Source organism: Struthio camelus, chromosome 4, assembly GCF_040807025.1.
Source record: "Struthio camelus isolate bStrCam1 chromosome 4, bStrCam1.hap1, whole genome shotgun sequence".
Taxonomy (NCBI): Eukaryota; Metazoa; Chordata; class Aves; order Struthioniformes; family Struthionidae; genus Struthio; species Struthio camelus.
Genome location: NC_090945.1, coordinates 75,637,611 through 75,709,699, shown reverse-complemented (window position 1 = coordinate 75,709,699; position 72,089 = coordinate 75,637,611). Strand labels below are relative to the sequence as shown.

Here is a 72,089-nt window from a genome sequence, read left to right as displayed (position 1 = left end):
GAAAAAACCATAGATTTCTACGCAAATACATAGTCATTAGATATAACAGACAGGGAAGCCCGTTACGCTGCTTTACAGCATCACACTTCAGAGTAGATCCATTTTTGTCTATCAGACACAGAACCAGGAGATAAAACTGAAGTCAATTGAGTCATATGGGAGCATTTCAAGTCGGCCAAAAGTCCTTAAGAACTGATGAAGGCTGCTACTGTGCTCTGTTAACCTTCCCGTGCAAAAACATCCCCAAACAGCCCAAAGAGAAAAACAAACCTGGAGCTGTTGTTTACATTTCCCTTCTCCGTATTTTGATGTGCAATTGACAAGTTCAACCCCCACACCCCTAAAAAATCCATACAGACAGCATAAAAATCTCTAGCTCCATAAAATACTAAATCGGCAAAGATTATCAAAACAATATCCTAGGGGGAAGAGACATTTTCACTGGCATTCTGTCAGCTGCCAATCACACACTTTTATTATCCTTGTCTGGCCTCTACAATTTGCCCTCTGTGTGGCTGATGAGAGAAACTTTACTGTCTTTACTTCCTTTGTTTGTTTGTTTGTGCAACAGATATTTTACAGTCAACATCCATATTGCTGATGATTCCCACCTACCTGATATGTGTGATGGAGCACATAACACAGCAGGACAGCAAAGCGAGCAAAGCGAGGACTAGAGCGGCTCTCAAATACAAACACATTCAAAAGGTTTGCAAATGCCCCACGATATGTCTCTGAATGATTATTTAACAGGCCATCAACCATCCCTTTCTTCTTGGATGTTCAGCCTGCTTGCCGCACCCCCCAGGCACGCATCATTCTTTCTAAGGAGACCTCTATCTACTAATCTCGAAACTCATATTAATACTCCATGTTTCCTGCCTAACAGATAAGGATTCTGAAGCAAACAGGGAGCAGCTGGTCTTACATTGCAAACTGGCTTTGCAACGGGAATGAAGCAAAGAGCTTAAGAAGCACCCACCTTTGCCTGAACAGATTTGCTTTTGAGACACTGCAATGGTCTTTGGAAATGAGATAATTTTAAAACATCTTAGAAATGTGCAAGAGTACATGAGTGATTCAATTTGCTAAGCTTGTTTTTTTGTGGGAATCGAAGTCCTGGGCAACAGCAACTTCCCAGTATCAAAACACAAAGGTTTGTTCAGTTTAGGACTATTATCCTGAACTATGTTGGAAATGTATTTCTTCTCCAACTTTAATGAAATTCTAACATTGTTGCATATTTTCCGTTCATAAAGGGAGAATATATAGGCAAAGCCTTTGCATAGGTTTAGAATGTATAACAAAAATAGCGTGGAAAAATACTGTAAAAATCTGTTCATAATATAACTGTAGCATTTTAGCCAAAAGCCTTTGCCAAGATTTAATACTTCACTTCTTTAAACTTGTAAATGTTTTAAAAGAAAATAGATATGTAAATTGTAGATTGGTTCTTGGCAAATTACATTTTTAAAAGCAAAGCTGGTGAGTTAGGTTGCCTCTAGAGACTTTACATCCTATGTTTGGTTGTTATTAAAAAGAATTTAGTAGTTTACTTCTACTCTCCAGTTGTCAGCATCACAAAATCATCACACAGTCCCAAACTACTGCAGTTTGTGGTTAAAAGGAGCACAAAAGTGAAAGTTCAGAGGCATTATTATTATAGGTCACAACTGACACGGCAGTTGTATCGGGGCAGAATTGCACACACAAGAGAGATTGCATAACATCTGCTCACACTTTGTATTGCTTGAGTCAATGTTACTAGTTTTTCTCTTTAATGAGCCCTGAAGTCACCCATTAAAAGGGCAAAAAGTAGTTTAAGGAAATCAAAAGTAAAATGGCTTTGCTTTATTCCATAGTGAATAGAAAGGCCCCAATTTCCTTCTTTATCATGACTCACCACAAGTTCTTTGTCTGGTGACCATCTCAGTCCTTCTGGGGTCTCCAGGCTGTCAATGTCCGTAACTCTTCTGCTGTTCTTAGGCCTTCCCATCCTCACCAGTTCCTGCTGTACTGCCTGGGGTTCTTACTCTTTCTATTTTTTTCCTCTCAGTCTGTTTTTTTGTTCCCCCACAGATTTCCTTCCACAAATTCCACCCTATCTTCTGGCTATTTCAGGGTCTGCCTTCCCTATCCCTCAATGCCTCCGGAGAAAACCTACCACTTTTCTCCACTTTACAGAAGTATTTTCCTAATGCTGCCCTTCCATATTCCCTACAAATGCAGTTGTATCCACAAGGTATTAATTCCTTCTCATTTTCTAAGCACATCTGTACAGCAGTCCTGATTATCAAGCCTGCTTGGGACCACTCTGAACTCCGACAGCAAAAGTATTAAATACTAAAAGTGACTAATAAGTTAGATTAGCCAGCTGATATAAATTTGATAAGACAGTTGTAAAATAAACTTTTGGAACCACATGTGGAAGTTTTTGCTATGGTGTATCTCAAAAATCAAGATAATGTGGATGGAGTCAGCGATTAAGACCTCATAGTGGCTATTATCATACAAAGTTTCAGTCAGGGGTCAGTAGTAGTCTGCATTTTGTAAGGTATGGTTGTCAGCTACGCGTTTATGCAGTCTACATGATTTGGTGAATGGAAGCAGTTTACTCTGCTATTTGCAAATTACTTAATCATGTGCAAACATGTACATTACTTCTCAAAGGATAAGGATCTGCCAGAAATATTTTCAAATATCTAGTTTGCCAAAGAGAGATGAGTAACTTCCCAAAAAATTAAGGAAAGTTAATAATCTAGGAAAAGTTCAAAACTATCTTCCAAATCCAGGTTCAGTAAGGAAGAGCAGAGAATGGCAGGGAACATAATCCTGCATGAATCCTCTAAGTAACCCCAAGCAAAAAGCAATGGATAAAAGCTTGTACGCTTCCCAAACAGCAGAGTTTCTCCAGTAAACAACCTCCACAGTGTGCATAACCAAAGTTCCTGATACTATGGGTTGTGAGAGCACCTACACCTACCCAGCTTGGCATGGAAAGGAAGCCAGGTCTTCTGGATTTGAGATTGGCCAAGTAGATGATTTTCCTTTCTGTCACTTGGATCTTTATAAAATTTTGCAACTCTGTTGTCTGTTTTGGATTTCACAAATAAACTCTCTTAATTAAGTTTGAGTAGTAGGCTAACATTAGGTCATCCCATTTATAATGCAGGATCCTTAAACCATTATCCCAGTATATTTTTCCAAGGTCATCTTTACTAAACTGCACAGGTTGCTTAGAGGGTAGCAGCATGAAGATCCGTATGGATTAAGTGTCTTCTAGTCAACAAAACCAGTGAGAAAAGCTCCTTAGTATACAGCAGCACATCCCAATGGCCTGAAGGGAATTTACAGCAGCCTTACATCATCATTTTTTGCATAAAAATTACTTCTGGAAATGGGCAACAGTGAACACAGCTCACTGCATCTTTTCATAAGCACAAGGTGCTGAGAACCCTTATAAAAGCTGCAAGTGCTTGAAGCATGCTGGAATATCCTCTGCCAGATGTACGCGTCCCTTACCTCATCTAGCCTTCCTTGTTTTCTTTCCCCCTTTTACAAGTCATCCATATGGCAGGACCATTAAACATGTCATAAAAAGACTGCTCAAGTGGTTGTCTTGTTACTCTAATGAAATTACATGTTTTTTAAAACCTGGCATTCCAGTGCCATATGTTATGAAAACTCAAGCCTATTGGGATGCCATTTCATGTAACGTTTAAGTGCTTTGCTAGTGAATATAATTAACCATAATAGCATTTTATTAGCTTTAGTTATGACTGCATTAAAATAACACTTTGCAAGTTATGCTAGTACACACAAAAGAAAAAGCAAGCATAACACATCAGCTAAGAAGGAGACAGCAGTTCCTAATAATTGCCCTCATGTCTGGCCTAGCCAGCAGGGGCAGAGGCTAATCCTTACAAATCTCCATGATAGGGCATAAACAACATTATGAGGTGGAGGGCTGTTGAGGAGTGCTGTGGGAAGAAGACAGCCAGACTGGGCTGCAGGAGGAGCACGCTGCAGAACCACACACGGCAGAGGTGGCTATGGCTAAGAAAGATTTATTGGCCAATCTTGTAGACTTGGATCCTTCTGGCTGAAAGAAGAGGCAGTGCTAGCACAAGATGCTTGGCTGGCACTAGGAGGATGGTGATGTCCAGGAGGATGGTCATGACGTGCAGCTGCAGACAGTAGCCTCTCCAAATGGCAGAGTGGGAGTGACTGTTGCCATTAAAAACTAATAAGGTTAGATTTTCTACTATGTGACTTCATCTTCTCCTCTCCCCAGTAATCTGAGCATCCTGATACATTTGGTCCTTTGCATCCAACCCAGATCACACCTGGGAGAAGACAAGCTAGAAAGAGAAAAAAGAGAAAAGAGAAGACAAAACATACAGACGGGAAGAGGGCAGGAAAAAGAATATAAGGTGGTGCAAATGGTGGGAAAGTGAAATGCCAGCACAGGAATAAGCAGCTATACCAGAGGAGAGAAAAAGTCCAGACAAAACCTCTTAAGGTCTGTGTGCCACTGCTGATGTCCCATGCTGAGGTTGCTGAAACCAGTTATAACTCTCTCGGATGTCTTTAGTAGATATAAGACTATATGTGAAGGAGACATAAAACTACAGGTGAGACATTTCTTTCTGGCTAGGAAAGAGCTAAAAAACTGAGGCATTACAGAACAGATCCCATCACGCCGTTCTGAACATGGCAGCACTCAAGAAAAGAGCAGTTTGGTTACATCTGCCCATTTCTCCCTTCCTTTCGTTTTGATCCTTTCCTGCTTTCTGTGGTAGCCACTGCAATACATTACTGTCATCACAGGTCTATTTCTGGTTAGGTAGTTGCTACTAGTGAAAAACGAAAGAAATGACAACAAAAACTGTATGAAACACTGGAGATAGACCGCACATGGCAAAAGGAAGCCGGATTTTGGCTGAAATCAGCTCCCACATCTTTAAAAAGATTTTTCAACAAAATAATTTTACGACTGAGTAATACAATGAAATATAAAGCCCTTTGCAGAAAAAAAGTACTTATATAATTGTTTTAAATAGGCAAGTTTACCTTTTATGTCATGAGGAAGGGTGATATTTCACTTGAGTGATTCTTATGCTTTCTTTAGGGTGGTGAAGCATGCAGTGGAAGAGTGTGGTGTTACCTTTGACCATGCTAATTACCAGGCTATGTTTTCCCTCTATTTTTATATATATTCAAAAAAAATACATATATAAAACAACAACAACAAACGATACTGACCTTTTCAGACTTACTTTCCACATTATGGCACTGCAAGTAGATAAAAACCTGCTGTGTATTACCTAAAAACCTGACAGTTGACAAAAATATCTTACTTAAAAGGCAGTTAACAGAAAAAGGCAACAGGTGAAGTACCACTGGCCACTTTGATGGATGAGTATCTGAGGCATTTACTTCTCTGTAACTCATTCAGTATTACAGCAGATTTGGGAACTGAATCCAGATGTCTTGATTTCCAATTTTGTAGTGGAAAAGTTGACTTTATTTTGGATCTGTTTATTCCTTTAAATAAGTTTTCCTGTCATCATAATGTTCATAGGGAAAAAGAGAAATCACAGCTTTATGATGCTGTTCAACAACTACAAGCTTCTATGAAACTATTCTTGCAGTGGCCTTCAAAACCCAAAAAGATGACACTAACTCTTGCATTTTCTGTATGTGAACATGACTGAAAAGTCCAGTGCGTGCATGGCTTTATTTCTCACCACATCTATACACACCGTAAAGGGAGATCAGAGCTGCGGTCTGCTCAGCCTTTCTTTGCTTTTTCTGCTGCCTCTCTTCCTTCAGCCCCGTGTGGTATTTAAAACTAAGCCATTCCATACCGAAGTGAAGTGAGCTGCTCTGATTTGGCTACTATCACTAATTCTCAGTGGTATCCATTTCATGTCACAAACGGGTGTTTTGGCACTGAGCTGTTTTCCACAGCCTGGCATTGCTGTGCTTCATTGTTCACAACTCTGGAAACCTGAGTCAGTGTATTGTACAAACAATTCTGGAAGCTATGCATATATTATAGAAAGCAAGTTCATGACTCTCAGCTATGCACCAAATCAGGTAGAACTATCATTTCTAAAACTTGTGTTAAAGTTTGATGCCATTCAGCTTCCTCACGCTATATGACAAATCAACCAAAAGGTGCCAACCAAAAGGTAAGATGGGTCATCATTCAGGAGCACATCGCTACAATAACAGCCTTCAACTTTTTTTGCCTGGGTGTTGTCCACTGTAATTATTGGTAACTAGTATATGTACATGCACACACGCACACACACGCACACACACGCACACACACGCACACACACACACACACACAGAGATATTTAACCAGGCCAGGCTGACATTATCAGATAGTAATGATGAAACCTCCAAGTCTGGGGATACTTCTTCAGTTTTGAATGCTTAGGGGAAAAGAAAAAATCCTGTACCTACTCATCCTCATTTTAAAATTCCCCTGCAAATTATTGTGGAGAGAAGACTAACAAACTAAAAGAAAAAGGAGAAAAAACAATGCTTTATGATTCTTAGGAACAACTAATTCAACTTGAAATGCTCAAAAACAAATGCTTTTCACTATTGAACTATCATCATGCCTCTGAAATCCATAATATAGAAGATCTAATGTTCTATGCACCCCTAAATTCGTTGTTTGCATCCCTTTGGTACACACAACAAGACTCTTAAAACATTAGAAAGCTGCTCCTGCAACCCTGAGGGATATCAGGAGACTTGAGAACTATTTCTCTTTCTGTTCCCAACCTCTTACCCGGCTTTTGCCATGCTAAACTCCTGTGTTCTTCCTCCACTTTTTTGTTTTGACCACTGAGTTGGCAACCTCTCTATGTCAGGGTCTGATCAAAATATCTTCGGTACTGGTCTCATTTGGACTGTAACTGACATGACAGATCAAAGCAGACTGTAGACTCTGGTCATAGACCTGTTATATACGGAGCTCTTGATTTCTATTGATGGGCTTATTCCTCAGAAGCAGTCACTAAATAAATCAGGGAACATATCTCAGCAACAGGTTTTGGCAAATAACGCACTTCAACTATTTGCTCTTTCTTATTACAATAGTCACTATTGACAGGTTGCATATGACTGTTTATCCAATCAAGTGGCACCGTCACAAGTTCCTACCTGCATAAGAAACATTATTTGAAGAAGAAAATAAGAAATAAGGTGTCTACCATATGATGTATGACATTCTCTATCATATTTTGATCAAATCCTTCCACCTTTCCAAGACCTTGTCTCCTATTCACCTCTCAGCACCCAAATACACACTAAAATTAGTGTCCCTCAAGCAGTCTCTCAAACAGTAAAAACCCTAAATGTCTTCTTGGAGAAGTCAAAGCTGAATTCTGTCACAAAAGCACAGAATGATACAATCAGTAAAAATTCATGCAACCAGTTAAATATATATGACTTCTAAATACCATGAATGAGAAAAAGAAGGGAAACAGCAGGCATTTCAATATATATACATTAAATATTTTTATTTTGGTATTGCTTACCCAAAAATTTTCACTGTTAAAAAGAAAACAAACCTTGAATAACTATTATAAAAATCTAATGCTTAGTTTTCACTGAGCTCTATGGTTTTTCTTCAGCCATCCAGAACATCATCACAGAACCTCTGTAAGACTCTGAAACTGGTTCTAATATTTACTTTTACATCTAGCAGTACATTTAGGAACTCCTTGTACCTTCAGGCTTTTTTCTTTTATAAGGAATTAAGCTCATGAAGTCCCTCTCACCTATATCACAGTAAATTTCCAAATCGTCTCCTAGTTGGTACTCCTGATACTTCATCTAGAAAAATCTCTCTCTCTGGAATACATGTTTCTGCATATGCACTGTACTGGGATTCTGACAGAGGTTTCTTGATCACACTGAATTTCACACGGGGCATTGGGGGTCTTTATCATTTGACAAAGTTAGTTTTAAACACCTAAATTAGTATTACAGTATTTAGAATGCTACACATTTTGCGCACATTATTCAGGAAGAAGCCATGATCAAGTTTATCTCTTTTATACAAAATAATTATAAATAAAGAAGCAAAAGAACAATGTTTTGTTAAATATAGAAGAATATTTTACAGTAGCATTACTTTCAACAATGAGATCATACGTAAGAGGGCATGTAAGCTGATAAATGTTCTGTTTAACAGAGGCTAATGTAAAACAAGTAGAAATTATGTCTTTTGTCTTTTGTCAAGCATCTAAACTGAATGTCTGCTTATTGTTATACCTTAGAGTCTATGCCTCTAAATACTGATCCATAATTCATCTCCAGTTTCCTGTACGTTCTCTTTTCTTCCTACGGCCTCCCTCCTCTTCCTCCTTCTCCATCCTTGATTCTTTTTATCCTCCTCTTCAGCTAATTCCCATCCATTCTCCTTCCTTGCAGCAATCTGCCTGCTCTGGCTTCAGTCCAAATGAGTAATGAGCTGAAAAATCTCCTCTACAAGCCCTTTTTTCCAGGAATCTTTTCCTGCTATTCTCCTCCCTAGCATCTGCCACATTCATCTTCCAGACATTTATGCAATGTCTTGAACTGTTTTGATATTTAAGATCTAAATCTGGAAACAGTTCTTCCCAGGGACAAATGTGCTTATTTAATAGGTCCCAACGAACTCTACGGGAAACTTTGCACAAGAAAAGTTATTCATATATGTCTGTTGGTAGGATCATGATGACCAATTGCAACTCTCCAAAACAAGATTTTGAAGCATGTGTTTAGGTCACACGGGGCAATGAGTGGTCATACCAGGTCTGAAAGGGTAGGGCCAGGACAGGGAGGGCTTCATCCCATTCAAACTCCTTGGGCAAGTCTGAACAACAATGCCAAAATCAAACGAGCTGGAACACTTGCAATGCATTTGTATATTTAATAAGAGCCTCTGTATTGATTTGAGTCAGAGATAGGATTTGAATTCATATTTAGTGTATTTAAAGATAATTTATGTCAGTTTACTAATTTCACGATATAAGACACTTTTCAAGTTTCAGACTATTTGCATTATCAGTCTCTGCAAATCTGGGGTCTGCTCTGATACCAGTTAAATCAGTGCGAAAACTCCAGCAATGTTTAGTGGGAACAGGTTTAATCTCTAAGATTCCTTTTAGTCTTGCCTACTTGCATCTGGAAATATGAGATCGTCTGAAAGTCTCAGCTGCCACCAGTAGGTTATTCATTTGTTTCCATTTTTCGTGTAAGTCTTAGTATCCTATAATTCTCAGGCTATACAGGCAAGATAAGGTCATAAACAGTAGCTCTTCTATACCATTAATAAGCAAATAAAATTGTGCATGTATAATTTCTGAAGCAATACAAATAGCATCTGCTGGCAAATGAGGAACTACAGCGAATTTTCAGGCATAGTGACAGAAGAAAGGAGAATATAAAAGGATGATAAAATAAAAGTTATGATAAGAAGAAGCCTACGAGGAAGGGAAGCTTTTTTTATTAGGGAAAAGATGTTAATCTCTAAGAAAGAGAAAAGACCAGCTTTTGAAAAAACTTAGTATGTTGCATATGTTTCCCCAAATATGTCAAAATCTGTGCCATGGAGCATGACATGCTGTGTGACCAAGATGCTACGACCATATCGTCCAGGTATCAAAAGCACTATTGCTTATACTTGCCTGCTTGCTTTATGGAAAACATGCCTTCTAGTAAGCTTGCAGCAGTAAATGGCGCATCGGAAGTTGCAGGGCTCATATATTTAATGCAGTTGAATACTATGCAACTGCTACCACCTTTCACCAAATTAATTGGTAAATGGACAAGAAAAAAAAAAGCGGTGTAAGTCAAGGATGAAATAATTCCAGTTGCAGTTTAGTTCCATCGGCAAAGTGTTTTGCAAGCTTTTTGAATAAAGAAAATTATAAATAAATAACTATAAATGTATATGATGGCAGTGCATGCAAAATAGCATATTCAAAATCTAAGGCTGGGGTGTTTTTGCCTTTCACTGTAAATTCAAAGTGGCTTGCTTCATTTCCTAGAAAATTTCTTCACTTATGCAAATATTTCCAAAAAGAAATGTACTCGTTTTCCAGGGAAAGTAAAAGGATGTTTAATCAAAAACAGACTTATTTCTGAAAGGAAACTGGCTCATTTTTAGAATGAAAATATGTCTTGTGTTAAGAAAGTGTGATTATTCTTGATTTTGTGACATTCACAAAGCAAAAACTTCAAACCCCAAAATCCTCTTTGTGAAACAGAAAGAATAGGAATTTCCATACTGGATCAGACCAGCAGCCTGGTTTGTTGAATATCCTGTTTGTCACTAGCAGAAAGAGCAACTTCAGAAGGCGTAAGAGCCTCCTCAGGGAGCACATTTTACACAGTTTATCCCCCTAGATAATTTCTAAGGGTAATTCTAACTTCTAAAGTTGGAAAATGATATAAGCTCCTCCATTAAAAACTTCAGTACAAGTTTCAATTATTTAATGTAACTTCCAAGACTTTTACTGAAGATATTTTTGCATACGTTTGATATCATAGAGTTATAAATCATTCTTGCTTAATTTGTTAGCAACAAAATGTGAGCGCACATGCACACTCAGGCATGTGTTATTTGAAGATTTATGAGAAAAAGGTGCCAGTAATGACTCTAATCATCTAAATATCTGCAATAAATTAAGTCATTTCTCCCATTTCTATAGATGACTGAAATACTCAGAGAAAAATGTGAAAAGGAAGCATAGAGGATATGGCATGCACTAAGTAGCTCTCTCCAGATCAGTCTCTCAAATACCAAGCACAAGCAAATTTTTAATTGATGAAGACTGCAGTCAGTCTTCATCAGCTTCTCCTGTGAGATATAGCATGCAGCCACGTTGCAGCTGCTGGCTATGCAGCACAGTCACCGCAGGACAGCGATATGAGAGTCGAGAAAAGGGGAGAAAAATGTTACCCAGCCAACAGTCAAGCAATTAAAGCAACACCTAAGTAACGGCGGTGCCGATATTGCACGTACGAGCGAGCCGGGACAGCGAGCGGCACCGGGGCAGCGCTGCCGAGCCCGGCTGCAGCGCAGACACAAAGAGCCGCTCGGCGCGGCGGTGAGGTGGTACGTCGCTGCCGCCGAAATAGCAAACCGAACACAATCAATGAGCTGAAATGAAGCGTTAACCGCCACGGCCTACCTGCAAGCAGCCTGACGCTAATGCGAAATGGCAGCTGAGAGCAGCTCCATACAACTTTCTCAGCCTCCCTAAGTAATTGGTAACCTCTGAACCCATCTCACATGCGTAGCTGGGGAGAACGACTCCCAGCCAAGCACAGAGGTCAAGCCGAAGCCTGATTGTCTGAACCTTCAAACATGTGACCTTCTTCCCCCAAAACTTTCTTTCTCACACCTAAAGATCATGCCACTGGCCCCGAGAACTGCACTTTGATCAGTGCTTGGAGGGCTTTGTTTACCTTAAGTATTAAGCCCAGTCAAATGTGCTTGAACTGTACAGTATCAATTTTTCCCCCCATCCTTTAAGTCTGTGAAAAGAGAAACTAGCCTGTCTTACCAAACTTCTATCTTATTTAGTGCTGATCTTGGACTTTTGCAAAACTGACAGTATCGCTAATCTAATCCTGATGTTTGCAATGAAGTTTAACACTTGGAACATCCAAATGGAGTTTAACCGGAGCAATTTAGTGAACTTTTAGGGCCAGTACTCTTTTGGGTCATATTCTCCTTGCAGATTGAATATGACAGGATGTCTCGATTATCCCAGTGTTGTGAAAAGTGGAACCAAAGCTTCATTCCAGGCCAGGAATCACAAAATAGGTTGTTATTACAGTGTTCCTCATAGCCCTTAGCATTTGTCCATTCATGCACTAAAGTTTGCCAGAGCTTTCGGTGGGCCAGGTCAAAACTCTGATTTTTAAAAAGAAAAGCTAAGAATTCGATGCCCATCTCCATTTAGTTCTAATGAGCTTCAGATATTTTTACTTGGACAAGCTCACCTCAGTGTTTCAGTTGGAGTACAAAAGGGTCACCACATCTTTGCCTCTGCCACCAACATTTTGTGGAGGTGCACTTCACTGGCTACATTTCAGATAAGGCTTTTGCTGTGTGCTTTTCTCAGGCAGAAACTCTCTTATTGCACAGAATCCTCTACTCTGGCTCCTGTTAAATATCCAATTTCCTTTAATAATTAGGAAGACATTTTGGAGGCAGTTATTACTGTTTCCTTCCTACCTATTAATCTGCTTTACTATCATTTTCTTTCCCTGGTTTTTGATTTCTGTTTTGGTGGAAACCATTTTCAAAGCAGGCCTCTCATAACCCAGCTGTGGTCCTGTTCACAGGGGTGTTTAGAATAACCATCCTGGCTTTCTGTGGTGCTGCATTTCACACAGCAACCACTAGCAAGTCTTAAAATTGCTACAAGTTTTACCAGTACAAAAGGATACCCCAGTACTCCAAAAATTTGGTACTCACTTAACCTAGTCAAATCCTCTTACAGTTTAGAAAGCCAGCTGCCTTGCAGTGACCGTCAATTTTATTGTACAAATCAATTTGTCTCCACTGACGGAAAATAATTGCAAAGCAAACAAATTATCCATGGTACATTGAACCCTATTCACTCTGGGGACGCTGAGCTACAGCTTGAGAAGATTTTCCTCTGCCTGTCTCAAAAATAGAGCTTGCTATTAAAAAATAACATAAAAACCTTACTGTTCGTACTCTCACTACTGCTGGAAAATGTCAGGATATTAATTTTGCATTTGTCTAGGCATTAAAATGCTGTTACATAGAATTTACTTGAGTGTTTTCAAACCCATCTATGATACAGCTTTATGTACCAAAGTTTTAGTACAAAGAGCACTGTTGTTGAAAGTGAAAGATTTGTACCTTTGCTGCTGACTGTTTACAAAGTCATTCAAGATCTTATGTAAAAACACAATTCAGCAGCTTTTTATGCAGGCCAATATTCACAGAGGGATTTAAACTCCTGCACTACACTGACTGCGGGATTGGAATGAGTTACCCAATTTGAAATGTCGGTCTTCAAAACCACCACCCTCTTGTCATCTAATACTGAAGACGTTTAAGTTCTGTCAAAATTCCTCACATCCCAGCAGTTCTGCTCTTGCGAACTCCCTGAAACACCTTGGCTCAGGGTACAAGTTTGGCCGCCCTGCTTGAAAGCTGGGGAACCTCAGCTCAGTCTGTACAAAGCATGGAGGCAGCTGTTATTTCCCAGCAAACTCACCACCAGGAGCTAGTATTCCTGAGTAAATATGTGAAATCAGCAGACAGCCTTGGCACTGATCCAGGCTAGGCTGGTTCCAGATCTGGCCTTGCTTCTGTGTGTTTACCCGTACTTGAGCAATGGCATGTTCCCTCTTTCTCACTCTGGTGCAACAAATTTTTAAATACTTTGCTCAAAAACAGAGTAAACTTAACTCCTCCTCTGGGAGACTGTCATGCATAGGTTTCCTCACCTCCTTCACGCTCCCATGAAGTTTCCCTGAACGGGATAGCCTCCTGGTGGTGGCTACAACCATCTCCTGGGAGGCCTGAGCTGAGGTCAGCACCAAATTCCCAGTAAACTTTGAAGAAAAGGGCCAAGACCCCTACATTTAGGGAAGGGCTCTGACTGTAAGCCCTAAGGAGAAGGTGGAACCTCAGAGATCTAGAGAAGTCATATAGGTGCCAGAGTAAGCAGCTTGCTGCCTTTAGCCTTCCCAGTGGCCCCAGTAGCTCCCCATTCAGCATGCTAGCTTTCGCAGGGGCCATCCAGAGGTGTCCAGCTTTCCCAGTGAGCTGTATAAGAACTTGAAGGGTTGAACTCGGGCCAGGATTTAGGAGGAGCTGGGACAGTCCATGTTTAGTAATTAGATTGCCTTTTGAAGCCAAGGTCATAGTATCTAACGTAAGTACTGATAAAAAATGTGAACTCACGAGCCTACCTGAAGAAGTCCAGCTTCAGACCTTTCAGTCTTTACAGATTGTAGCCCCAAATATAATGGCTGGAGAGCTCAATGCTGGGCCTTTCAGAACTCTTTAATGTCCAGTGGATTTTTTTTTTTTAACTTTCATCTGCTTAACTTTCAGCTGCTGAAGGTGAATCACAGTTGAATTAGTTAGTCACTCCTAATTTCAACTATCTGGAGCTATTTATAGCTAACCTTCAGTTGTGTGGTAGAAGGAAACCTGGTTGCATTCAGTGTTTTGTGTTATCAGTAAATTTCAAAACACCAATAGGATCACATCACCTATTTTTAAATAAAAATGAAGGCTATACAAGCAGGGAGACTGCTGGTCTCACCGTTCTATCCCAAAGACCACTTGACCTGTAATTTCTTGTCTCAGTAAACCATTCTTTGATGCTGCAGTCATTCCAAACTTAAATACTTTGTTTCACTTCCTCAGCCTTTTTAACAGAGACGCCACACCAAAAATCTTTGTAAGCTTTTTTTTTCTCCAGGAGACAACACTAAGTGTAACGTTTGATGAAATGTTCTCAGTATGGTTTGCTTTTTTTTTTTAAGGTGGGTTTTCTAAGGAAATGAGTTTTGTGGTATCGTTTTAAGTGAATATTAAAGTTTACTTGATTTCCATTTCTCTTAATAATTTACTGCCAAATTTTAGTGAAATTGACCAAATTTTATTGTTATAAACTTGTCATGAGGAGACTGGAGGAGATCTCAGAGTTTCTAGATTGTGAAAATAGGCACTAATTAAGATCTAAAAAGTCCTAAAAGCAGCTTCACTGAAGAAATATTTACAGTAAAAACCCTGCTTCTTGTTAGACTTCATAGAACCTACATGAAAGAAAATCCTTAGGAACACTCTAAATGCGCCTAATGTGGGGACAAACTGACGCAGAGGTCACCCAAGGGCGTCAAAATCAACAAACTTTTTGACAAACATTAGGGAGAAGCCAGACTTCCTCAGTTCCAGTGTTCTTCAGCCACCTCATGTTACTTAATTGACATGAAAGAAAAAGAGAGGACAAGAAGTCAGTGGAGAGAGTTACAGAATACGTGGTAGCATACAACCTAAATTCTTTAAAGACAGTTTTTATTAAATATTCTTGCTGCCAGATGCTGTTTTCTTCACCATCAGGCCTATCTGCATTAATAATGCATAACTCCACTTAAGAAATTATACCTATAAAACACTTCCTTCATAGCAGGTATCAGTTTTGTGCATTGCTACAGAAATCAGTAAAAGTCAGTTTTTGTGAATGTATAGATAAAGCTTTTTATCTGAACATTCACAATTTAAAGCATCTCTATGAGATCCTCAGCAGAAACTCATGCCAGGAGAGAGGCTAACACGAAATCACTAGAAATACATTTCTATGATCCTGACACGGGAAGGACTTCACCTAATCTAATCTGTGAGAGGCAAACATTTGAAACAGTAACAAATTTCTCACTGACCTCCTCTTCCGCACTGACCTCACATTCTTCACCTCTCCTTGATAAATTTTCCTGGAGACAGAAGAGCAACATGCATTTGCTCCATGTGTTTCTGGTCAACTTTTAGTTGCATTAACAACTGGAGAAAAAAATATGTTAGGAAACAAATAGACAAAAAGATTTGTGTTACTCATTAACATTCCAGGAATAGACTGTAAATCACCTTTATTATTTCTGTAAGCTAAGAATACTAAATATAATCTATATGTTAAATTATATATAAAATATTATGGAATAAAACTTGACTATATAGGGTATTTTTGGAGAAATCTTGTTTATACATCAGATATTTTTGTCTCTCTTTTTGCATCTCATTCATCTGCTACACATTAAAAACATTAATTATGTGGTTATGATAATATCATTATGTAAAAGGAACCAAGAGGAGCGCTAAACTCAATCATGTATAAACAAACCGCAAACGAGCAGATGGCACATTTGGGACCTGACTCTGCCCTGTGAAGTCATTTACTGTTTTAAAACTGAAAGAGCAATGTCTGCATGGTCTTTGTCACTGGTTTAGCAAGATCATTTTAAAACCACCTTTTTGCTTAAACTGGTATGACTGTGCTTGAAATGCTTCACAGGCTCTGAAAACAAATCTGTGAATCATGGTTCTCAGACCTATGCTGATTTAACATTCAGGTAGCTCCTTACCTTTAATATATTTCCTCTCAATTCCCACCTGCAGCTCTGAGGGCTAAGGAAACCCATTGCATTTCATTTAATATTTCATTAATTGCATTTAAGTCCATAGCATAACCACGCACTGCTACTGGGGCGAGGAAAGGAAACACTGTATTAAGATAATATTGATTCGTTTCACCAGCCTAAAGCGAACAAAAGGTCATAAAGAGGCAAAGCTGGTGCAAGCAGATACAACCCTGGCTGTTAACTGTTGTGACTCAGGAACAGGCAACTGCAGGAAGGACATGGAAAAAGACTCTCCAATGCTCACTAAAGTGTGCCATTAGTCTGTTGTTTAGAGTCATCAGACTGCCTCGAGTTGGTTTTTCCCCCCCTAGGCAATCATCATAATTAATTGGGCATGCAATTTATCATGGACTAATTAAGTGGGTTCTAGTGTGTTTATCATTGCTCATAAATGGAAGGAACTCATTCTGGCTTTTTATTTTTATCACTAGCAAAGCACTTTAGGACACATGGATTCATTATGACAAATATGAGATTCCCAGTTCACTGTTCACGCTTGTACCCAGGAGGGAACGACAGTTCACCCCAGTAGTCAGAACCAGATATATTTGCATTTGCAACAAGAGTAGCCTGGTTTCTGAAGGAAAATAGCTTATACAATCATGGAGTGTGTGCCTTTGTGCATCTGTGTCATTCTCTCTACTCCCCACTGACTTTTGGTCAATTGAAATCAAAATTTGACAGAGAGATAAAAAGCTCCAAGCAAAGAAAACCTGCTAAGTCTCTTACTGAGAAGGCATCTATGCAGCAAGCTCAGCTCTTCTTGGACACGAGAGAATTTTCATGGGAACTCAACCTCAAGACATAGATCAAGAGGGAACCCAATCTCCCCAGTTCCTCTGCTCATGGAGCTATTTGTTTGCATTGCTGCTCTACTGTGCTGTTATAACTTTCTACTGGCACCAGAATATTTGCTTTGTGGATGCTTCTCTGGGAGTTATTTTGCAGTCATAAAGGAAATTGTAATTACAAAATGAATCTCCAAATATGACCCGGACCCAAAATTTACAGCTGAATCACTTATAAAGATAAGGCAGGTTAGTGATGTCCATACAAGTCATGGCAAGGTACTTTTGCCTCTGAGTGGCCTCATTTTGCCAGAAAGCATTACAAACAGAAGTTCTGCTGGCTCGTTGCTACTAACATTGTTAGTTCAGCCCAGAGTATTCACATTTGACTGCTTTTGCCGATATGAAGTGTGTCCTGCAATATCAGCCAGTGTAAGCATCCCAGTCTCTTCACCGCTGTCTAAGGAAATAAGACTTGAGCCAACGCCCTGGATCACCTCTCCAAGGTCAATGTTGATCTAGCCAACCAGATACTTGAACAGCTCCAGGGAATTGTGAACTACTTATTAGGCCAGAGTTTAGTTCAGTGGAATCATCCACAGAGGAATGAATTACATAAGGTGACTAAGGATGGAAGAATTTAAATCTAAATGATAAGAGAGAAAAAAAAATGTTCAGCATTGTTTCTGTAAGTGGAACAAGAAAGCAACCTACTCTGGCAAGATAAGGCAACTTGGCTATTTTAGTCAATTATTAGAGCATCTGAGCAAATACTTCTGAGTCCTCACAGTGGCTGTTGCTATACTCCCCAAAGGGTTGTATGGTCTCTTCTCTTAGTCTGCACTGCAAGACTGACTGCTGCTCTTCACACAAAGCAAAATAAGAGTGAAAAAGTGTTCCTGAACAAGGAGTTATTTCCCATCCGATCCTCTGCTCCCCATTGCATTTCCCATCCAATTAACCTTGTTATAAACCAAACAGCCAGGAGTGCTCCTGCACCACTCTTGTGTTTTTAACATAGAAAAACATGGAAAGAAACTGTGTTGTGCCAAATTCAAATCTCAGCATTTACTTTTCAATATAGTTTTTTAGTCATCAAAAGTGGTGGAGGTATTTAATGGCACACCACTATGTTGTGTGGCGGTGAGTTACCCAAACTAGCTTTAAGCAAGTACACGTAGGCACTGGAAGTTGTCTAACCACAGCAGCACTGACCTCCCTAAAGGTAGGTTTCCTTACTTTTTGCCAGGCCGTAAGGTTCCCCCTTCTGCAGTGGAGCAGGACGGATGCCAGCAGCAGCAGGAGGAAAGAAGAAACCTTGACCTTTACTCCACCCCAAAATATGGCTTTAAAGAAATACGGGACTGGAAGGTATCACACAGACTACTTTGGGCTGATGCGCCTTCTCACATCATAGGGGCCAGTACACAACATCTGATCCATGTCCACTCTGTTGCCAGAAATCAATAGCCCTTTCCTACTCAAGAAAGCATTTAAACCTGTATTTAGTGAGTGCCATCAGGCCAGTTACATTGGAGGAATTTCTGCATCACAATTTCTGAATTTTATTAGTCATCTCAGCAGTCCCCAGGCTCTCATTATTTTGGTGGCAAACTACAATATCATCTTAATAAAGGCGAGAGCATTAAAATGTCTGCAAGTCATGGAATTAACTGTCACGGAGTAGAGTTGAAGTACTGGCATTAAATATAGCTCATGAGGACATCCATAACTGTATAACATATTACGGGGTTATTTTATAGATATTTTTTATGCACCACAACTGGATGACTTTGTGCTCACAGGTTAAGAATTCCACCACCATCCATTACTGCACTTCTTCCGCTAATAGGCAGTTTCTGAGTAGTCTCCTACTAGACAGATCTTTTAGATGAATGAATGTAGCATGTTACGTTCCTGTTTCCATCAATGAAGCAGGGACAGTCCTGCGTGGACAGTCTTAGTGGACTACAATCCTTAGAGAAGTGTCTCCTCCTACCTTAGAGAAATTCAAGCAGTAGTAAGATATAACTGCAACTGGAATTCTCTCTCCTGGATTAGGTATAAGGTTACGCTAAGTGTTCATGAGTGTCCCCTCAGCCTTTAAGTTTAAGATCTTCTAAAGAACAGACATTTTAGGCCAGATGGTCTTCCCTGCCTCTAACAAACAGATTTATTTATCTACCTGATTTTTCCAATTTGCGATGGTCATTTGTGTTTAAATCTAACCTGTAATAGCTGATATACCTTCAGAATTCGGTCAAAAAGTGTCTGCTATCAACAGCAACCACTCTACCCTGATAAGTGAAAGCTTGGTTGTACGGACATCAGTTATGCAATGAAAAAGACTAGTTTAAAAGCTCATTCTCTGCAGCTCCTGAATATTTCCATCTGTCAAGCCTTGCCCAGAATATTTCTCCAATCAGTCATTTAGGGTCTACATTAGAAATTTGGAAATATATTCTCGTAAACCATCCTGGACTGACTAAACGCCAGTTTGCATGCTCATAAAAAACAGCGCTATAAGCCACAGAGACTGAAGTCCCCTTCTTGCCTTGATTGACCATGATCTGGATGGCGCTGTGCTCTCCTAACAGTGCATATATGCTTCACGCTGGCAATTGGGTTTTGGTAGAGTTTCTATACATGATAAAGGGGAATAAAAAGAAATTGAAGAGGTCCTTGGTAGAATTTGACAGTAACCTTTAAAGGATGAGAACCTCAAATATCATCCTAACCCCATGCACTTGAACACAACAGATCGTTCAATTTTGTCAGTAAAGTTCTCCGGTAACCTACCTACCTGCTCCTGTGCATACCAAAAACTGTGGCAAAAATATTCCCCATATTGGAACATGTTTGATTCCCCACTTGGGACCCAGCCCAAGCTGGTATGTAGATGTTTACCACTGAGGTAGTCATCTCGTAGCCGATGGAGAGAAACGCATGCATTTCTGGGGACAATCCATCCTATTTCAAAGCAGACCTGAAGTAGACCTCCAGGTAAGATGGACAGTGCCTTGAAAGTGCCTGATTCCCTACATTAACTGTGAACTGAGCCTAAGGCTTCTATGCTGGGTGTGTACATCTACACTAATATTTACTGAGATGAATCCATTCACAGGTACTCCATCTCCTTACATGTCCAATCCATAAATGTACTCAACACACTTTACTGAAAGAAGACACCCCCTGTAGACAGAGAGCATGGCCATGATATATGGTTCGTTTGTTTTTTTGCTGCCTTTGTTTAATACTTTGTTATTGATAGATATTTTTAAAAATAGCATAAGAAATATATTAATCTAGTAGCCTTACCCAGAATATCCTACTGATCAGAAAACGGTCCAGTTAGAGGAAAGTTATGGGATTGAAGCACTTTTTGTGAAGGGAGGAGCTGAACACGTAGCAGCTATATTGTAAACCCTAGGCTATTGCATAACAGGCTTTGCCTTCGCTGGCTAGATTTTAAATGAAAGCTGACACAGCCACTGGAGTTTTTCACATGAGCAACATGAGTGCTGACTGGACCAAGCCTTTCAGAGAAGCTAGTCAGAGGAAAATCCAGTTTGCTGAATCCCAGTAGAGACTGAAATAAGAGCCGTATGCTTGAACACAGCCAAAAGCAGCGGTTTTGAGCAAGCCAACAAGTAGACATTTAAGTGGGGAACATTAATATCAGTAACAAAGAAATTGCACACTTTGGTAGAGAGATTGGAGCTGCTGAGCAAGGGTTTTGAGATTTTGAAATCTGAACTTGTGTAATTCCTGTGCCTAACTAAAACGGCCTTCTGATCAGAAATTAATTTTTACATAACCTCTACACAGATAGCACAAATAAAAGTCTTCTTAATGATTTCAGCGAACCACACAGATTTATTTGCTAGACACTGGTTTAGGTTTGAGGTTTTATATACTCTTCTTTCTCCCATCCTTTTTCAACATTAGTGAAGAAAAAAATAAAATAGAACAGATATTTTGTCAAAACAAACTGCCAGTTTTGCAGTTACCTACTGGATGGTGGGAGACTGTCCTTTAGCATCACATTTGCTACGCAGTACTGTCATCTTAGGTTGCTAGATATCTCTGCTTTGTTTGCTTCACAGTAGCCTTGACCACTAAACCTTGCCGCTGTTTTAACCTCCTCAGGTGTCTCCTTTGATTTCACTAGAGATTCTGTTACTGAAGAATTGCACCTTGTGAACTAAGTTTGGTATTTCACATTAATAAAAATAATAATAATAAAAAGATATACATACACCAGAAACAACAGAACTAATTATATCAGTTTTACAGCAGTAACATTTTAATAGGAAACTTGCATATTAACATTTTGGTCACATCCATGTTTTATTCAATTTAGCTGATAAAAATTTAATAAAAAACACCTTGGGTGTTGTGACCCATCTGCTTGTGAAACCTTCAGTATTTGACTACAAACCATGCATATCTATCATGTCTTCAAAAATCAGAACCAAATTTATCTAAGGCAATATTATTTTTTCTATTCTCAGTGGAACAATTATCTTTTTTGATGGCAAAAGAAACTAAAATAGTAGTACATTATGTAACTTATAAGCCATAAATATTTATATATGCATTATATATGTATCGTAAATTCACAGGTGTGTACATGCATATCCATATCTATCTACCCATATGAAGTGATGTTCAAAATGAGCCTTCCAATTTTTGAAGTTCTAGTTTGCAACATTTTTTATCTAGTAAATATACAATCCCTTTTCTGTTTCCAGCTTTTCATTTAGAGAACTCTCCATGCAGGTAGGTGAGCAAGGCGCGCTGTAGGCTTAATCAAGCCTCTCGACACTTCTTAAAGGCTAAGGAGGAATGACATTGAGGGCGTGGAGATGCAGAGATGCTGTCCCTGAGCTAAGCTCTACTGCGAGGCTGTTTTTTCTGTCCAGTTGAGCACTGCATGAACTCAGCTGTTTTGTTTTCAGGCCTCAAGATCCTCTCCCCACTATGTACTGGTAGCATACCAGCTGAGCTGAAGCATTTTGTTACAAGGGATGCAGGCAAGGTTGCATTCAGAGGTACTTTGCAGCACAGAAATTGTGGATCAAATGTAGCCACATCATATAAGCTTTGACTGTTTAATTTGGGCCCTACCTAATGCTGCTAATATCCATATACAACTCCTTTAGAGCTGAGGGCACAAGGACTCTGGTTTGTTCCACCTAGCTCTGGAGGATTAGGTGTGGACACTGGTCTGATCCAGGCTAGCATTTCCTGTATTCCTCTCCATTCATCTAACTATTTCAGTGAAGCGCATGATTTTCAATGGAACGATTAATCCAGCAAAAGCTTTCCTGTGGCTGCACAAAAGTATATCTTTTTCTTCTTCCTAGAGAAAAATAGCTCTGCTATCCCTTGGGACAAGTTTCCTTCTCTTTGAACAGCAGCTGTGCCAGTTGCCACCCTCCCGGGATGTCCACACCACACCACTATGCAAAAGGTCACCATGCCCCTGAGCTGGAGCATCATCTTCCCCAGCCTTGTTTGGTTAAAATTTGCTAGCTTGAATCACAAATTTGTGCCAAATTGGTTCCGAGTAGAATAGGATAAGAAAGATTTACATTTATTCCTGGACTAGCAGATCATAACGGATGATAAATCTAGCCTTATCCATGTTAATATCATCAGACAGCTTACTTCATACCAAATTCCAGTTTCTTCATTTCTCCTTGAAGTTTGCAATATATTTATTGTTAGATTGGATATCACTTGCTCAGACTGGACTGCACAGGAGAAAGCATTCTCCAAGATTGAACAGCAATCATATCATCTAACTCTCCAATACACAAGCCATTGTTTTCAGAAGTCACTTTCTCCCTGAATTACATTTATCTATAAAAATGCCTTGTATATATTTGTTTCTTTGTACATGTGTGCTATCTATCTCTCAGAGATTCAGAGATTTATTCCTACAGGCTAAAGGTTTTGAAAAAAAAAAAAAATCAAACTGCCAATTTAAAGTGGAGTTACAGACTAATAATTTTGTGACTGACATTAACATCAAGTGAGACATAGAATATATGGACAACAAAGGTCATTTGAATATTGGGCTATATGTGTCAAATATGTTTAGCTGGAACATTATTACAGGCATCAAATACTACTTAATGTCAATGGAAGAGTTATACTGTCTGATTTTTGTTTTAGTGGTATATTGTTTTCTACAATATACTGCTACATATTTTTCTGTGATTTTTATCTATGAAATTTTATTTTCTGATGACAAATGTTATCTTTATTCCGCTTAGGGATGAATAAAGCAGTGAGTTCTGAAGTCATTTTTTATTAATACAACTTATGTAGGTTTCATCAGTCTACTCATCGTTAATCATTTACTATTCGTGTCTTCTGCATTAGCTGTTGCATATATAGCTTTAAAATAAATTCTCACTTTCAGATGGATTGCTGCTATTGGATTTGAATTACTATCATGTTGTACATGACGATAACAGTCGCTAGTACGCAGTGGATATACTTGAATGAAAAATAAGCATAGCGTTGTTTCAATTAACCTATCAACAGTCAAGCAAAAGTTAATGGAAATGCATGCTGGATGAATTGCCACTGGTTTCCATCCGGCAGAGTCTTTAGATCAGAAAATTAGAGCTTCTTACAGCAGACTCAGTAAAGAAAAAAAAGCTAAATACCCCACAGAATCCAATTCTGACTCTATCACCTTCATACATAGCCTTAAACACTCCCTTGGCTTTGTCAATATACAGGCTGCTGAAAGGACTGCCACTGACTCAACAAGAGGCATCTTAGGCCTGCATAAGTAGATTCAAAAGAAAATTCACTTAAAAAAAGATTACAACACTTTTTTTTTTCTTTCCTCTTTCTTTCCTCTTAAGTTCAAGGGAATTCAAAAATCCAGCTTAACTGCCTACTCATAATATACAGATTGCTTCACTCAGTGGAAAATTCATTGGGCCATTCAGAATTTAGGAGAAAGGAAAAATAAGAGGCTGAGTCTTTACTCAAGTGTTAAAGTATGCACTGAATGAGCTAGAGAAATGGATTACAGTCCCCGCTTCATGCATTTGTAAGCACATTATTGCAAAGAAACAGGAATGACATTAAAACTAGGGAGAGAGTCACAGATCCCTGTCAACCAGGAGCACTTTCACAAGGAGCCAGAATGCCCCCATTCAAAGCCAAGGTGTGAAGGAGGACCCCAAGCACAGGTCAGCTGCTGGCCCATGCAGGTGATGCTGCTGCAATAGCACATCTGTGCCCCATGGTGCTGGCAGCGCGCTGTGGAGCGGCTCGTTACCTGGTCAGGAGCCTTACCCCTTTTTTGCATCGGCAGTGCCGTGCATGCTGAGCAGTAAAGCTAAAATAGCTAGGGCGTATTGCTGGCTGGAACTGATGAGGAAATACAGAGCCTTCAAAGGTAGACAGGGATTTAGAGCCTTTACATTTTGAAATTCTGTGCCAAAAGTTACATGTTCTTAAACTTTCTTGTGAATTTACCCCTAAAACTCTTTCAGGTTTAATTTCTAATTGCAATATTGCTGGTATTTTTATCCTTATGCTACAGCTATATGTGTAAATGGTAGTACTTAGTCATATAGTGCATAGTATATTTTATATAGACAGGTCTGAGACTGCTCAGTGAATTTTTAATGAGAAATTAACAGCTTTTACATTATGGCAGGAAAAACATTTCCTTAAAACAATAAAACAAACCAAATACTGTAATTTAGGATGTCAGTCAGATTATTCATAACAATAACTACTAATGTGGTAGAAAAGAAAAACAGCCCTTAGGTTTCAATTCACTGAATCACGGTTCATAAAAGGAAAGGAATGAAGATTATAAAGCTCTTTTTTAAAACAGGACTGGGATCAAACTGAAAAATGAAGTTTCCATCCTTCAGGAAACAGATTTCAGAATTGTATTGCTGTGTCAATCACGAAAAATGAAATATCTTGACTTCATCAAAGCAGAACTTTCCATTCCACGTTTTCGCAAATTTCTGTTGAAACAATATGCTACAATTTTATTGAATTAGTATTTTTTAAACAGAAAACATCACAAAAATGATGTTTAATCAGATCCAGCATAGAGTAATGCCAGGACAAATTACATGAAAATAAAGAATATTCATCTTGTGGCAGAAGGAGAAAACTGAAAGACATGAGTGTGTGTTACATTATTGAATGCACAAAAATAGCTAAAATTCATTATGAAAGAAGGAAGTTAAAAAAAAAAATCAATATCCACTATCACTATTCTTATTAGCTTAATGAATTTTTCTTCTATTGTTAGAATATAATACAGCCACTTAAAGCTTTTAAGTCTTCTCCCATCTGCTCCCCAATAAGAAGGTTAATTACAGGTATGTACTGATGTACATACCTGTACTTTCTTTTGTCCTCCTTCTGAACTTAGGAACTATACACCTGAATAATACATATAATTCAAAGATACATAAGTATATATATATGGATTTATAAAAGAAATGCTGCACCCCTTTCCATAATACAGTTTCACACAGACACTCCAGCAACAAGCACCTGTCAGAACGGCCTATATTTATGAAATTATTTACTTGCTTGTTCAATTATATAACCACACCTTGCCAGCTGCCCTACGTACTACTAACATTTCCGAGCTGGATGGGAAAGTGGTACTACACTTCTAAGCTCTGCTCACAAAGGCAGTCTCAGTCATTCCCGGTATTAAAACGAAATGGTTACTCATAGTGTGCTGCAGTCACCCTTCCCTGGTCACACATCCAGCTCTCAGTAATGCTAAAAGGAGGGTCCCTGAGGGAGAGCAGCAAACCGCTCAGCCCAGCTGGCCTTCCCTCTTAGTAGAAGGGGGAAGTAGAGACTTCCCTCTTAGTAGAGACTATAGCTCTCTTCGGGTGTACACAATCACATGTGTGATTTCTTCCTACCCTAGTTCTGTTCAGGTGGCCTAGGTCAGAGAAAACCCAATTTTTAAAGTGTTGAAGCTCCTCAGGTCGTTTTGACGGTGCTCCGGGGAGCTGAAAGTTAATACAAACAAGGAGCTGAGGTGTGTGGACTGGCAACTCCATAATCCTGCTTACCTGTTTCCTGGACCGTGTGTTTGACCACAGCCCAAGGTAATTTAAAGTTAGTCTGCCCTGTCTGAATTTTTTTTTTTTCTGTTCTCACTAATACCACCATGTCCTCACCAAAACTAGTGCTTAGTGCAGTCCTGCTAAACCGGTGTGACACCGGTGGCTGCTGGACCTCACGAGGAGCTGCTGAATTGGAGGGATCTCTCCAGTTCATCAGCAGCTCAATTGAAATGGACTTAGAGCCAGAGACTGAACACGGCCACCAAAAAGCCCTACAAAGAAAGCCTTCTTTCGGTGTCCCTGCGCACTCTTGGGGCGTGACTGGCGGCTAAAAACCGCCCTCCTCCTTGCAGAGGTCTGGATCCCCTGTCAAAGAAGCTTACGTGAAGCCCTTTGGCAGCACGACTTGAAATTACACTAAGTCGGAAAAGACAAACGTCAAACGTAATCTCTCATCCAACGTGCTGTGAAGACAAGGACAGCAGGGGAAGTGCAGTACAACCTCCCCATCCGCTCCTTTTAAATTTGGGTAGCTTCAGAGTACTTATCTTACATCGCGAAGGAAGACAGCGTGAGAGTACCTCTGACAGGAGCTTTGTTAAAAGGTGTATCAGCTTCCACTCACATTTCCATCCAAGTCACCCGAACTGCTCGGCTCGTTTGCTGTTCCTCGTTTCCTGAGGGCTGAATTTTCAGCGCTTTGCGGCTGCAGGGAGAAAGCCCACCTATCACCGGTGTCTTTCAGTTCGTCTGCAGGCATCGCCACAGAGACAGGCAGTCTCGTCTCATTTTGACTGCTGCTTGCGTAACCGTTAAAGACGTCTCTGCTTTCTTTTCAAACTGCAGTGCAACGGTAGAATGATGGATGCAAAGAAATGGCAGTGGCTTGCCAAGCTCTGTTCGACAGCTGGTTCACAGGACTTCAAAACCAACTGCAATATTGTTTGGGAGTACTTTAAACTGAGGCGTGAAATGGAGAAGAACTATATAAGCACTATGAAAAACGATAGCAGGAAGAGTTTTATTACTAAGTGATTTTGACGCTTACAGTTTTTGTTTTCAGATGTTTAGCTTCAGATAGCTTTCTCTTCTTTTCCATCCTTAAGAAAAAAAAAAAAAAGATACTCCTTCCTAAATATGGTTGGCCCAGGACTGGAGAATCATTTTGTTACAGGAGATGAAAATGTTGACAGCTTTATATTTTTCCCCCATTGTTTATGAGTCTTTTTGCTCTAAGAAGTCCTTACAAATGGAACAAACCGACCCAAAGCTTCTCTGTAGTAATTCATGTACACATATACATTGTAATTTATTTCCTGGTACTTTTTATGTGTGTTGTTGATTTTCTCTGCTATATGAATGAAAGAGAAATTGCAGGTATGATACAAGCAGGCATTTCTCCTTGCTTTTTATCTTTGTAATGATGTTAATTAGATATGCATACTTTGACTTGTTGGGAAGATTCATTACTGGCACACTGATGAGGTTCTCTAGACAGCTGGCAGGTCAGAACGTTTATTAATGCAATTGCTTTATGTAGAAAAAGTTTGGCTCCATGGTAGAGAAGACCCCCTCTAAAGAGATTGTGGAGACTAGGAACTTAATTATTAAGGAGGATGTTACAAAAACGTACGTCAATACTGTTCGATATGTGGTTGGAAGGTAATTGAAAAAAATTATGTAGACTCTGACTTAAAAGGAGAGGGAGTCTCATGAACGCACACTATAATTCCTGGAGAGAGAAGCAACAATTAGCCTGACAATACAGTCTGACTGCAGAATATGTCACATGCCAAAGTAATAGTGATTAGCTGGAAAAAAGCCAAGCCAAGTCAATAAGGCATGGGTTAAACATGATGGAGACTGTCAGGGAACTTTGATTGGTTTTCACTTCCACAGTACATTACTTGCACTGACGGGTGGGAGCCCATGGTTCACCAAAACATTTTGGTGTGTGTTAAATCAGCTCCTATTCAGAAAGTGTTTAAATATGCACCTAACTTCATATTGCATTAAACCCTGCACTTGAATGGCTCCCAGATAGGTGCCAGAGGGAGCCCGTCACTGTGTTCATTTTCATTCATTTATTAGACATGCCTAAAGGTCCTATGATGCTTGAATTCCACTACTACTTGCAATCTTTTTAACCCCTTTTTACTGTTTTACTAAACAGAATTTACGTGGATAATCTGAGAATTTATCTGGCTAACCATACAGTTCTTGAATGAAGTGAGAGGTGAAGATGGTCCCCATAATCCAGTCCAGGGCAAAAATGCAATCCAATACTTTCTTTCCCAGGTGAATGTAGAACTGAATCTATATTAATCTTAAATAAACATGGAAATGAATGACACTTATTTTGACTGTATAGAGCACTGTTATTTGGCTGGTTTTGACCAACACTTTCATTTGTTTTTACCTCAAAGCACCGGTGAAGATGTCCTAAATCTAATGTAAACTGAAATGGATTTTTGAGTCACTTAGAGAATTCTCAGTCTTTTCCACTCCCAAGGAGTAATGTCAAAACTAAAAACTGAAAATTTTGTCTCCCAGAAAAATGAAGTAGATGCAGAAGACTGAGGTATACCTTTTCCCAAAATTCTTAGAGCAGCTTCAATGCACTAGAATATATCTGTTCCATACAGGTTGATTTACATGAACTAGCAGAAGTCTGGTCTTACCTTTTTTTCCGCTGGACAACTCATTTTGTGGATGAGAGAGACTGTTCTTGCTCTGTTTCATACCTATTTCACATCAGTAGCATAGGAATACAGAATAGTTGCTTTTCACACCCTCTCAAACACAGCATATCTTTACAATCTGCTCAGCAAATCATCTTGCCACGATCTTGGCTGAGCCTGCTATTTCAACGCAGGACTCAAGGAAAGAAGTACGTTTTCTGCAAAGTCATTCTGTTTTGCTTTTCAGCTGGCTTGGGTTAACTGTGATTACTTGAAAAATTTCCAAATAGCCCTGTGAGAATTTGGTAAATACTTATAGAAGGCATCTCTCTAAGTGTGTGAGACGTTACATGCATAAAAAAAGGCAGCCAATAGCCAGCAATTCAGCATATTGTTCTGATTTTGTCAGCTTTACCACTGTTTTCACAGGATGGTGGCTTTGAGAAAATGATCATAATAAACAGTAGTAATGCCTACTACAGAGAATATAGTCTGGAGACCTTTTGCTCACATATTTAGGATTCAGGATTTCTTCAGCTTGCCTAGTCTAGTCGGGAACACCTATCAATGTGCAGTACATTCACTCCCATATAACTGTTTTTGTTAATGCTAAGAAATCGTTTTCTTTCATTTTGATATAGTTTCTGATCCTGCAAATATTCAAGCACAAGAATAACAGACTCCTAACTTCAGTCAAATTGTAACTGGGAGTAGGGTTCATAGGCATGTGCAGCATCTGGTTGCAGAATTAAGATAATTCATCTCTTGGGTCTTCTTAGGTAATCATAGTATGAGATATGTGCACATGGACTATAGGATTCGTGCAGTACAGGCTCCTTTAACTGAGATGAGGAAACTAGTTTTCAGAAACCAGAGGGTGATCCAGACAACAAATGTAGCAGTTCCTGTAGAAAGTATGTCAACTACAAACAGTTGTCTTATTCACATGCTATGGCATTTAGACAGATGAGGAAATACTGTGAATATATAAAGATCCATTAACCATTCAAGCCAAGAATAGGCTTATGTGTTTCATCAGACTTAAAGATATTTTTTAAATCTCCATAAAAGACAGTTACATCTGACATAGGACCATATTTCATAAGACCACTATTCACCTAGCTTTTCTCAACTATCTTGGAAAAAAAGTGTGTGATATGTTTGATGTCTACTAATTGCATTAACAAGCGCATGGACTCAAAGCAGTTCATAATGTTTTAACATCCTTAGCATAATATGTTCCATTTGAACCTAAGCTCCTCATGCATTATCTCATCTATTTTTCTACTTCATACATTTCCAGTAGTAAAATCATATTACTATTTTTTACTTAATAAATTAAAATAATTTTAAATTATATTAATATTTAAATATCATAGGGGTTAGATATTCAGACTCCTTAGAACACAGTTTTACTTTTTGAAAATCAATGATAATATTGCATGACGGATATAAAAAAAGAATAATCATGAGCTATATTAGAAGAGCTAATGAACTGAGCTTAACATGTTAAAATAATGTATAAAGAGTAGAAGACTTTTCTAAATTTTCCTAGAAGTTGTTTTTAGTATATGTAGTCATTAATATGCTAAGACAAGTATGAAAATGCATTAAAGGACCAGGAATATTTTCCTGCAGGTACTTAGAACCTAATAAATAATGAATGTGATGATTAACTACACGGGCATAAGTAGAGTGCATTACTAAGAAAAAAATACATAAAACCTGGCCTTTGAACAAGTGTGCGCTATCATTTTTAATATATAAAAACGCTTGAACATAGTCAGTTTTGTGTGAAGAGAAAACAGAAGAAGTAAGTGAGCTTGAATTAACATTGTATTTTTCAAACAAAACTGATTTAAATATTGCCAAGAGCAATCATGGCATCTGCAGTTTTGGTGGAAAGGCGGCAAAATAAAGTGAGCGGAGCAATGGCACCATTTAGTGCTGTTTAAGCAGCCACAGAGGTTTGTGCAGGTCTAAAGAGCTGAAGTAAGACCACCACCAGGGCTTCTCCCTCGCCTGCATCGATCCCCCTCGCAGCTCGGGCTGCGCGTGCTGGGCATGAGGGTCAAACAGTTCCAGTGGGTCGTACGGGTTGTACGCGTCCTCCATGGACCTGCGGAGAAGCTTGTTAGGCCAAACCTCAACAGGTCGCAATACAAAGTCTACACGGCCAGCCCGTTTCATCTTGGTGGGCAGGGTGACCCTCTTCATCACCCGGCTGTATCCCACAGCTTGGGCGCTGATTATGTACGTTCCCGGAGGCAGGAGTCGCCAATAATCTCCGTCAGCAGCTTAAAAAAGGCAAACACACAAGGAAGCAGAGCTTAGTTTTTAGTCTTTCATTCTGTATGGATACGTAGTCATATCCACTTGCACTCACAGGGAGCACAAGCATTCAGGGCAGGTCCCAGGACCTAGCCAGGTCAGATTTTGAAAAAAAAGATCACATGTAAACACTTGAACTACGAAAAAGGACTTCACCTATGAAAATCTGACCTTTGGGAACTAACGCAGTAAAATTCACAGGCAAAATTTTCAGCAACTCCTGCATCTGTATCACAAGGAAAGGGAGCTTTCTTTCATGCTGCCTTTCCGGGGGTGTAAGGAATAACTCAAAAGCAATTAAATGAATTGAAAAACATGTGGAACTTAAGAAAGCGCAAGCAGAATCCTATCTGCAATATATATGTCTAAGGACCTAAGAAATCCCTCTTTTTCTTATATTACATTCTATTACTTTGCAGACATCACAGAGCACCAGACTATGGAGTCAGAGCTACAGCTGGTATAAATTGCCATTAGTGTAAAATGGGTGTAAATTTCCACCAGCTGAAGATTATAGCCTGCAGGCAAAAGCAGGGAGTTTTAAAATGGAATATTTATTCTTCATTTTCTATTTCCTTTATTTTGAATGGTAAGTTTCTTAACTCAGTTAATGTTGCACTAATGTTATTTTCTCATGGAATTTCTCAGTCTTTTTTAACATTAAGATTAAAAGACGTTTCAATCTTGTGACATTCTTAACCCCACCTAAAAAGAGAACAAATAGGCCTTTTTCCTTTGTATGTAAACACATTTTTAATTTCATTCTTAATTCTTTAAAGGTCTACTGCCAATGGAAAGCTATTGTCTGGGAAGAAGTTTGCAAGAGACCCTAATTCATGCCAGAGTCTCCCACCAGCCTCAAGAATCTGCATCATCTCCACTATTGTGTCCCCTCCAACGTTAGTTTTTTTGAAAGCTGGAAAGCATCCACTACATTATAAGCTGTTCTAGCTTTCCAAATTGATTTCAACAACTACCATTAGAGCAAAATGTTACCATTCATGTCCTGTATTTTGCACTCGTATAGCATACCCTATTCTCACTGAAATCAATACTATAATGACAGCATTGATTTCAGCGAGAGCATAAAAGCTCAGAATGTTATGACTTGTGAAAATTAACATATTTGCATATGCATTGCTACATGTTTATCAGTCGATGACAGGTATATGTGTAATTCAATGTTCTAATCTTTTTGCATTTGCTATAAGTATTGACAACAAATCACGTATATTTATATATGCTTTTTTCAAATGAGCAAAAAAAGGTTGCTTACTCTCAATTACTGCAGTTATTCAAGCTGCTAAAGTCAGCGTGGAGTCCGCCCTAATGTGAGTGCTTCATGTTTCCAGCGCTTCAACTAACTTTGTTTATCAGGGCTCCATGCCTCAACATGTCGAGTTACATGTGAGTACAAGACGGACAGAGTAGCCTCTATCCTCCCTTCAGAGCTATTGCCACATTCCCCTAAATGTGAAACATATACTTAATAATGAATTTCTGAATTTGTGTAATGACCCATTGTCTTTTATGGCCAGCTGACTCTCTTGCCAGAAACAACTGAGAAATTGTTGTTGGTTCATAGAAAGTGCAGTTATTGTTAGGTGATGTTAGGGTAGGTGTTAGGTTAGGTGTTAAGTTCATGGCACATATGTGACCTGAAGAGGAGGTTATTCATAACGTTTCAAATTCATTCACACAAGGCCTTAGCACACTTACAGCAGAATGTATGCAGATATATATGAAAAGAAAAATGGCAATAATATCAAGGCCTAATTTTACTCTACGCAAAGAATATTTCGCTTAATTTGCAAGAAATGTTACATGCAGATAGCAAAGCTGTAAAGCTAGGTGACAAAATCTGCATGCATGCAGCTACATTAGCTCTGATAGATCTATATATCTATAATACCGTATATAAGACATGCTGTGATGTGTCTTCTTTGCTGTTATTCTAGAAACAAACCCACAGACAGCTGAATTTTCCATTAAGGTGAGGTTTGGCTCTCAGTGCTTTCATCCTCATCATAGGAAAAAGCTCCAGCTAAAAATATTACCTGTGGTGACGTCATGTTGGATGCCCCTGACCGAAATCCGAGCGTTTTTTATTGGGTTGCCAAATTTATCCGACACAATTCCTTTTATCCCTCGATGAACCTGACAAAGCAAAGCAAAGTTACATGGATGTTAATTGTTGTGGAACCTTCTCCTCATCTTCTACCAGGAAACCCATATAGAAAGGAAACTCCTTTTGTGAGGTTCAACCCACTGTGGAGGATCGCAGGTGCTAACACCCCCTCCAGATCACACACACTATTTTTTGAGCTTTGCAGCGGTGATTCTTTCTTGGAAGGAGCTGAGGAAAAGAAAGAGCTGAACAACTGCTTTCCCAGACTAAATATGTGACCACGCATCGAGGGCCCCTTCTGTGCACAGAGCAGCAGCACCTGATCATCTGACCACTGCATTTAAAGAATGTTTTTGAATATCTATCCTAGACCCAGAACCACAAAGAAATGAAGTATTAAGGCTTTAAAAAAAACAGTCTGATACTTTATACACAAAAAAAGGGATCATTGGTGGTATGACTGAAGTCAATTTGGCATAAAGAAATGTTGCTTTAATCTATGTAAAGGGCAAAGTTAAAAGATGTGTGAAATAAGTCAAAATAAGGTAGAATTACTAGTTTTCAGATAGTATCACTTATCAAACAATACGCTGCCATCCTGGCAGTAGAATCAATTAATGTTGGTTGCATAAATAAATTGACTCTTTAGTATTAGTTATAACTGATACTTTTCATTTTCTTCCATCCCATATTAAAGGATCCCAACATGCTTAAAGATAAAACGTAAACCTGATAAATTATCCTATAATAGACAGTTTGTTACTAATTCAAAAACAGAATAGAAAGTGTTTGCAAAACATCATCTATCACCTTATATTAATATTAATATTTAATATGCAACATTTAAAATAGTTGTTAATCATTATCAAAACATGATGATTAATGTTAATCAATGTGTAACATTTAATCTAGTTGTTAATATTAATCCATTAATATTCTGATTTAATATCAGTGAATAGGAATAGTGCAAGGAAATCTTCAGCTACTTTGGACTCCGTGTCATCTTTCTGCTGCCTGTGTGTCACTACATGACAGACTTTCATGACTGCAGTGTGCACAGTGTTTGTCTTCCTTTCTTTACAAGTGGAGACCTCAGCAGCTGATGAGAAATGTGCTGAGTGACATTTTAAAGCATAAAGTGAGTTCTGTCATACATGAAGGTGCACAATGAGCTCACTGTATTTGAAATTTGACACAAAAAAAAAAACAGGAAAAAATTCAAGTTTTTTAAACACTATTTTTTTTGTGTGCAACTTTCAGAAATGGAAAAGCTTTCTCTCGGAAAATTTATGTGAATTTTTTAAATGAATAGTAATTCCATTTCAGGTTTTTCCCTGAATCGCTGTGATTCACTCAAGCTGTCCTCTTTTCCCTCCTTTTTCCCCACCCTCTTCTTTCCCTTATTCTCATTTTTCCTTCCCCTTTTTCCTTTTTATTTGTCACATAAGAAGAAGAATAGGAAAAAAAAAAGCAGTAAAACAATTGAGAAAATATATGTATTTACTTTTCTGTTGGGAAATGGAACTGTTTTGAAAACAAGCATTAAAATATCCAACTTTAGAGTAATTCTTAGTAAGAGTTTGAAAAAAATTCAATCTAGTCTAATGACGATAGTTTTTTATTTAAGGTGAGACAGTGTATCACTGCTCTTGTTAAATACTCGTTCCATATTGACTGGAGCTATTCATTGGAGGACTTAGGTAATACTCAACATAAGGACTTCAAAATTGTCCCTTAAGAACTATTATGATGAATAACTGCAATTTTCTTTTCAGCGTGGACTTGAGGATTTATCATATGGATAGTGGGTAAATCTGGCCAGAAGAGTCATCTCAGACCCAAATTTAATTTACAGTGTAGACGTACTCAAAGTAGAATGACCTCATCCAACTGCAATAATAATCTTGCAATTACAACATGATGGTACAAAAATGACAAAATTGAGATTTCTTTAACAATGTTGAGCTTGTTTTGCATGAGGAAATATAATTTTTGTTTTAGCCCCAACTCTGCACCACAGAGGTTTGGGAGACTGTTTTGATACCACTTCCAAAGGGGAGAAGAGTCAACATTTATGAAAATGAATTCTACTTCTGCGTGTTAAGCCAAGTAGATTTGTATACACACCAAATATCCTGGTATATATCAGAATAAGAAAAGTTTGAATTGGTTATGGCAGACTTAATCCTTATCAGGAATAATTCAGTCATCCTTATCTACAAAGTTGTATTGCTTACTGTCCTGCATTTACTCAAAAAGCTTTTCCGGCATAGACTTCTACAGTATCTCACACTATAAAAATCTTTACATCTTGAAGGCTTCAACTGCAATATATATGGATTTAACCCAGCTCCATTTGGATTCACTAAAACTCATTTTCATCAGACAGCTGTAAAATGAAATGAGTTTCGTGGTCTGTATTGTAGACTTTATTGAATGATGATACTTACCACAAGTAGCAAGAGGTTGCTTAGAAAGGCCATAAAAACACTCCTAACAGTTTTAAATTACTGCATACTCTATCAAAATAAGGCATGACAGAAAGCTAATCTGCTAATGGCTGAGAGAAAGATGACCAACTTGTGTTTCTGTGTTCACTTACTTATTGTCAATGAGCTATTTGTTTTTGCTGAGCTCAAACTTATTATTAAAAGTGACTCTTAAAAGAGATATTTTCAGGTTCACTTACAGTTGCTCCTTTAAAATATCAGAATTCAGGTGGTTGCTAACCACTTTTGTCCAAAAACCAAGCTGAAATCCATGGAAGCAGGATTTCGAATCTCCTGTTGTCAGACAGTGGGGGTTTGGACCAATAAACTGGGATGTCAAAATCAAAAAGTCCCAAGAAGCTTTCTGGAAAGTAAATCTTGTTGGTTTATTTGTCAGGAGACAGGCTGATTCATATTTTTCTGAACAGGCTATTTTTTTTCTGATATTGAATTTGGGGGAGTAGATTCATAATATTGCACAAAGTATTTACAAACGATTCCCTTTCACACTGTTTTCAAGGCCTTTACGGTCCTCAATCTTCATCCTTCCTGCAAGATAGGGAAAATATTATCTGCATGTCCTGATAGACCAACTGAGGAACTGGGGTCCCTGCTGCAATGTGAAGATTGATTCAGTACTATCTCGGTGATAATCAAATGAGGAAACAATAAAGAAAGGAGCATTGATAGAGAATGAAGAAGAAAAACTGTAAGCACGGAGGTTAGTGAAAGCAGAGCTGTACCATTTCCATGTAATTCAGAAGGGAGTCTCTGTTTTCATGCCAGATTGTAAACAATTCTTCCTCCAAAGGAAACTTTTCGCATCCTACCTCCACGGTAATTTCAAAACAATTTGTATGAAGGTAGTTAAAATCTGCCATACCTACAGGTTTAGAAAGAAAAAACACATGAACAACCCGATTAACCCTTAACTGGAACTTTGCTGTTGCACGTAGCTAAGTACAATCCCTGCAAGTGTGGCTAAATATATTGTAAAGAGTGTACGGCCAATATAAAAAAAGTATTCAGCAAATTCAAGATGCTACAAGATTTAGTTCACCTGTGAATTAATTAATGACCATGACACTTCTTTCAGGTAAAAAAATTTTAAATTATTATTCACTGTTTTCAGAAGCAGTGATAGAGAGATAAGGATTGGTTAATCGTAGTAATTGGATAATCAGCACTATCAGAGGTGATTGCCAAAGGTCACCAGCAAAGATAATGACCTTTTGCCATTAGTGTGCTCAGAACTGTTCCTACACAAGAGACATAGAATGTAATTTTCAGAAAAATGTAAGCTGGAGATATTCAAACATCGTTCCCACTTATGCTCTAAAGCTTTCTAAATGCCTAGTTTCAGTAGAATTATCTGGGGATCCAGATGAGTCCTATTTGAAAATAAGACTGAAGCACTTCTGAAAATTTTATGAACACTGATATTTCATCCATGTCAATATTTCAGCAATCCTGAAGAAAACCACATAATACTAGTGAGGAAATCAAATTAGCTACCTAAGCACAAATGAAGGTGATATTCATCTCTGTTGCTGTTTTCCTTAGCACTCTTAAGTAAGACTTTATTTAAAGAGATAGAAAAAGCATCATGAGTGCATAAAGCGGAATGTGAGTCTGGAAGATAGATCAAAATTCATGCTGTTGCTAAGGAATAAGAGCACTGTATTAAGTATTTATTTCCTTATTATCTATCATTTCAGATCTTAAAACTAGAATGACATTAGCTACAATAACTAATTCAACCCTTGCATAACTTGTTAACTTCTCTCAGGTTATAATAGGACTGAATTTCTCCCAAAATATCTGAATATAAATGTTAACAACATACATTTTGTTACTCAAATCCCTTTCAAGTTATCTTTTTGCAAGGCTCTGATCTAAAGTGAACTGAAATGAATAAAACGATTTCTTTCAAAGCCTTGTGTCTCATAAAGGTCATATAGAGGTTTTACCTCACTTGATATGATGGTAAAGTGGTTTTACCTCCAGTGAAGCTGTACCACTCAGCACCATTTATAATACCACCACGTTTCACAAAATTTCCACCGCAACGAAGCTCTGATCGGTCTGAGATGACTGGGTGAGCATCTGCATATGCCTTAGCCAGCATTTTAAACATCTGTAACAAAAAGGTTTGACATATATTTAATATTGCAAACTTTAAGCACTTTGATGTTCAGTCATTAATGTTAACTGTCATTAACTATTCCTCTTACGAGACCAAACTATGAGCCATCCTGCATCCTCAAGAGCTGTGAACAGAGGTGAGCCTCCAGGCAAGGATATCCCTCCAGCAAGTGTTGAATTGTCTTCTCTGCGGTCCTTCTCTGAACTTCAATATATCTAGCTAGAGATGATATTAAATACAGACAGATTCTGCAATATTTAGGTTCCGCTTTATCATCTGGTAGCTCTTTAAGTCCTGGGCTTAAAAGTGGATATTAGCTCTCCCTATTATGTTCTGGTCCATGCTATTTTTACCCTTTCAAAAATACCCTACATTAGCCTTAGCCCAACCAGATCTTTGTAAGGCTGCTGATGTTTAAAATAGACAGCGTCAATTCTCTTCGCACTTATCACTCGCACAAGACAACGTGTCAGTTTGATCTCAGTGACAGTTAATTCTTCATGGGGCAGAAAGCATTCCTAAAAAGTGAAGGACTAGGCTGTGGCGATGGAGGATGTCACCACTGATTTCCTAAGGAGCATTAATACTGATGAAGAGCAGATGAGTCACCACCCAGAAAAGAGAAGTGGTGGATACACGTAGTGAAGACAGAGGAAATAGCAGTGATTTGTAGAGACCATTTCTTTGAATGAGTTTCTTGCTATTTTTTTCTGATGCTAATTCCAAATTTGTACTGCATCTCCCTCTCCCCTCCCGCCCTTTTTTTTTAAATCTGGACCTCATTTGCATAGACTATAATTTCAGGTTTCAATGCTAAAATGATGGCAATTGTCAGATGCTACTGGTTTAGCTCAGCATGTTGCGTAACATTTAAGAAAACATGTGCAAGAAGATGAAGAGTTTAAATCCTACTTTTACAAGAGATCCTAATAATAATGGGCCAACATCAGAAATGACTTAAGGAGCTTGGGTAAACTTCACTGTGCAGTAAACTGTCTCAGAAGTTAAATCCAAACACTTAGCCTCCTAAACCAAATGTTTTACAAAACTTTGTGAATTATCCTCTGTGCAATTTATTACGTTCTCCAAAGCCTAAAGGTGCTTTGAACAATATTACTCCCTGTGTCTACTCACTGCAACAATAAGAATAATTGTTTGCCATTTATGAAAAGAATTGAAGGGCTTATCAATTTTATTTTAAGGTGCTTGTAAATTTTGATAACTAACTCCAGCTTCAGGCTGTCTTATATTTCCAAGGGCAAGCTGAAACTCTTTATAACACCTCTAGCTATTTGCCATTAATGATAGTAGATGTACCTCTCTAACAGAGCCTGAAAGATATGAGGAAAAGGCACTCAGCAGTTCAGGTGGAAGAAGGTAACAGCTTTAGCTTGTCCATCTGAGAGGTCATTGCTTGGGGCTCATCCCTGGAGGGCTCCAGCCTCACTGGGAAGTGTCTGAAACCATCACATGGAGGAGAGGCTGGAGCCTCCAAGGGTCATTATAGGTAAGTTCTTGATCCCTATGCACTGAGAATAAAGCACTAATCCAGACATTTTGGAGTGGATTTTTCTAACACAGAGCACTGACTGGCTGTACTGTGTTTTCCCCTTGACTTCAGAGAGTGAAGAAAGATAAAATATTATTATTGATGCTGCATGGAGACTGAAATGACCAAGTAAAATTTGGACCTAACACTTAGGAACGTTTCTAATAAGCACAAAGCCAGGCTAATTATGAGATCAAGCAGCTGACCAAGGAAGGGTGGCAAACAAAGCATTATGTAAACTTTAAAGAAATTTACCAAAATATTTCTGATGACCAGATGCTAAAAATCCTAACTTCAGATACTTCTGAACATTACAAAATGTTTTGCTCTTCCCTTGATTTTCCAGATGTCTAAGCACTACTCAACCCCACACTGTTAAGTTTCCTTGAAAGTTCTTCTGAAAAGAGATGGATGTTAATTATACGCGTTAAAAAGAACTTTTGCTGACAATAGTTTAGGGACCAGGCCCCCAGATCTTTAATTTCTAAGGGAAGTTTGGGGCCAGTTCTGGACCTTCTGTGGAAGATACTCGCTAACAATTTAAAAAGAGCCTATGTGACTCAGGAATGTTCCTCGGCTTTCCCAAAGACATCTACAGATATTTTATTTCGGATGACCAATTCTTTCTTCTCCTGTTTCACACCAAGTGGCATAAGGCTTTTGTCTGGCCATTAATGCAAGCAAAAGAAGATGGGTAGTAGCATGGAGAGAAAGCAAGAAATCCAAAATCAAGTGAATTAGATTTAAAAAAAGGGTAAAGTTTAAAAACAAGTTAAAATTTGCTCAGAGAGCAATGCATCTATCTACCACTTAACAGCTAAGGTACGAATAGCTATGGACCTCAAAAAACGTACACGTTTTGGCCTAATGCAGAGGAACAGGAAGGAAGAAAATAAATAAAAAGCAAAGACTTCTTGAGACTTTGGTAAAATAAGTCGGGCAGCACTTTTACCTCACTGACTTTCACAGGTTGGGTTTTTTTTTTAGCGGAGTGGAGGGAAGGGAGAGTTTCCATTCACTGAAAGAAGTGAACTCGCCGTGGTCAGTACCTTTCTTCTCCAGTGAACACCATCGTTGGTGACACCTCACAAGAATCACAAAGCAATAGGAGCGCGCTAAAAAAAATCTATCTCCGCAGAAGCCAAAAAATGGGAAAGCTCTGGATTAGGTGAGCTGGACCAGATGCAAGAATGTGAAGGTAAAGTCATGGGCCAGCTTTTAGACTCATTAATCCCACTAAGTACCAGCTCAGGCTGTGGTGCAGGTTAAAAAGGTCTGAAATCTGCCGTGTCTTGGATCAGATGCCAAGAGGATCCTGTTGCTACCGCACATACTCTATGAGAACCATAAGGAGGTGCCACCCAGGTGCATTTGCAACAGTGCAATTGTACCAAGAGGAGCCATCACCAGCTGTTTAAACCTGATTTGAATGTACTTTGCAGAATTTGAGTCTTTAATTCCTAGCCACTAGCTGCACTGTGGCATTTCACCCTGGGCTGCAGCTAAGGGTGCAAATTCGCCTTGTTCTCCTTCCAGGGGTGGATCCACAGGTCAGCAGGCAGAACAAGGGTTATGGCCAGTATAGCAGCAGCTGAAGCAAGCAGCAGTATTTCGGGATGAAGGTTCCCCAGCAGCAGCAACTGCAGATGAGATTAGTTAAATACAGGTCACTTAACCAGTACAGGTTTTGTAACTTTCTAGGCAAAACTGAAAGTGATATTGGTAGCATCATTAAGGTTCCTGTGCTGACTCTTTTGAAAAGCTGGATTTAATTGTGGAGGTCCCCTGCCCTCTCCTGTACATTTTAAACTTTGAAGTTTGTAGTTAGCTTTCTTAGTTTTATAGCTACAGATTATACGTAGCAGCCGCTTCTGTGAAGTCCTGTCTTGCACTGTCGCAAACCAGAGGCACACCTTTGGGCTAGCCCAGCTGTGCATGGGATTGAGATGGAGCGCTTTGCATGTAGGACCATATCATTTCCTTCAAAGCGAACATGCTGTCACTGTCTGGGGTTAATAGAAGGATCCTTCAAATCCCACAAGTGAGTGACTTGGTAAAACACGTGGTCACACTCCTCTGCCATCTAAATGTAAATCACCGTGCCTCTAGCACAGGCTATGGGGTGAAGAAGATACAGGGGAAAATGTAATTCATATATATGAATGTACACACTACTGATTTCCCTAGCCCCCACCAAGACCTTCTGTAGCTTTCATTACCATGCACTAAACATTTGCTCGGCATGCTCTTTACCGTGCCACGTCTGGCCTATTTTACTGCTAGATCATTGTTATGCACATATAATCAATAGCTATTGTACAGCTCAAAAGAAATATATTGATATAGGAATTATTTAATAGTGATAAATATTGAAATATTTAGTAGTTCCTGGTGTGAACTATCTCTTCATAAGAGAGTCATCCAAAAGATATGCTCAAAGATAACTGATATATCAAGTTAAAGAGCAACCTGCTGTCTATTTTCAACTGCTTTTGGCTACATAAAGAACCACTTTTTCTTAAAAAGCCAGAAACATCTTTAACAAACACTAAAAAGCTAAAAAGCTAGCTGCTCTCCTAGTGGGCATGTCGACAATGAATACTAGATTGAGAAAATCAAAGGGAAATAGAAAAGATGGTAAAAAATTTCACAGAAGATTTACAGCGCGTCCCAGATGAGGAACTTTCCAGGGACAGAGAGACAGGAAACCCACACACATTAACTGACCTGGAATAAACGTTACAACGCTGCCACCATATGGCAGCCAGTCTTTTTATTTCTACAGCCCTGGGTTTCAACAGAAAATAACACTGCTGATCAGGCTTGTTCTGCTTCCCTGGGCAATCAGTAGTAAAAATACCAGACCCGTGCCTCTTTAAATGCTTATGTTTAAAGTCTGCATTTTCCCTAACCTACGCCTTGTGGAATCATGTTTGACATCACAAAGCATCAGTAAATCATTACAGATCAAGCTGTTAATGTGACCGTATACTTCAAAGTACATTAAATAGATATATAAATCATATATCTACATATACATACGTATACACATACACATATAAAATCTAAATAAATCCAAGTTTGTTACTTGTTAAAAGAAAAAATTATCATGGTTCCACGTGTGGAAAATGCACGATAGGCTCACCCCACAAAAAGAATATTACCTTCTCGTCAGGTGTAGGTGAGAACATCTTTTCTTCCAGAGGATGCCTCGAATAGTCGTAAGGATAGGTCACAACGAGCTCACCCCCGTGGAGGCTGGCAGAGAGCACAAAAGGGATAGACCTCAGCCACTTCATCACCGCTTTTGTCTCAGGGGCCACCTGAAGCGTAGGGGAAAAAAAAAGCTATAAGTGGTCATGCAACTTGGAAGTGATTCAATCCAGAGCAGAACAAAGCCCAGTAGAGAAGGGAATGTGTCAGAGAGGAGAATGTCAAAGATCCTCAGCTGCTCAACCCCAAAGGTTAACGGGGGAAGGAGCAGTGGTTTGCTTCAGGGAACAAATGCACAGGGCACACTGCTTCTCAATACCCATCAACTAGAGGCAATCGCCATGCAAAAACTGAGAAAAGAAAGAGAAACTTTGACAGGAGAGTAAGATTTTATTGCAATGACACTTTCAGCAGCTCAATGAGTTGATGTCTTTTTAAAAATGTGAAAAATGGTAGCATTGTACCATTACTTGCAAGTCGATTACTTCCTTCTCTAATTTCATTTCTGAATCAGTAGGACTGACCTTGAATGGATAACCAGAATATGGAGATCAATTTCTAATGCGTAGCACTTGCTGGAAATGCATTGTCTCATTCACTATCACTTCGTCTGGGTTCATCAGCAAATAATGAAGATTAATGTATAGAAAACTGAGAAATGGCTGCATTTTACTTGCAGTGAATGGCTACAAATAAGGCGCAGAATTTGACACGCTGACAGTCCACACTGAGTAACAGCTGCTAAGGGAGTGGGGACCAGACTCCCAAAGATACTGACGTAACCAACCCCCTGAAACACAGGTTCCACTCTTTCTAAGGAATAATTTCACTGTCCTGCGCCAGCATTAGTTAATTCATAGAGGCAACAGTGTCATCTGGTGGCCAGTCCTTGCAAGCCCAGACATCTGACCAGGTGCCCTTGTTGGAGGTGATGCTCTGTTAACTTGCAACTTACGAAGGTACGGGTTGACAAGCGAGTGAACGCACAGTGCTGCCAATCTGGACGCTGCTGTACACAAAAGCAGATATACACATTTCAAAAAAAATGAGCAGGGTATGTTATGATGGACTCAGTCCACAGTCGCTAACGCTGCGGATCCCCCATTGCTTTAATTCCACCAGCCATTAGAAAATTATCCAATCAGGATCCTGGAGTGGCTGATAACCAGTAAGAGTGAATTAAATGCCACCAAAGTTTAAATAGTGTAATTTAAACAGCGATGTATAGAAAAAAAGAAAGCAAAAAAAAAAAAAACAACCCTAAAGACCTGTAGATTAGGGTTGTGACAATAGCAACTCCTGTTCTTTGAATCAGTCTTCAATCTATTCCACAAAAAAATCACAGCTTTGGGAATGCTGTGAGTAGCACAAAGTTAGGTACAGAGCAGAAACACCCCTGTGGAGCAATGCTGCACCACTGACATATTATAACTCCCCAGAACAGGGGAAGAGAGCAAAGGACCTCAGGGAAAGCGCAAGTCTAGATAGAATTTTACATATATTAGTGTAATTACATCCCGACTAAGAAGTCACCCCTCTCTATACCTATTCACTTGACAGATGAACACAGCTGCGCATTTATCTGCAAATATCTGGGGTGGGTTAGAGCATTCCTACCCTCAGCGACTGATTGCCCTTTGCCTCCTGTGAGTTGCCCACAGGGCAGCAGAGCTGGCCTGTGGGATCACCTATCTTCTGCTTCAGGGCAGAGCACACTAGTCAGGCTGAAGATAGCTTCATCATCCCCCAGCGAAAATCCCTGGAATGATCTAAGGAGCTAACCACCCACTCATTTCTGACCTTGGCAGCAGGTTAGCACAGTTCAGATGCCGTAATTATTAACTGTTTTACTCATTTTTCCCAGCTTTCAGATTTCTTAGACCTCTGTTCAGTGGTTGTTGAGTCGAACTAGTTTTTCCAGCCACTGTATTTGTTCTATTTGAAAAAGCTGTACCTTGCGTTTGGGTAGAAACAGGAATTTGAGAGAGCTGTAACTGCTATAAGGTTAATTAAGAAATTAGTATTTTGTGGTGATAGTGCCTCCCAGAATTCTGGGACCCTCCATGAATTCTGCATGCCTCTCAGAAGCTGATCTCCTAAAAAAAGAGCTAACATACTGTCCTGGATTTCATGTAGCACATCGCACAGTGAGTCTCACGTTTTAGAAAGCATCACATATTGCTGTGACATGTGCACATATTCAATGGACATGTCTGAAATGTGCAGACAAAGAACAGCCTAATCAGGGATACAGAACACGTACGTGAGAATTTGTCCTTAAAAGCTAACTAGCGTCCAGAAATCCCAGCAACTATAGAATAGCATAAAAATACCAGCAGGTAGGAAAAGAGAGTATGTCCCAGAAAATATGGGCATATGATAAATACACCTAAATAGAAATAGTAGTTTTTCAGCCAGATTTCCACTACGTGAGGCAGGGGGTGGAGGAAGGAATAAAGGGGTAGGGATATGGAAGACCTCAAAAATTGAAAAAAATGTGGAAAATGAAAGACAAAACTGCATACCCTGATGAAAAGAAACCTGGCAGCACATTGCCAGTGCTACGAGCTATAAAGACACGTCAGCACTGCATTCCTGTTGCTCCAGGTAGCCTGAGAAGCAGAGATGGTACCAGAGCAATTTGGTGATCCTCACTCCTTCCTCCCCCTCCATGCCTTATAGAGACTCCTACTCTACCTCCCTGCTGCTTCCCTCTCCTCCAGCACCAACATAACCATTTCTCTTGCACTGCCAGCTAGAATCAGAACCTCCATCCCTGCCAGGCTGAGGAGCGAAATGACAAGAGGAAGGCTTCTCCTCTTCCTCACTCAGCTCTCTAAAGTTTGATTGCATCAAGCCATATGTCCAAAGCTGCTCACTTGTCTCCACAGGGGTCCCCAGGAACCTCTGTTCCCATCCATCACCGTAAGGATGGTTTGGGCTAATGAGGTGAGCTGCGCTAAAGCTGAAGAGCAGGAGGAGCTGCACACTCTGTGCCACCGGCTCTGCTGCAAGTGGAGAGTGGGTGGTAGAGAGGCAATATTTGGCTGCTGGCAGGTGATGAGCAGGAGGGAGCTGCAACGTTTCCGCCTCTGCCAGCCAGATCTGGCAAAGGACATATCATTAACTGTTTGAGCCAAAGCTTTGTAGATCTATTTTAAAATGCACACTGTGATTAGTCGTGGAGATCAGCTCCAGGTCCAAAAATTTTATCTCCCACTAACTAAATAACAAAAAAAAATTATTTGGTTGAAGTGATAATAGGTGTTATCTCCTCTGGACTTTTTTACAGTCCTCACAGAAGTCTTGATACTTCATCCAGAGTCTGGCAGATATGTACACGTGGGAAGCATGTAATAGCCTGAAAATCTCAGGCAATGCCATGGCGAAGAGGCCTCCTGCTCCCTGGCAGGCTCGGGTTGTGCCCACCAGCACCCTCACAGATCAGACCCAGCCATAGTTCAGGGGACACCACAGACCAGGGACTGTTTTCAAGACACAGAACAGATGAGGCTATGCTGGGGGCAGAATCAGCCCTACTTTGAAACAAGAGTCTCATATTTTGATGAGAAGATTTCTGTGTAAGCAGCCTCCGCAATTCATTAGGCAAGGGCACTAGGCAGTTTTACTCAGAGAGCTCCTAAAATCAGTCCCTCCCCCTGATTGATCCCACTTGCTCGCTAGATACCTGCATGACCCACAAGACTGCTATGTCATAGAGCCAACATCTTATTGAAGTGAATGTTGTGGAAAATCAGTAATTTCAATGTCACTATTTTTATCTTAATAGCATTTCAGTGACATCACATACAGTGATTAAGGCTTTGAAATGTGCACATCCCTTCCTAGTCTGGTTCAGCCTCATCAGGAGATATCAGATGCTATTTGTGTCACTCTGGCCTTTGACTATTCATAGACTTTTCCTTTAATGTGGGTTTGTGGATTTTTTTTTCCACTAGAGCTCTTGCTTTTTAGTCAGAGGACATCAGTCTTAAATTATTCATCCCACAAGAGCAATTTAGGACACAATCAGAAAGTAGCTAAATTATTTGGCCATAAATACCATGAATGTCCACTACTCTTTCTAAGCCTGAATCTCATTTGTGTCGATTGTGCTGCATTTAGGCACCATCTCCATGGTTTTCAAAGCTGTTCTTTCCTCCTTTTAGAAACAACTGGAGTCATTTTCCTAAAGACTGTGCAAGGCTCTAGTGTCAGCCCCCAAATCCTGTTTGAATCAAACCAATTTAACTGATTTCATTTTAGCCCTCAGATCACCTATTACAATAATTCACAATAGCAGAGTACAAAATGCATTGTATAGCAAGAGTTATGGGGAGACAGTGAGCTCCCCTGAGTTTATGGGATTGACCAGGAGTTCACTTTCTGTTTTCTAGTCTTTGCACAATGTCTTGTAATACTCAGATAATTACTTTAATAAGTGAGGTAATAAACACTATAAAGAAAACGAAAGGTGAGAGGCTGGTGTTGAAACATAAAATTTAATGGTTTTCACATGCACAGAGCTGACTTCTGTAGTAGCCAAGGGTTCTTCTGCCTAACAAAATTTAAGTTGCTTACGGCAAAGTTCATTTGGCTGTCCGGTAACTACCACTGTAGGAGGAGAAGAACTCAAGGCTGGGAAATTGCTTGCCGCTGACTTTCTGGACCATGTGCGACTGCAACTGTCAGGGAGATTTTGTGTGTGCCATCCGGGCAAACAGGTTCTCTTGTTCTTTCTGCAAAACACATGGATTTGGTGGTGCTTGGGGTGTTGTTGAGGTCATGACCCACTGTTGGCTCAGGAGCTTTCTGAGGTTCCCCGTGTCCTTTGGTGCTATGAGGAATGATTCATCACCTTGTTTCTATTTCCTCTACAAAGGCAAGGAACAGATGTATTTGATACCACGGCAAGCTACCCTCTGCTGAGGCAGAACTCATGGTAGTTGAATGTCAACATTGCCTGGTGCCTGGTCTCTGGTGACATATCCTGGCTGCCAGGCATGCTCCTGCTAGAGCACAGCTGGCCATAGCAGTGGGGTATCGGTGGGAGAAATGCCAGGCTATCTCCATCCAGTCCTCTATAAACTGCTCTGATGTTATACAGTGTCTACAAGGTCTAAACACATGGTTGTAAAAGCTGCCTCTGTAAGCGGCTCCCTACCACTGACAGAGCTCGGAGGAGGAAGTTGGGGGGTTAGAGTCAGTAAATCAGACAGGTTATGGGGACTCTGGGCTGCACAGTAGGCAAAGGCTGTGTGGGACAAGCTGCACAGCTGGCACTGGGCGTTGGCATGCTGGTGGTTCAAAGCCACCTTTGTCCTTACTCACTGGTGCTCAGGCCTTCAACCCTGCACCTCAGGATGCAGAAGGAGCGTGCACAAGGCTGGAGCGCACATCCATCCCTGCCTTCATCACCCCAAGGACTGAGGCACGCCTGGGACGTCCAATCCAAGGGGGCAAGGAAAACCTGCCTGAATACATCCAGGGAAAAACAAAGGCATTTTCCAGGTGTGTCAGGCCCTCACTGGAGCCTGGCTGCACACGACTCAGGAGAGGATACAGTCCGTGACCGAGTTCCCAAAAAACTGTCAGGCTCAGTACTGATGCTGCAAAGGACCAGGCAGAGAGGAATCTCTCTGATAAGTAAGATGTTAAGGCACCATTTGAGTCATTAGTCATCTCCTTATGGAGATGTGCTAGAAACTGCACTTCATGGCTGAGCTAAATAATGTTGGCAAGAACTGAAGTCAGTGTCAGCAAGAAGTTCATGTCTCTGTGGCAGGGAACAAGTCCTTACAAGCATCTCCCCTAGGTAATCACAAACATTACTGTGATGTGGGTCAAAAAGCCTGCCTGATAAAAGACCTGCAATTACACAGCATGACCAACCTAAGCGACAAGAGACAGCACTTGCTCTCAAACCAGGAACCTCGCCAGGAAACGTGACCAAGAGAAACAGGTTCTGCGAGAGGGTCTGAAATACCATAGTGATTCCCAGTAAGTATATATAAGTATAAAGTAAGTACATATACAATATAAAATGACTGTTGGTTTATGATGCATTTTTGATTTAGCACATTCTTCTAGGTAAACATTACTTTATGTTACAAAAGCAGGCAGGTTCCTGACTAACTAATGATTCCATGATTGCCCAGAGAGAACAGGATGGCAGATAATGAACTCAAGTGAGCCGTGTTCAGACAGTTGCTGTGAAACACAGGCATTTCCTGTCAAAGGCTGCGTTTAGAGGAAGGGGATGAAGGTCTCCTAAAAAGAGAACAGGGATGGCTCAAAGCATCAATCCTACATGGGAAAGCAAGCCCTCTGGGTTCCTGAATAAGACACAAGTAGTGAAGCTAGGTCAGAGCTCCCATCTGACATGTCTCAGATCTCCACTGTAAACTGTGCAGTTTCACGCCAGGCTGGAGTCAGCCCATACCATCGGCAGGGCTGGGCCTCACCCTGCTCCCAGGATTCTTCATATTCTTTCATAAACCTTTTATTTGTCGAAGACAATTTTCAATTTGATATCCACACATGGTGCTTAGATGTACAGCCATGAAAACCACTGTGCGCCAGAGGGATGAACTGAACACATATCCTTACTAGATATTTCTCCTAAAACCCCCTTTTTGGACTGTTTTCATTTGGCCTCTGGCTCTGCTTCACATTTCTCAGTCCTGCTTTCCTGTCTGAGGCTCTTCACTCTCCTTACATTTACCAGTGTACTATTAGCAGTCATTACTCAGTCAAAAGCTGGAAATTATTAAGCCTATGATGTTATACAGAAAACTAGTGGCATGAGCTGGGATCTATGCAATAACAAAAATGAAATAAAATAAATTTATTAAGCTGAGATACGTCGAAAATCAGCAGTCTGGTATAATGTGCATTACTGAGCTTTTCTCAGCTGTTCTTATCATTGACATTGTTCTGAGACAGTGAGGTGCTTTTATCCAGATTATACTGCTGTGAAACAGGGTATTAAGGCATTGGGGCAGCATCAGAGATGCCTTTGGGATTTAGACCTGGCCTTATACGAGGTCACCTGAGGCAGAGACAAAAACTGAAGGGTGGGATCTCAAATCTTCTGCTAATACACCAGCTGCGGGAACTATCCTGTTCCCCACATATTTGAGGCTTTGTGCTAGCAAACAGAACTGAACCGGAAAAAGAATTCTGCGTTTAAAACCATGATTTCATGGGAGAAGTAAATAAAAGAAGTATTCTCAGTATCAGAGCTATTGATTTGCCTTCTTATCTTTCTTTTTTTAGGGGAACTAAGTTCTCGTGGGAGTTGCCAGCATCAGGGGATGCCAGTCGGCCAGGGATGCTGGGAGGCCCGAGCTGAGCATCCCCACACATCACGTAATGTAAAGCTTAGTGGGGATGAGTGCGAACCCCTGCAACACCACTTCTGTCCTGCTCCCCACGATGGGAGACAGCAGCATGTCATCCTTCCAGCACTGCAGGAGCCTGAATGGCTGTTTCCATTGCTCCAGCTATTTATGAGCACTTACAACCATCCTTGTTGTGGAAAGCTGAAGGCACATAACTTCACATGAAACCTTTGCGTGGTTTCCAGGGCAGGAACCACTACCGCATCAAATCTGTACAGAGTTTAGTGTAATGAGATCCAAGTCCATAAACATTCTTTCAGCGTATTACCACCATGTAAATCCACGTAAATACCATGTAAATCACTAGTGATAAATCATTACATACTGATGACCCCTGCAAATAGTTGTTATTTTTATTTAAAATAGCAGAATCCAAATTTTCCACAAATCTTCCCAATCGTCTGTGATCCCATCTCTTTGGCCAGACCTACCCCAGGATTTTTTCATGCCAATCCTAAGTCTGTCCAACGTAGTCCTACTTATAAAACCTGATTACCAGAGAATAACTTCAGACCAAGCAGTCTCAGGTTCTTAATTCCTGAGCTGCTCTGTAGGATATGTGATTTATAAAATGTGTAATTCATACCTTACCCCACCAGTAGGACTGTGGAATGGGGATGTGATCGAGGCGTGCCCCACGAATCTCAGCTCTTCTGTAAGCCTCAGACGTCAAATCTGGGAAGTTTCTGTTCAGGTCCAAGTTCTGAGCTGTTTGCCGTCCAATGACCCATCCGTTGTAACCAGCTCCCTAATTTGCAACATAGAAGCCAATCTCAGTATATTCTTCCTTCTCAAAATGTCTCTTTTCAGAAAAAAAGAAATATTTAAAATGTATTTTTATGATCACCAAGGAGAAGTTTTGAAAGGCATCAGAGATTTGATAAGAATGTCTATACAGTTAAAAAAACATATTTATTGATCATTTTTTACCCCTAAGTCACTAAAGCACTTACTAGCGTACAGGAACCGTTTCACTCACCAGTGACGTGACTCACGAGAGGAATTCAGCAGTTTCTTACCCAGCACAGAGCAACATGCAGAGTGTGTTAGAGGAGGAGAAAAAAAACATACAACTGACAGTCAAAGAAAAGATCAGAATGCAATAACCCCAAACTCCTTCTAACAGATATCGCCCACCACATGACCAAGCTCAGAAAAAGAAAGGTCCTATTTCCATGCTAATGGTGCAAATGATAAAAGCGAGGTGAAAAGAAGAGTGTGAGGTAACACATAATAGAAATATTGCTTTCATGTGTCTTCTTCAAACACAAGCTGGGCTCTGAAAACTGTCATCCTTTGTGAAAGCTTGGTAGTACATAAAATACTAGTAATGCATTATACCTGGTCTTCTACAGGAGGAAGAATATCTGTTCCACAGTGTTAAACTACATTTCCTTATAAAGTAATTGAATATACATTAAAAGTGAGTCAGTGGGCATTTTGTTCTAGCAATGATAGCACAGACCACTAAATGAGTGAGAAACTAACACAGTCATTCTCACGTCACAGCATGCAAGGAGCAATAACAGTAAACACGGCTTCAATTTCCTATTTGCTCTGTTCACGTCATGACTGGAAAGCAACCTGCCGTTAGATATGACTGGGATTTTAGCTGTTGATTATTAGCACTTCTCCCACACACAGGACATCCCCTCTCCCTCTGTCCTTTTCCACGGGGAATTTTAGCAATAGGAAGCACTGAACATCTCCTTATTTAAAGTCTTTTACCTCTTCTGCAGCCAGTTCATACCCATCTGGGTTGAGTGATGGTAAGAGATGAATCCTGGTGTTATTAATCAAGTTCTGGATGCGAGGATTCCCAAGAAGATATTCCGAACACAGATATTGTGCAAGATATATTAGCAGCTCTTTCCCAACAACTTCATTTCCATGCATATTGCCGATGTACTTAAATTCTGGCTTGACTGTGAAATACGAAGTAATGAGATGCTTTAATTTGATTACACTTGGGTGGCTTCCAAAAGCAGAGTAATCCAGCTCGCTTATTGATGAGTTAGAGGGTTTTATTTACACTAATTTCATACACATGCCCCTGTAAATAGCACTCCAGCTCCAGATGAATTTTCCTCCGTTTCAGGTCAGTTCAGCAACAATTTAAATAGCTTTCTGGATGTGTGAAATAGACAGGTCCCTACTTTCAGGACCCCAAACCACATGAAGTAATCATTGCAGTTAGCTTCAGCTGACCTCTTTAATTGTGAACAGAGAACGCTGCAAACAGAAACGTCAAGCCATGGCTGGGAAGGAACAAAATACATCCCTGGCACCTGCCACTTACCTAGGGTTTCAATGCCTTCTCTTATAATAGAGTCTAGAAATGACCTGCAGATGAGTAGTCTTTGCGTTTGGAGCAGAAATTAGGTCACGTATGAAAAGTGGCTTTCAGGCTAAATAGCCTTGGAAGATGACAGTTAGAAGCACATGACCTCACAATTCCCTGCAATTATTCTCTCAATTTCCTTTGTTCCTTAGAGACCAAAGGAAAGTAGAAAATAGAAGAGCTTTAGAGACACCCTTTCCTGTATATCCCTTCATCTCCATCTTTGGTCCTGGCCAGCCTGGAGTGCTAGAGCCTCGAGGAGGGCTGGCACAGAACTACTACACCAGCTTGCTCTGGCCAACAAAAGCTCTGGCCCTAGAACGATTTCTACTTTTTTTCCTGCTTTCCAGAGCAGCATGAAGGTCTGAAAGATTTAGAATGAGATGCTAGGTAATGTGTTAAAATACCATCTTTTATCATGCCATACCACAGTTTTAATTTAAGAGGCAAGTATTACTGATTCATAGTGCTTTACTATCAAATGGAGTTACCACCTAATAAAGACACCTGCAACTTCTATTCTTTAAACAAAAAAGGAAGAATTAAAGGGCAGGAAATATGAATACAAATCCCTGCTCTGTTAAAGACGACTTCTGGGATTCTGTGCAAGTTTAAAAGCACCTCAAAATATCTCTCCACCATGCAGGACAGTGTGGCCAACAGTAAACAAAGTCAGCCCCTGTCTCTCCCCAGCAGCACAGCATAGCAATAAGAGGAGCAACAAGCTTGACCTCCGATAATAAGCTCCAAAATGCATTAAGTCAGATTTAGTTCTGTTCTGCTGTGCTGCTGAGACTACTTTGACTCCTGAGCTGGTTTGGTGAGAAGTAACCTGGGGCTCTTGGTGTATAGCAATGGCCCAAAGCAATCCGCCTGGATGTAGGCAAACTATGTTTGAGCTGGCAGCTTATAACTGGAAAATAACACCTAACATTCCCTAAGAAAATTATCTGCATTTTGAAGGATCTAGTACATTTGAAAATCTGGTCCTTGCTCTCTCAGTGATGAATCTGCAAAATCAGAGAATAGCACTATTCCTCTTTACAGAAAATTTGCAAGGACTCCTATCCTAAAGGTACTCAGGTGGTGTGATAACATAAATTCCTGATATTTATCTGTTATATTCTGATAAGTATTGTCTTGACCTGAAGCTCTGTTCCAGAGCATTATTTTCTGTGCTGCATTACCATTTTTGATGCCCATGTCCTTCTGTATCTGAGGTCTTCTCACAAGTTCTAAATAGTTTAGGATGTGAAGCGTTATGTTCACATTAGGCACAAGAATGAATTGTGGGAAGTATGCAGGAACTGACAGTATACTGATAAATACAAGGATATTTCAGATGTGATAAATGATGGAGAGGATAGGTCGCTAACACAAAACAGTCCGAACTTGTTTGTATGCTGACCCCAAGTAAATAAGTCAAACCACTGCACTGAAATACATGCTCATACATCTAGGAACAAGGAATATCAATGGTTGAAAGTGAGGGATTCTGGGAAACTGCAACTGGACAATAATTGCTACAGTGAATCATCAGATATCACTGTAATTCAAGAATGCAACAGAGGACAAATGAATCAATGCTTTTTATGGTTTAAGTGATATCCTATCAAAATAATAAGAGGAGCAACAAGCTTGACCTCCGATAATAAGCTCCGATAATAATCTGTTTCCTTTCAGATGGATAATCTCCTGGAATTCCCTCAAGCAGTCTATCTGATCAACACTGATATAACTCACGCAGTTCATGGCGTCCAGGCTTGGTTGAAAACTCAATCACAAAAAGATCCTTCCCTTCAAAACTACGACCAATGCTGTAAGTTGTTGCAATATTGGAGCATCTAGAAGCAGTCTTCTTCAAAATGCTCACCATTTGGGAGTATGAATGGTGTTTGAACTGAATAAAAGTTGCTGGTAAGTCTGAAGGCAAATCTTCCTCAACTTCTGGTTCTCCTACAAAGAAAAATCAGAATGCAGTGTTTAAAAAACATGGTGCTCAGAAAGAGGATTGTACAAATGCATGTATTTTTCCACAAAATATGATTTTTCCATAGTGGAGTTATAGAAATCACAGCTGCAAACAAAACCTTAAATCTATGTAATACATTCTACACTGTTTATTGTGACATATTTCGCTTGCAAAAAGCAGACTAATGTATGCGCACAATGACAAATACTTTGTGCACTCTCTGGCTGTAATTTGACCCTTGATGCATTAAAAAAAAAGTCTAGCGCATTTCAGTCACAAATGTACAGATTTTTGCCTTTGAATCCAGTGGAACAAATTTTTTTTTTTATGTGATTAAGCTGTCTTCAGTTATCTAGATCTTCTTCCTCTAAACAAAATCTGCCATAACCACAAATGAGATTATTGTAATGAGCTATTAGGTTTGTTAAGCTACCATGAATTTATAAGCACCTAAAAATTTCAATTTTTAAATAAAATATTTTAAATATTTTAGACCGTTATCACAGAGGGTAGAGTTTATCTAACTGCACAGAGGTATCAGCAGTTTAAATATCTGGATCTGAGCTGGCTGTCTTGATACTCTATGTGTACTATGTGTATCTTGATACTCTATGTGTACTCTCTCTTTCAGGGAGAGAAACGGGCACATCTTGAGCACAGTTTAAATAAGTGTCTCAAATAGGTGAGACAAGATGAACAGCACCTTACAGCTGTCCATAAAGACGACAAGCTCGGAGGTTTCATGCCATAGACATGTCAAGTTCAGTGAGACTCGACCTTCCCATCCAGCTGAGTGGGAGCTGTCAGCAGAGCTTCCGTTCTTACCTCGCAGCTTTGCCAGCGGGTCAAAACATCCTTCTTCTTCCCCGGCAAAAAAGCGATCGCAGTCTAAGAAGTAGGGCCAAGCCATGTCTATCGCATCAAAAGCAGGGAGGCAATTTTTTTTCAGGTTTTCACAGACGTGTCTGCAGGGCTTTATAACTTTGTCCTTTTCACACTGCGGGGCCAGCACTGAGCAACCCAGGAGTCTCAGATCTGGATTACATTCTCCCTGAAGCAAGTTGTGGAGGACGCTTATGAGAATGTACTCGGAACTATATTCGATCACTTGTCGAGACTTCTGATCCAGTAAATTAGGATACATCGTCTGAGTATAGGCAACATCACTACAAGAACTTAAGGAGATGTCCACACATTTTGCTATGAAAAGGATGAGAAGAAAAATGTGGAAAATAACTTGCTCCATCAACACTCCGAATGCAAGAATTAGTTCAAAGACAACCTAATAAGTAACACATTCAATAAACTTCTTTCTCCTTCTATTCACAAATAGACTGCAGACAGTTTGCTACATTCACAAATGAATCTGATGCCCCAAGCCATTTATAAAAAGATGCTAGAAAATAATCTTAGTCTGGAGATTGACTGTGAGCAGTTTGACATAAGTAGATGTCACTCAGAATTCAAATGATATCTGACAATTTTATGGAGCACCAGGGATTTTCAAATTGGTTAGCACAGCTTGTGAAACAAGATTATTTTGCTAATTCAATACCTGAACACCAATGAAAGGGCAGATCCCTGGCCGGAAAACACAGGTGGGCCTGGCCCACATGGAAGCTCATTTAACATGTAGCTTGGAGAGCAGAAAAATGAATGAATCTTGGTGTCCAATAAATTGCTCCCTCTTGCTTAATTAAATCTTATCTGATTTAAATTAAGAGTACAGTAGGAGCTTATTAAATACCAGAAAATTCACAAGAGAGAAAAATCCCTTGCTGAGGTGTGAATTTGCTTGTGTCTAATATGGTAAAAACTCAGACACCTGAATAAAGTGCATTTGTCCTATCGCTCTCTCCCCTTTCCTTGCATTTTAGTATAGGTTCTTTAATAAGGTGTGAGATCACACTGATGCCTTTTCCTTAGTGGGGAAGGTATCATTAGGATATCTGTCTTCTTTGCTTGCTTGCACAAAATTTGTAAGAATTTAATATATAATATATTATATAATAGAGCAGGACTTGACTCTTAATCAAGCAGGCCCATAAATGTTCTTATACATGTATTCTCATAAGTATAGCCTACTTTAAGACATCAGATTAAGAGCCATTAGGAATGAAAAATGTTTGTAATACCTTCAACCAGCTCGAAGGTGAAAAGAAAGTAATAGAGATACGTTTCTTTTTATAAAATTACTGTATATTACAGTAGTGGGCCCATATTTGTGCCTCATTTTCTTGCAAATGTCTATGGCTGGTAACAAATGATACCAATGTCACAACAGCAAAATCCTACCTTGTGGTACAGAACATCTCTCTAGTGACTAGGCCTGCTACAGCATCAACATTAGAAAACTTGACAGGAAATAATGAAAAAATACTTAAAGTTTCAAGATTCCCGAAGGGGAGAGAGCAAAGTCACATCTTACCTTTCTGTACACTTTGGCACTGCCCTGCAAATAAAAACAAAATAAATAGCATTATGGGACAGCAATCTCTATGGTACCTTATGCTAGGGATTGCCCAATACTGCAGACCAATGGAGGCAAGGCTGCCGCAGCTCCATGTCCACAGGTCCAGCCAGCAGCAAGGCTGAGCGTATATTGCCAACAGGCACACATACGCTCACCACACATGCACACAGCCAGCCACATAGACAGAAAACAGCACTCGCACAAACACAAACAGCACCAAAAGCATCGTCCTGTTCCCCTCTCTGGCTAATCACGATGAAAGCCCTTTGGTCGAAATTATAACCAGATATATACATATGTACAATGTGAATCTTTCCAGTCCTTGGGCTCAGACAATCTATCTACCCGGGAGCTGCCCCAGGATCCCTGGTCTCCTCGGTTGCCTCACACGCTCACCCACACACATGCACGCTGGTCTCTCTGGCAGCTGGTCCAGACCCACAGCTTTACCGCTAGCTGACCCCATGGTCTCTCTGGTAGCTGGCTTGGACCTCCTGGTCCCTCCAGTAGTCAACTCTCAGACTGCTCTGGTTTCTCCAGTAGCTGGCCTGGACTCAGGGCTGCTCTAATACCGGGCTCCCAACCTCTTATCCTACTCGCTGGCTAGTCCAGCTTGACGTTCACTCGTGATTGAACACCTGACATACACACTCACACACTGGTTTCTCCAGTTGCTGGCACCCCAAACACATGGACACCTGTGACCCATGGTCCCACTCCAGTTGCTGGCACTCAGACCTCCAGACACACATGCACCCATAGTCACCCAGGAAAATAGTTAGAAAAAGGAATTTAATGAGAAGAGAGGGCATACTGCACTGATCAGCAGCAGGACAGGGCCAGACAAGTGTACTGACCAGCTGCCTGTTTACACACGACCAGCCCCTTTTATTGCCTTTCCCTCTACTTTCCCATGCTTGCTCCTCCCCAAACCACCTTGATCCCTTCCTTTCCCCACGTTTGGTCCTTTCCCTAAACATCCAATTGTAAGTCTTGTACAATTGCTAAATGTTCTTCCTGCCATCCCATAATGAGTAGGTAGGAACCCCCCTCAGCCTCTAAGGTGGCCTGGGGAGCCTCTGCTGTTGACTTACCATAACGTGTGCCAGTGCTGGCCCATGGGGCTGATCACCTTCCTGTGACAGCCCTGAGAGCAGTCGGGGCAGGGTGTTCTCTTTCCTCTCATTGGGTTATGGGGCTTCCCCCCGCCTGACGTTGTTCCTCTGTGCTCCTTTGCGTTTATGGAAATGAGTCTTTAAGCATATAACCTCATACCTCAGTCCCTGATATATTAAATGTTTGGACTTTGAATTAAATGAAAACCAGGAGGAAAGGCTATTAGCTACTAGATTTGAATAAGAAAGGGAAAATAAATGAAATATATCGATGCCTAGAACAAAGCAACAGGATGTCTGTTTATGAAATCTGAACCCTGTTATATCCCACGGATGTCACTGAAATTGCTCGGGAGTGAGTTTGACTGCTCCTCATAATCATTTCTGTTGTGTATGAACGCTCTGGTGACAGAGGCCTGAATCCGGTAGAGAGTTTAGGCACAGTGACACTGAGATAAGGCCTTTTGCTCCAGATAATAGAAGCCTACTGTCTCTGACCCAAAATATCTTGAATTGTTCTTCCAAAACGGCTCAACTTCAATGGATTAGAAGCTGGGTTCCTCCCCACTGCCCTGAGCAGCCTCAAAACAGGTACTGAGGTCACGGTGATGGAAATATTTTTGAGGTCCTTTGGCTGAAGGAAAATCTAAAAACTACAGTAAATGAAAACTCTAATCTTGATTTATTGTACCACAAAGGAACTAAAGCTCCTTCTCCAATCATGTTATTTCTCTGTTAAAAAAAATAATAATAATGAGAGGATAGAGCCCACCTTAAAAAGGGAGGACTTTACAATATATCTACAGTGTAGCTGTTCGAGGAATTGGTCCTGTGTTTGAGAAAGACAGAGAGCTGCCCAGCACTGCTAACCTGAAAACATTTCTTGGCATGCTTGAAAGCTGTTAAGTTAGGTGCCTAGGAAAATTCACTAATGAGAATGTAGGTCTTCAGGAACACAGTTTAATCTAAAAGTATACCTGAGTCCTCCTGTACATACCAGCATGCTTTACGGATCTTGGCCTAACAAATCTATCAGCCCCACGTAATGCTGTGTGTGTCTTTCTCCTAAAGCAAATAGGCCTGTGGTGGATATGAGGGGACATGTTTCTTCCCCATCCTATTTCATCCTTTCTCAGGTAACTGCATTTTATAATCCTTTTAATAACGTCTTAAAACGAATTATTTGCCCCCCCAACTACTCTCATGGGAAGGCTTTTCCATAAAGCTTACTCCTCTAATAGTTAGAAATTGCCTTTTAATTTCCTGCTTAAAAGTATTCATAGGCAGCTTATATCCATGTGTTGTTGTATCAACACTCTCCTTTAGCTTAAATAGCTCTCTAAACTCACTGGTGCACATCCTTTTTCCATGTTATAGAGAGCAATCAGGTCCCCTTAGGCTTTTATTTACTAGGCCAAATAGAGCAAGCTCTTTTGATTTTGAAGGAACTTGATCTGATGACCTGGGAGAGGCCTCTTTTACTCCTGCAGCCAATGATTCTGTATTGCCCTTCTCTAATTCTGGCAACTAAACAAAAAATACTACTGCTTAAATAAGTACTGGAGCTCTTTCCATCAATGCCTCATTGGAGCTAAACAGTTATGTGCAAGCTTTTTAAACATCAAAGGGTCTGTTTTCCCTGTGATGTACTGGAGATCTAGCTATATCGTGATTCCTACTAACTCTTACTGAAGGGGCAGGCAGCTAGCTTCTTGCTCAGTGAGCTGAGCATTTGTTCTCAGAAAATCACCTTTATTATGTTTTCCTTTTTTTGCACTATGGAAAGTTAAACTTCTAGTCCCAACATATTTGTTTAAATGTAATCATCTGCATGTCTGTTGCTAATGAGCTGATCACTCTTTAGCCAAAATAAAATCATTACAATGGGAACAAATTTAACCTTGGAGCTTTATCTTCAAGAGAGATGCTGAACTGGAAATGAATTTGGTTCTATATTTTGAATTGTCATTGATTGACATTACCCCATAAAATATATGAGGGATCAGAACGGTTAGAAACATTCCATCTCCAACACCAGCAAGTTCTGGTAACCAGCAAGCTGGAAAGAATTATATCCATACAGATTTCTCTTCTGGCTTTGGTACATCATGCTAATAGGAATAAACAATACCTAGCTCATCAATAGTGCCTTCCATCATAGGATTTCAGTGCATTTCCCTTAGGCATAATCCCCTCAGTGAGTTAGCTATTAAGGTCAAGGTGTTTCTAAAAAGGCCTCAACTCAACCAGATAGTGTATCTACTTTTACATGTGGGGATAAACAGGGAATAATATTTTGTACCTTGTTAGCTTGGAAAGAGAAAAGAGTGATCACTTATTAATAAGAGCTCCTCCAGCTCTTCCTGCTCATAAAGTTGGAAGTCACTCTCTCCCTGAATCCAGCTATCCCTACACCATCACAACCACAACAACCTCATGGTGCTTTGGCCACAAGTCTGGAGCCAACCAGACATTTCATATAGAGGGGAAAAATTGGTGTGGATGGGACTGGCTTGAGCCGAGCCAAGTCCCAATGAGCAGGGTGACATTATCTCTGGTTATAGTCAGGGTTGTTAGCAATGAGTCCTCTTCACTACCTTGAAGGGTGGCTAAGAAATGTTTTATGTTTTTTTCCTCCTCAACAGAAATTGACAGTATTGTAGCTACTACATTTAGTAGCTACTAATTTTAGGCTAGAGGGTCATGTGCTCTTAGTGAAGTTCTCCGTGGGTTCATTTGGGGTCTGTCTGTGACTGCTCGCATTTCCTCAGAGAATCACCTTTGCCTCTTGCTGGCTCTGTGACTCAGCTACAAATGTCATTTTTGTTCATCTTTCTGACATACTGATTGAATAATGAAAGTAAGGCATACACAATTTTCCAGACTCCTATTATTGTGCAGGAGTGCTATACCCATCAGTCAGTTTGATACGTGGCATAAACCTATTCCCAATGGTGTCTCAGTATTCTGCTTATTCAGCTGGAGGAAAACATATTCCGGCAACATCTGGAACAAGCAGAGAAAAACAAAGGGAAAATACAGCAGGCTGGAACTGGGCATGGTGCTGCTGCTTCCCTCCACTCTGGCTTTCCAAAAAGCAGAAGTCTAGCTGCTTTTAGCAGATGCCTCATTCTGCCCAGTTGGCCAGAAGGAAAGGTACCATGAAGGAAAGGATAGCTGTTGGAAGAGCCACATGAAAATTTACTAAGTCATATACTGTGGCTGGATTCACTGGAAAACTGGATCCTTTTGTGAGCAGGAATAGATGTTAACATGAGAGGTAAAGACAGGTCTGGTTTCGTATTGTCTGCTACCTATCCCCTACACTTTATCTTTACAATATTTATAGGGAGAAACAATTCATTAGGCAATATGGCTATTATTAACAAACACGCTGACTGGAGATGAAAGATTTATGTTGTAATCCACACTCAATTACATGGATCTCCTTCCCATAACAACTTAAGTTGCATATCTCAGTATGTGATAAGCAGAGACAGCTCTACAAAAGACAAAGGATAAAGTTTTGCTATGTACTGGGATGATCCTCACAAGCTTAGAGCTACCAAGTCTCACTCGTTGACCATCTGGCAAAATTAACTCCTTCCCCTGAGTCCTAAATCTAAGCCCTGAATATTTGCAGCATGCCACTGTGTTGCCAGCTATGTCTAGTCTGTGGCCTCAAAGAGCAGCAGAGAGGCCTGGGTCTCACACTGCTGCTCAGACATGGCTCTGACTTGCACCCCATGCTCAGAGGAGACCTGTGAGAAAGCACTTCTCCAGGGCAGCCCTGTATGAGCTACTGTGACCCATACATCAGCCACATCTCTCCCATGTAAACACGCAGGAGTGAAGCAACTTGCGCTTTCAGGATATCAGGAGTTAATGCACATAAAGCAAGAGGGAAAAGCTCTATTATAAAGTAAGCCTTAAAAGTGTATGTGTGCTGATGTGGTGTTTGGACATTTCCTGTTTCGTAATGCCAATGCTCACATATGTTTTGGAGGGTGTGGCTCTGCAAGGGCCAAAGATAGTTCTCCAGTGCCTGTACTTCTTTATAAGTGTGGATGCACGTAGCTGGGCCAGAGCCTGCCTGTACAGCAGACAGCCGGGACCTCTGGGAGGCCAGCTTCACAGAGCTGCAGCTGCAGGCTCGCCTCCCGCAGCCTTGGAGCTGGCAAAACAACCAGCAAACCCCTGTCCCCACTGGTTCTGTCAAAGCTCCAGCAATGCCTCCTACAAGAGTTTCATCATTCCCTTCTCTTCCTCCTAAGAGAAACAGCGGGCAATGATATACAGAGAGTTTCTCAGATCTTCAGATTACCTTGACAGGCTTCCATCCCTGCTTCTGGTGTGCCTGACAGAACCTAAACTTCTTCCATTTTTTGAGCAGAGACTTCCCTGGGCTCAGAGGAAGACAGTGCTACTTCCTCATAGTCACATCCATGGACAGGTTAATACAGAGAGAACTTTTTTCCTCCTGATCCAGAACATTCTTCCCAATTTTTTATGTTTACTTTTATACTTTAATCTATTCCACCAGAGGTATAAAAGTCCTCACAGTGGTACAGCTTCTATTTAAGATTATGGATAAAAGTCTCTTCTTGAAGAGGAGAAAAGCCATTTCAAGCTTTCTGAGACCTCTCTATAATACACACTTCTGGTTTTAATTTGCAAAGGCAAGCTTGAAAATCTACAATGCAGGACATACATATTTTACTGCCAAGCTTACATTTTTTCCCCTTGATGATTCAGCACTGAAAGAAGCAGGCTGCTGTGATTAACCCTACAGCAGACAATGGAGCTAAACAGCTACTTCCAGTGCCATGGCCTGGCTAGCAGCCGTTTTGAGAGCAAAGCCAAAAGGAGATTTAAGTGTCTGTGGATATGGCATCAGCCCAAGGGCCAGTCTTAAGTTCAAAATATCTAAACCATTCAGTGAGGCTTACACAGTTGCATTGTTATGACTGACAGATCGAACAAGATTAGATAATTTATGTTGTACAATCACACCCCCAACCACATTCCTGGGTTTCTTGAGATACTATGTTAATCTGGAAGACATATGTACTCATTTTAAAATGTTTATAGACAAAACTTGTGCTTTTCCAAACAAAAGCATTTCAGTTTCTGATTCTATTAGTACTACTCTCTCTCTGCTGGTTTTTTTACTGTTCATTGAGTCAGTCTTTGCGATGAAAATCTATCTTGCAACACTGAGGAGACAAAACTTGCTATAAGTAACGACATACAAATATTCCTGGGTCGCACCCCTTTGCAAAATATTGCAACAGTGCTTGGAGACAGCCAAGCAGAGCCTGCTTCCAGAACCTGCTCCTGGCCACAGCACGAGCACGTGCACAACAGGGGCACAGGGAATACTTGAGCGGATCCGAACCTCCAGCTGGAGATGCAGGAGGAGCAGACAAGAGACAGGGCTAAAGGCAGAGGAACACTGCAGTGGGGTAGCCCAGTGAGGGGTGAAATGGTCACGCAGAATCCCCAGGGCAGAAGGCAGCTGAGTAATGCAAATGCACATGCAGGGGCAGAAGTGGAGAAGATCCCTGGCCACACAGAGGAGGAAGGAAGATTGCAAAAAGCAGCATATGTGCTTAACTCCTTTTTCTGGATACATCAAAGTCTTTGTGAGTACAGCACTGTGCCCCTGTTACTAATCTTCCACTTCAGCAATTTCTGTAACTGCCCCAAGGAAGTGATGTGATTGCAAACAGGGACAGAAGTGGTATGCAGGATCCTAACATGCAGGCAGTGAGACAAGCCCTTTCTTAGCCCTGCTCCGCCACAAGAAGTCTGAAAGCACCTGAAAGAGATTAATGTCTAATCTGCCTTCACTTTGAAGAGCAAGATGGCAGAGGGAAGAGAAAAGCCAATCTTCATTTCTAATCATCCTTCTTTCTAACTCACCCGCTTCCTGGCATTCTATTAAACATCCATTTTTATCGAGTCCCTGATTTCCCTGAAGCTGTTCTTGCAGCAGCGAGAGCTGCAGCCTGCTCTTCCAGAAACATTTCTCTTGCAAGGCCAGTCTCAGGGCTCTCGAGAAGCCAGTGAAGCTTTTCTCATGAGTGATGAGAGTTCATGCAGCCCGCAGACTTCTGGGCCAAAATCCGTGCCAATTTGCAGACAGTCAGCAACAGGTCAAAGCCAGCCTCAGAGAGATTCTGCCTTATTTCTAATTGTCTAGATGAAACTTGAGCAGGGCTGCAATTCTAGAGCCTGAGAAGAACAAAGGAACAACGCTGCTGCCCCCCTGTCTCTCCCCACCAACCGTCTCGGTGCCTCCAGCAACAGGATTGCCTAGTGCCACCCCAAATGTGTCTCTGGCTTTTAAGTCTTGCTCCAGGGAGTCCTCACAATGGAAAGTTCTGAACAGAAAAAACAAAACAAAACAAGCTAAAATGCTTTTTTTGGCCTCAGCTGAGATGTTCTCCAACTTGTGAGGGGAAAACTACCAGATGGGAAAACAAAACACAAAAAAATGAAAACAGCAGAATCACATTCCAATTGCCAAATTAGCTGAAGGCTGTTGCTGGGCTGTGCATGTGCCTGGGATTCTTTTGAATATGCTTTTACTGTGAACCAATATGGCGTGGAGGCACGTAGGGACCATCTTTCAGCATCTGGTCTGTGAGGGAATGAGAAATCAGCTCAGCTCTGGGGGGTGCTAGGATTAAAACAACAGTTGGGGGTGAGAAGGTTGAGGAGGTCAGGAAACCTCTACTACTATTGTCTAAAGGATAGCATATTTTCTAGGGTGACTGGAGAAGAAGGATGAAACTACCATTCTAGCCTGGGAACTGTAGTGGTGATCCCAGCATAAAAAAAAAAAAGGTTTACCTTTGGCCAAAGGCTTACCAGAGAGTCAAAGGCTTACCTTTGACTATTTTGTCTGTTAAACTTCATAGGATGAAGGCTCATGTCTGATACACTGAGATTTTTATCTTAGATGCTACAGTCCTCCTACACCCTTAACCAAAAGGTCATTCCATCCTCTGTAAGTGCAGTCCGTATAGCCCTCTGTCATAACCTTATCTTTTCATTTGTTTAGGCGCATGCAAGATGTTGTAATTAATATCGCACCTGGTTCTTCTGCAGGCATTTGAGTTTTAGCCAAATGTGGTATTTTTATGTTACAGAAGACTGATACTCAGGCCAACAGCCTTGACTAAGATCTTAACAGCACTGGCAATTTTAAATCCATGCCTTAATCTCCTATTTTCTCTTAGAGTCAGGTTTCTTGCTATGTCTCTGTAAAACTGAAGTGATGCCAACTACATCAATGGAGTTAAAACAGTATAAAAAAGGAGATTAAATTTATGCTTTAACTTTTACAACTTAAACTCCATTGACCTAGAACAGCAGTGCCCAGCCAGGAGAGCAACTCTGTCCCAGCAAAACTAAGCAGTCATAAGAGGCACAGGTCAGACCCTGGAGACAGACTGGGATGCAGCCCAGCAGCCTCAAACTCCATGTTCATGTCAGGCCTCAGGGGTAAAGTTAGGCAAAGCTGTTTTGGAGAAAACTTCCCAGCACACCCTCCTCATGCAGTGGTAGCCATGACATTTATGCAAGATTTTATCCAAGCATGAGGAGGGAATTGCTCCCATGTGACTCTGGATAGCTTCAGGGGGAATATTTACATACCCATGCTTCAGAAAATGTCTGAACAAGTGTCCTGAAGAAAACTTTGCCTTCATATTAAAATTATGCATAAACTGTGGTAAAAAGGAGATACCTGAGTATTATATTTCCAACATAGACTCATTTTCCCCCCATGAGTGGCAGTTTCTCATCCCATTTCCCTTGTTAAATGTAGTTTAGGATCAGTGTTGCTGAAATAGTAATTATGCAGAGATATTAGGGCAAGCTCTCCTCTCAGTCAGTGATGGGATTCCAGAACAACTCACATGACGCAGTGATGAAAGCTGAGTTTACAAGAGTTTGGCCTCATGTCCTTGGAATTTCTTGTCTTGTGAGCGTGTATGTTGCAGACGCTAGTTTTGCCTTTTTTTTTTTTTTTTGACGAGACTTGGACACACATCTCAGGCACAGCAAGAGACATTCCCACAGCCTGGGCTTTCCCACACGGCGCTGTGACCTCGCACCCTTTCTGCATGCCCTGTGTCAGCCCAGCAGCACCGGGGATCCATCTGCTCCTCTGCTCCAAGGCAGAGGAGCAGCCCCAGCTCTGCATTCCCCGAGGGATGCCGCTGCAACGCATGAGGGCAGTTGGAGAGCCTCTGCCTGTGTGTATGCACAGATAGGGGCTTTTACACCAAGAAACAAGCATTTAAAAAGTGCATAAAACATGCTTGGGTCCTATGAAGAGAGGGCCAGCTTGAAGGTTGTGGAAGAAAATGGTTTTTCCCTTTGTCCCTCAGCAATAAGGCGTCGCACAGTGTGATGGGATCACTGTAGAGGGAGAAATATAGCACTTATATGTGAGACCGGTTCTTCAGTCGGTCTGACTTTCCAGCATGCAATCAATCTTACACAACACTGTAGCTTAGAGTAACCAGTGCCACAAAAGCTGTTTTGGGTCCCCGAGGAAATGAAGTATCTTTTCCCTGCCCCTACATTAGTGATTTTTCTCTCCTCAGCTTTTTCCTTATATCCCTCTACTCCAACCCCACACCCTCCTGTCCCCCCTTTTGTTAAGCTCAGAAACCCTACAGCAGCCCTGGGGGGTGGCAATCTCCGGCTAAGGAGCAGAGGGAGAACATACATACAAGGGTAGGAGGAGGAGGAGGCACACAGCGAAGAAGGGGGCCCTGCTAGGGTCATCCTGGGCACAGTGCTCCAGCTGCTCTCCCCGTCACAGCAGCCTTCTCGATAAAACAACCTATGACCCTCGGAAGTGACTTCTGATGGGATATCCCATTTATCCGAAACACCTTGCAAATGCTCCGACAGGGAGCAGCAGATGAATTTTATGGAAAGCATCCATTGCACTCATCAGGCATCCCTTCTGCCTTTAAAACCCTCCAGCTACGATATCTCTGCAAAAGCCGTCTGTGCAAGCCGACAAGCCCACACGGTGGCACCACAGACGGCGGCGAGGCGCCGGCCCCAAGCCCGTCGCAGAGGCACGAACTGAACTGTCCCTGCACCAACACGTGCAATATCCCCCACTGCCTCGCAGCTCCGCAGAAACAAGGCCATGCGCCGCAGGAAAACTGCAAACTGCCATCTCCTTACTCACCCAGTAAATATCCAGAGTGGGTCCGCATATGCATTTTAACAGAGTGGTACCTCTCTTCCTTGGAAATCCACTATGAAGCTCTCTCTGCTGTCAGTGGGAGCAGCCAGGCAAATGCTGCAAGCTGCTCAATATGAGTAACTGGGAAATATTGTTATCTCCATTATTTTGCAAGTTTAGCCTGACCGCTGTTAACATCTCAGTAGTAGAGCTGGCCCCAACTGCAAGGAAAGTCATCTGCTTTTAGTATTTGTAGGCTTAAGCCTGCCTGTACTTTTTTTCGGTTTTGCTGTTGCTGTTGGTAAAGTGCTGCATTTAACTCATTACCACTGAAATACATCAGTCAGCAGCAGAAACATGCACATAAAACAGGCTCAGGTAAAACAGGCTTTGCCTCTGGCGGTGGAACCTGTGCTCTCAGCTCCCCCCACTGAAGGCTGGCCACCTTTCAGAGGCAACATGCCAAGCTGTACTTCTCTTTCCCAAACTACAGGCTGAAGAGCCCAGTAAAACTCAGCAGGGGCTGGAACATGCTACCTCCCAACTGGGCAAAGTAGTATTTTATCTCTGAATTGGGCAGTGGCTTACTGGTTCCCATGGGATATAGGACACACGGAGCTGAGGAGAAGGAAGTTGCCCCCTCTCCCAGTGCAATGGTCCCCAGATGCTGTCCGAAAAGCTCCCCATATACTGTCTGATGCCTGTGTCATGCATTGGTGACTACTCAGTTCTAGGGCTGGATTACAGGGATTATCTCTTTACGTTGCCTGATGGGAAAGCACAAGCAGTTTTGCAAGGGTGTTGGCATCGTTAGCCCTGTTTTGTTCTGAATTCTTATTAAAATAAAGAAGAAACTGAGGCACAGCAAAGCAAATATCCCTCAGGCCAGAAGCCTTCAGAAACCAGCTCCAAGCCTGCTGGATGTCAGGCATTGGCACCTCCCCTTCCCTCATGCCTGAGAGAAGCTCATGGCTTCTCTCCCGCTCCAGGACCCCTAGGTTCTGGCGAGCCACCGAGATCTATTCCACGGCTGCATTTGGCAGGAGGGACCCCAAAGCAGGGGACAAACCCCCATTGCTACAGCTGCAGTAGTAACCTACTGCCATCTGTCACTGAGAGGAGACCGCCTACAAAGTTACCCCATGAGCATGATTAGCATGGCATGTGCTTTTTTCATGTGACCTGAAATTATCTCCTCCTTACTAAAGGAAGATCCTTGAGAGGTCTGGCAGGTGTCTGAATTTCCAGGTCAATACTTTATTTCCTGTCCCACACCCCTCCAGAGGGTGGATGCCCCTTCCTCACCCTCCACTCCAAGTAGAAGCAGAAGTATGTTGGCAGATCATTCTCCCTACCATCAGCCGTCTCTCTAGGGCCATATTCAGAGATCCAGTCCTTCCGCATGGAAGGTGTATTTGCATTGCCTGCCTTTCCTCAAGCCCTTGCATAAGGCTAGCACAGCTGCAGGCACCTACAGGGCATTCTGCAACACCAGCGTTACCCTCAATTATCTACCTTTGTGGCTGCCAGGACTAATCCCCCAAAGCAAAACTGTGGTAGGCTTAAACTGGAGGAGAATCAGACCTCACAGAGAAAGGACATGTTGCAAACCACAAAGCCTCTTCCTGTAATTGGCTGTAAATAGCCTACAACACTTCTCTTTGTGCAGCTTTATCCAAAAATAAAATTCCTTCAGGCTGCGGTAAGACCTCACTTTGATGTTCATGGGAACAGCACTCTCAAATTATAGGCAGTACATGGCACATGGATTGCATTGTGTAGGAGTGACAATCTATGGCATATATTTAAAAAACGAAGTACTGCTGAACTCTCTTCAGTAACACTAAGGTCAATTTCAGGTTAACTTATCCCTTCCGATATTCCTATAAAATAAATCTTTTTCCAAATCATTTTGAATTGAAACCCTCTGAAAATAATTTTCCTCTCCCTTTCTATTTTCCTGGAATTGACCTTTTAATTGTACTGAAATTACTCTGGATTCGTCTCTCCCCTGTCCCCATGTAAATGAAATCTGAATTAAGCCTGCTTTATAAAAAACATTACATATTTTTAAAAGATTTTTTTTAATACTCAGCTGGTTACTGAACCAAAAATTTTCAATCCATGTATCACAGTGTTCCTATCCAGCCTTTTATTCTAATGGGTAAATCTATCTTTCCAGCTAATCAGTTCATACAAATTCCATATTACTTATAGCAAGCTAAAACACACCCTACAGCTGTCAGATCCTGATAAATCTTCTGGTACTTTGGACTTGAAATAAGTGACCTAAAGCTGAATGTAAGGAGGAGATTTTCTTAAACAGAAAAACACGCACAAGGTCGAAAGTTCACCTTCTAGCAATCTGACTGCCACATTCCTAGAAGGACAGGCTAGAGACTGGGACAATCTACTGCATTCCCAAGCTTCCAAGGGGGGATCCTACAGACAGAACTCAAACTGACAGACAGATACGTCCAGACGTGGCCTTAAAAGACAATGATGGGGAAACATTACATCCCCTTACATCGTAGATTTGTTTTTTCTGTTACTGAGTCACACCACTGCCTCCCTTCCTGTCCGTGCTTCCCAAACACAACCCCAATATCATCACGGGCAGTTTGCAGTTTTCCAGAGAGCTCATCCCTCATCTCCAGGGGAGAGCTAGAGCTCCTGCCTCCCTCTCCTCAAAGCTGGAGTCCTTTTCTCTGCTCACCTCCAAGGGAAAGGGGGAGAGAGGAAGAAGGGCTTTGGGGGTCGTCAGCCTTACCTAGGGTCTCCTGGCCGGGTTCACAGCGGGGGGCTGGCTCAGCGGCCCTAAGCAGCCCACTGAGGAGGAGCAGGATCCTCAGGACCATGCTGGAGTCCCTTGCACAGGCAACTCAGTGATGTGGCACTCGCTGCCTGGTGGAGCAGCTCCTCCACTTGGAGCCGCAGCACGGCTCTGGCTCTCCAAGCCGCGGAGGAAATCGGTGAACTGCAAGGCATGCCCACGTCTCACAGCATATGCAGTCCAGGCATCAGATTTCAGCTAACATTTGAGCTTGGAAAGCAAAAGGGTTTGAGACAGAGGGGAGGGAGGAGGAATGAGCTCTCCCTCTCGCCTGCCTCCTGCCTGCCTCCCCATTGCAGCCTGGTTTATAATTGCGTGAAAAGTTTGAAGGAAGGGGGTGTCCCTTCAGGGATCCGCCTGCTCTTCAACCAAGGGTCTGACGCACTTGGTCTTTGTACTACAGTTTTTCCAAGGGAAGCAGGAGCTTCCTTAAAGCGTGTCTCATGTTAGAGCCTCCTAAAGCGGAGAGTGACTGCCCAGAGAGAACAGGGAGAAAACAGAGAGTGGGAGCAAGAGAAAAGCAGACGATCAAAAACAACTTTCTGCCTGAAGAATGGTATTTCATAACCACCTTAACTGCAAGCGTAAAACACAACACAGCAGTGCAGGAACTCGGAGCTGCCAGCCCTCTGGCACAACGAGAATGGGAGCCCACAACAGCCACCAGGTTCCCCCTGCACACACTCCTCCCCAGGCATGCCATTTTCCTTAAAAATAAAGTTCAGTTTTCACAAAAAAACTTGGAGAGTTAATAATCTTTTCTATCTATTCTTTAAATTTTTGTTCACAAAAACCTGGAGAAGATCCCAAAGCAACAATATTTATCACAGAATCACAGAATGGCGAAGGTTGGAAGGGACCTCTGAAGATCATCTAGTCCAATACCCCTGCTCAAGCAGGGTTCCCTAGAGCATATTTCCCAGGATCATGTCTAGGCGGGTTTTAAAGATCTCCAGCGAAGGAGACTCCACTACCTCTCTGGGCAACCTGGTCCAGTGCTCTGTCACCCTCACAGGAAAGAAGTTTTCCTCATGTTCAGACAGAACTGCCTGTGTTTTAGTTGCTGCCTTTAGAGTCTGGCCCCATCCTCTTGACACCCTCCCTTCAGATACTTGCACACGTTGATTAGATCTCCTCTCAGTCTTCTCTTCTCCAGGCTGAACAGGCCCAGCTCTCGCAGCCTTTCCTCATAGGAGAGATGCTCCAGTCCCCTCATCATCTTGGTAGCCCTCCGCTGGACTCTCCCCGGTAGTGACATGTCCCTCTTGCACTGGGGAGGCCACAACTGGACACAGCACTCCAGCTGAGGCCTCACCAGGGCTGAGGAGAGGGGCACGATCACCTCCCTCCACCTGCTGGCCACACTTTGCCTAATGCAGCCCAGGATCCCATTGGCCTTCTTGGCCACAAGGGCACACTGCTGGCTCATGCTTAACTTGTTGTCCACCAGCACTCCCAGGTCCTTGTCGGCAGAGCTGCTTTCCAGCAGGTCAACCCCCAGCCTGTCCTGGTGCAGGGGGTTATTCCTCCCCAGGGGAAGGACCCTGCACTTGCCTTTGTGGAACTTCCGGAGGTTCCTCTCCGCCCAGCTCTCCAGCCTGTCCAGGTCCCTCTGAATGGCAGCACAGCCTTCTGGTGTGTCAGCCACTCCCCCCAGTTTTGCATCATCAGCAAACTTGCTGAGGGTGCTCTCTGTCCCTTCCTCCAAGTCATTGATGAATATGCTCAACAGTACTGGACCCAATATAGACCCCTGGGGGACACCGCTAGCTACCGGCCTCCAACTAGACTCTGTGCCACTGACCACAACCCTCTGAGCCCTGCCACTCAGCCGGTTCTCAGTCCACCTCACTGTCTACTTATCCAGCCTGCACTTCCTGAGCTTGCCTGTGACGATGCGATGGAAGACAGTGTCAAAAGCCTTGCTGAAGTCAAGGTAGACAACATCCACTACTCTCCCCTCATCTACCTAGCCAGTCATTTCAATTATATTAACTGGATGGTAGATCTATGTTAAAATTACCTTAAATTGATTTTTCTTCTAGTTTTTATAAAACAGAGAAATATGCCTTGTATGTTTTTATCCCCATGCAAAAGGTATGGTGGGAG

General features: G+C 41.0%; 1 protein-coding gene across 1 annotated transcript; it reads right to left on the bottom strand.

Moving 5' to 3' along the window:
- Positions 1 to 30,497: 30,497 nt before the first annotated feature.
- CPZ (carboxypeptidase Z) lies at positions 30,498 to 70,339 on the bottom strand. The gene is made up of 11 exons (XM_009686195.2): positions 69,918 to 70,339; positions 56,768 to 56,791; positions 55,165 to 55,539; positions 54,111 to 54,323; positions 51,755 to 51,951; positions 50,613 to 50,774; positions 42,575 to 42,733; positions 37,717 to 37,852; positions 36,459 to 36,598; positions 33,156 to 33,255; positions 30,498 to 31,064 (listed from the first exon to the last, which is right to left on the bottom strand). The coding sequence occupies exons 1-11, from the start codon at positions 70,003 to 70,005 to the stop codon at positions 30,709 to 30,711; spliced, it is 1,950 nt and encodes a 649-aa protein (XP_009684490.1). The 5' UTR covers positions 70,006 to 70,339; the 3' UTR covers positions 30,498 to 30,708.
- Between the last annotated feature and the right edge of the window lie 1,750 nt (positions 70,340 to 72,089).

What these genes read in the sequence shown, in the direction of transcription:
- CPZ (XM_009686195.2), bottom strand. Translation starts at nt 70,005, where the DNA reads ATGGTCCTGAGGATCCTGCTCCTCCTCAGTGGGCTGCTTAGGGCCGCT. An exon ending in ACCCGGCCAGGAGACCCTAG is followed by an intron (nt 56,792 to 69,917) that starts GTAAGGCTGACG and finishes TTTTATTTGCAG; the next exon opens with GGCAGTGCCAAAGTGTACAG. An exon ending in ATGAACTGGCTGCAGAAGAG is followed by an intron (nt 50,775 to 51,754) that starts GTAAAAGACTTT and finishes GTTGCAAATTAG; the next exon opens with GGAGCTGGTTACAACGGATG.